Source organism: Talpa occidentalis, unplaced genomic scaffold (genome assembly GCF_014898055.3).
Source record: "Talpa occidentalis isolate TD23 unplaced genomic scaffold, MPIMG_talOcc4v2.1 talOcc4.16, whole genome shotgun sequence".
Taxonomy (NCBI): Eukaryota; Metazoa; Chordata; class Mammalia; order Eulipotyphla; family Talpidae; genus Talpa; species Talpa occidentalis.
The window spans coordinates 5,110,075-5,173,120 of record NW_023601653.1 but is presented as its reverse complement, the minus strand read 5'-3'; the positions used below and the strand labels follow the sequence as shown (position 1 = coordinate 5,173,120).

General features: G+C 56.4%; 4 protein-coding genes across 6 annotated transcripts; 2 read left to right on the top strand and 2 right to left on the bottom strand.

The window, feature by feature from the left end:
• The first annotated feature begins 2,569 nt into the window (after positions 1–2,569).
• On the top strand, positions 2,570–4,539 carry TOMM22 (translocase of outer mitochondrial membrane 22). The gene is made up of 4 exons (XM_037515213.1): positions 2,570–2,715; positions 2,958–3,076; positions 3,491–3,608; positions 3,804–4,539. Exons 1-4 carry the CDS (start codon positions 2,593–2,595, stop codon positions 3,876–3,878), a joined length of 435 nt encoding a protein of 144 aa, XP_037371110.1. The 5' UTR covers positions 2,570–2,592; the 3' UTR covers positions 3,879–4,539.
• Positions 4,540–5,020: 481 nt separating this feature from the next.
• JOSD1 (Josephin domain containing 1) lies at positions 5,021–17,447 on the bottom strand. Its single transcript, XM_037513556.2, has 4 exons — positions 16,713–17,447; positions 8,966–9,094; positions 8,670–8,864; positions 5,021–8,110 (listed from the first exon to the last, which is right to left on the bottom strand). The coding sequence occupies exons 1-4, from the start codon at positions 16,895–16,897 to the stop codon at positions 8,011–8,013; spliced, it is 609 nt and encodes a 202-aa protein (XP_037369453.1). The 5' UTR covers positions 16,898–17,447; the 3' UTR covers positions 5,021–8,010.
• A 5,022-nt stretch (positions 17,448–22,469) lies between these two features.
• GTPBP1 (GTP binding protein 1) lies at positions 22,470–45,080 on the top strand. 3 transcript variants are annotated; one of them, XM_037513553.2, is made up of 12 exons: positions 22,470–22,676; positions 25,192–25,303; positions 31,546–31,726; positions 32,262–32,610; positions 35,579–35,702; positions 36,513–36,627; positions 37,941–38,085; positions 38,212–38,394; positions 39,127–39,262; positions 39,778–39,956; positions 41,756–41,956; positions 42,642–45,080. In XM_037513553.2, exons 1-12 carry the CDS (start codon positions 22,485–22,487, stop codon positions 42,732–42,734), a joined length of 2,010 nt encoding a protein of 669 aa, XP_037369450.1. In that variant the 5' UTR covers positions 22,470–22,484; the 3' UTR covers positions 42,735–45,080. The 3 variants fall into 3 exon arrangements, with proteins under 3 accessions (XP_037369450.1, XP_037369451.1, XP_054552009.1); XM_037513554.2 differs by lacking the exon at positions 22,470–22,676 and adding an exon at positions 23,201–23,282 and having other exon boundaries at positions 42,642–45,079; XM_054696034.1 differs by lacking the exon at positions 22,470–22,676 and adding an exon at positions 23,209–23,228 and having other exon boundaries at positions 42,642–45,079.
• Positions 45,081–46,122: 1,042 nt separating this feature from the next.
• SUN2 (Sad1 and UNC84 domain containing 2) lies at positions 46,123–61,112 on the bottom strand. The gene is made up of 18 exons (XM_037513552.2): positions 61,053–61,112; positions 58,360–58,518; positions 57,575–57,768; positions 57,115–57,252; positions 56,563–56,658; positions 56,176–56,269; positions 55,239–55,309; positions 53,281–53,408; positions 52,415–52,666; positions 51,676–51,753; positions 51,215–51,258; positions 50,540–50,705; positions 50,049–50,270; positions 49,693–49,777; positions 49,280–49,395; positions 48,982–49,149; positions 48,651–48,743; positions 46,123–47,303 (listed from the first exon to the last, which is right to left on the bottom strand). Exons 2-18 carry the CDS (start codon positions 58,479–58,481, stop codon positions 47,190–47,192), a joined length of 2,181 nt encoding a protein of 726 aa, XP_037369449.1. The 5' UTR covers positions 58,482–58,518; positions 61,053–61,112; the 3' UTR covers positions 46,123–47,189.
• Positions 61,113–63,046: the final 1,934 nt, after the last annotated feature.

Genomic DNA, 63,046 nt, shown 5'->3' with positions numbered 1-63,046 from the left:
CGCCAGGGGATTTCCGGGAGGCAGCTGTGTGCGGTTCACCCTCACAACCAGCTCTGAGGGATGGAGCGAGGCAGCTTCACCTGCACCTCCAGCCCGTGGGCTCCCGGACACAGGAGGGAACAGCACAGGAGACAGGAAGGACACAGAGGACATGGGCTGGGGCTCGGCGGCAGGCAGCTGGAGAAGGGTTTGGCTTCTTCCCACGCCAGCGGCCTGAGCGGCCTGTGCAGCGCCCGGATGCCGCGCCCACTGTAATTCTCACCCAGAGCTTCAGGTTGGGGCATCACCAACCGCTGCTTTTGGATGAAGACACCAGCCCAGCCGAAGATCTTTTTAGTCAGGTACAGTAAGTCTCCGCTGAACACCTGCCACAGGTTCTTGGACACTGACTTTAATGGAAACCACAAAATGGAAACCAGGTCCTCGAACACGGTGATTTGGATATTGGCCGTGATTAACTGTGAACAAAATGATGTTACTCAAGAAGCTGCTAAAGGTTCTGGCTAAAATTCTTCCTGAAAGCCCTCGTTAACCGAGCCCCCTGACGGGGACCCCAAGTACCCAGCGCTGTCTCCTGGCATCTGGCAGGTACCACTGCAGTTTTGTGAATTTCTGCACCGGGCATCAGGCTAGGAAAGAACTGTCACCAAAGAGCTGAGATAGAAAGTTTTGTGGGCTGACAGGGGGCGTGCAGGCTTGCAGGTGATCATCAGGCCCCGCACAGGGGAAGCAGAGTAGTGCGTGCACACACACAGCTGGGCGGACAGGAAGGCAGCACTTCTCCCGGGAGGGGCCTAGGGTGTTTCTAAGATCCCCAAGGGATCCATGCCCCCCACCAATGCAAATTAAGAACTACCTGATTACCAGTTTCAAATTCCAAAAGGACAAAGGGGAAAGGTGGTAATCCAGGACCTAGGGATGAGAGGAACTAAGAGGCTCTAAGGTTTTAGAACACCCCTCCTCCTTGCAAGTGGCAGGCTCACCTTTGTGCCCACTGTGGTCTCCCCACTCACTCAGTGGCACCCTGACTTGTCCCCTCGTCCTCTTTCGATGGTGAATCCAGCCCAGCGTCAACTGACGAGCGTCGTCCTTGCCGCCACAACCTGGAGCTACACTCCTGCGGGGGCCCCTCCCTCTCCTGTTGCTGCTCCTGGAGCCCCTTGGAGGGGGCCTGGTGACTCCCCTTTTTCCCCTGACCATTTTTAAAATTATTTTTTGATAGTTGTTCAAATATTTTGACTTTTAAATTTAAAACATGTTTCCGTGTGTGGCAGATTACACACGACGTACCATGCGCATCCTTAGCCACGTTAAAGCGCACAGCTCAGCGGCGGTCAACCCACTCCAGGACACGCAGCGCGCCATCACCACCATAAGCACGCCCACCATGGAAACCCCCATATTGGATACCGAACTCTGTACCCCATAAACACTAAACCTGCCCTCCCCACCCCCACGGCCACCTTTAAGTGTTCATACTTTTTGGCCAGCAAGCCCACGTCTAGAAATCTACCTTCCAGAAAGACTTGCAGTAACTGTCCTGGGCCTCAACTTCATTTCCTAAGTGGGGAGGATAGTAACGACCTCCACGGGCCGCTGTGAAGATGAAATGAGTCCAAACCACACGCAAACCGTGCCTGGCACTTGAGTTCCAGGTGGTAACTGTGGCCTTTGTTGTCACACGTTGGGACTCCTCTTGCCGTTTCTCCCCAAGACTGATGAGCCTCCAGATCTTTCATTCACTCCTGTCAAATAACTCACCCACGGAGGAAAGACCCTGGATTCGTGTGTGTCCGTGACCCTGGGACACTTGTCAAGACGCAGGTTTCTGGGCCCATCTGAAACCCACTGTCCAGGATCTCGGGGGAAGCACCCCGATTCTGCCCTCCACAAGTTTTCTGGGTGTTTTTGTTTCTTTGTATTAATTTGCCAGTGGCTGACATACAACGTTAGGGGTACATTTCACACCTCCATGCACGTGCTCCACTCCTAGGCCCTCGTCCTATTCCCTTCCCTACTTCTACCTCCTCCCACCCCTTCCCCTTGGTCACTAGCATTCTTTTCAGTCTAAGAATTCTTTTTGCTGTGATTCACCAGTTTGTTTTCTTTGGTCATTTATATTCCACAAATGCGTGAAGGCAGCCATCTGGTGTCTCTCACTCTCTGGCTTTCTTCACTTCCTGTAATCACCTCCAGATCCATCCATTTTGTCTCCGAAGGCACCACGTCATCTTTCTAAAGCGCTGAGCAGTGCTCCACGGAGCAGCGGATCCACGCTACCAGGGCGTCTGCGGCGGGCACTCGGGTTGGTTCCGTGGCTCGGCCACCGTGGACAGCGCTGCTGTGAAGGAGGCGCGCACAGCTCTTTTCCTGGCAGAGTTTTCGTGCTCTTCGGGCAAACGGCGAGGCCTGGTAAGACTGCACGGCTCCCCTGGGCCTCCCACCTCCCTGCGCGCCCACGGAGGCGGAGACCTCCCGCCAGGCGGCGGCGCCCTCGCCCCGCCCGCCGGCCCCGCTCCGGAAGCGCCGCTCTGCGCGGCAGGGGCGCGTCTCGCCTCCTCCCTTCCGCTTCCGGCGTCCCCACCTGCAGTCATGGCCGCCGCCGCTGCCGCCGCCGCCGCCGGGCCTGGGGCGCCGCTGTCCCCGGACGAGCTGGTTCCCAAGGGCGACGCCGAGAAGACTGAGGAGGACCTGGAAGAAGACGACGACGAGGAGGTACTCGGCCCCTGTGCGGGGCAGGGGCGGGCGTGCGCGTGGGGCGGCCGCCGGGGGTGCGGGCTCCGCGTGCGCCGGGGCCGGGGGGGCCGGGGCGGAGGCGGCTCCTCCGAGCCCGGGGTGGGGGCGCGACGGGGGCACCCCGGGCCCGGGCGCCCTGGCCCGGCGGGGCCCGGCGTGATCCAGCGCGCGGGGCGGGCGCCGCCGCAGCGTCGTCCCCACGCGCGCCGCCTCTGCCGCAGCTCGACGAGACGCTGTCGGAGCGCCTGTGGGGGCTGACGGAGATGTTCCCGGAGCGGGTCCGCTCCGCGGCCGGAGCCACCTTCGATCTCTCTGTTTTTGTGGCTCAGAAAATGTACAGGTAAGGAACGAGGGCGAGGACATGGGGGTGTATGTGGGGGGACCGGCGTGCCGTGAGCGAGCACGGGAACCCCAGCCTGTCTCCTGGGTGACGGCGTGACCTTGGAGGGCGGCTCCTTGATCATTCTGGCTGTCGGCGGCTTCGCTGTGAGGGGGAGGGGGCGGTAGAGGGCAGGTGAAGCTGAGAGATCATTTCACATTGAGATAATAGAAGCGCTCAGGAGAGTGTAAAATTTGCTTATGTGTAGCCTCCAGAACTGCTCCTCCTGTCCCTGGTAGAAGTATGGTGCAACGGTGGGTAGAACACACTTACCAACAACTTTGGAGTTTGTGGTGTGAGAGGTGAGGTTCCTGGTTCCTTCTTGAGGGACCTGCCTTTTCCTGTCTCGCTGTCATGTTCACACTCCCTCGGTAGGTTTTCCCGGGCAGCCTTGTGGATCGGGACCACTTCCTTCATGATCCTGGTCCTTCCTGTTGTATTTGAGACGGAGAAGTTGCAAATGGAGCAACAGCAGCAGCTGCAACAGCGGCAGGTGAGCCAGAGCCAGAGGGGTTTGGTTCTCGGCACTTGGGTAGACCAGCCGTGACTGTGTGGGTGGAGGTTGGAATCCAGCCATTCTTTCAGAGACCAGCATTGCTTTTGTAGACCTTGTCTTCCCCATCAGGTATGATGAGAAGATAGTGTGAGGCCTGTACAATGTCTTATACCCATCCTTTTCTTTTTCCAGATCCTTCTAGGGCCTAACACAGGGCTGTCAGGAGGAATGCCAGGGGCTCTACCTTCACTTCCTGGAAAGATCTAGTTCATTACTGCTGATTTGACCCGTCTTGGTGGGAGAAGTTTGAAGTCAAGTATTTGAACTGATTCTTTGGATTTTTTTTTAAACACTGCACATTGAGCTATCTAAATGTAGTGGGGAGATTTGTCCCCACATTGTCTCATGGAGAGACTCCCAACTTGCAAGCGTGCCCTCTACACTGTCCTGACTTACTTCTTCTGTCCTCACTTTGACACCAGAGTGCAGCAGTGCAGACGGTTACTCCAGCTCTGATCAACCCTCCCCTTTCACTAAATTACTCCCCACAGGAAGATCTCCCTCTTCTATTGTGGGGTAGAAACTGATGCCACTGGGACGTGCCCCTGACCATTAACGACTGTTTTTAAGAATGGGGATGCTGGGGAAGGACACGCACGCCATAGGAAATACAAAAAGGCACTACAGCTTAGTGTAAAGCAGCCACTGTGAGTTCTGTGTATTTGGAAAGGAGGGAGAACCAACAAAGGGCTTCAGCCACAAGACTGAGGGGCGACAGTGGAGGCCAGAATGGAGCGCATTTCCTCTACGCGTTCTGGGGGTTAGACCTGGGCGTGTGTCCCGGGGAATCAGTGCTCACTTTTTGTATTTAAATATTAAAAATTATTCCAACTGAAAGTATTGTCCTTGTGCTTTTGCGATACACACTTTGAAATGACTTAGGCCATTCTAGAATGGCAGAGCCACACTGCCCCTCATGTTCCCTTTTACCTGAGTCAGCACCACCATCTTTACGTTGATCCCTTTGTCACAAGTTCCAAAAGGAAAAAGAAAATTCATTTTCCACCAAGAACTCTTAATAGTAACCCTGGCCTTGAATTCAGGCAATCACTTTCAGATCTGCCAACACAATTTGATCCCTATGCTTTCCCCATCTACAATGACCAATGAGAAAGGATTTACGGGGAATAACAGAGCTGGTATCCAGTCTGGGGAAGAGAAGGTTGCAAATGGAACTTCTTTGGCTTTTAATTTCCGAGATGAACCACTGATGATGAATCCTACTGTAGCTGTCTCGGACCTTTATAGTTGCCCATGTAAATTTTTAGTGCTATTGGTGCTTCTCTGTGGGTTATAGGAACAATACAATTGAAGTACAGGTAATTCTTGATTTATACTTTTTTCTTAATATTTTATTTATGCATACAAGAGCTGGGGTGTAGGCCAGAGGTGGGTGGGGAGGTGGTGAGAGCATTCACCAGAGACAGAGTGGGGAACAGAACAGGCGGACTGACAAATACACTGGTAGGTTGAACAGCAGGCAAGACAGGAGAGGTCTGCTGTGCCATGTGGGTAGCTCCCTGGCTGGGTATCAAACTCTGCTGCAGTGGCTGCTGATAGCGTCATAGTGCTGAGACTTAACCCCTTGCACCACCAGGAGGCCCCTGATTTGCGTTTTTTGATGGTGACAGGCACCTTCAATGGAAACCGTACATAAACTTTTACTGTTTTTTATTTTCCCTGTATGGCGTGGGATCCTACAGTAATGCTGGGCAGGGGCACAGCCTATCGGCCCCCTCACCCGGACAAAGGGGTGAACAAGTGACATTCTACAGACCTTCAGTTTTAAGTTACATGAGCTATTCAACACCATCATAACGTAGGCTTTATGTTTGCTCAACTGCTAATGAAAGTGCCCTGGGCATCCTCACCTGTGGTTGCGAGGTTAGGCGTGTTAGATGTGTGTTTTTACTCCTGTTTTCAACTTTACATGGGCTTGTTGGGACAGAACTTACTTAGCCTTAAGTCCAGGAATAGTGTGTACTCTACTTTGCAGAGGAAACAGCCATAAAAACATCCATCCCTACAAGGCCACGCAGGAAATGCCTGATTTGAATCAAATCTAGACAGTCCGACTCCTGTGCACTGGGTGCAGGGTCCTCCTGAGATGTGGGACCTACTTGTCGACTACTGAACCCTCGTCAGTGCTGGCAAACCCTTGTGCTTAGATTAGGGTTAAGATTCTTCAAACCACCAAGTCCAGTGTTTTGTAAACTAAATTGAAAAGCACTTTGTGTTTCTTTTAAGCCAAACTCTGAATATTTTGTCTGATCTTCCGAAGCGAGAGGTCTGACCAAAGCTCAGGATCCCTGGAAGAAGCTTCAAGAGGCTTGACCTCCTCACAGCAGCAGCATAGTCAAGTTTGCTTTTCTCCCCTAGACGTACATCAGTACATGATTAAGGCAGTCAAGATTTGTGTACAGTTTTCCATTTTTAATATTTGGTTAAACAAAATACATCTTTTGTAAACAAACCTAGCACAAGGCCAACAAAAAGGAATAAAAGCAAGAGAAAAAGCCTAGGGTTGCCCCACACTGGGCGTCAGGACCAGGCCTGTCCCCTTTCTTAAAGTGGGGCGTTTTGCCCTTGGGCATCCGCGTGGGTCCCTGTTCCTAAGCACCAGAATCGGATTGAACAGAGAAACCAGCCCTGAAATGTGTAAGCGGCTTTGCATATCCCATGGCTCATGGACTCCAAGTGCCTGGGGACTCCTTTGAAGTGCCATTTGCACAGGCCCAAGCAGAATGGTGGAGAGGAGTTTCCTCCTCTTCCCAGGAAATGGCTTACAATCTCTGACAGTGCCAGTGGACCGAGGGCCTGCTTGCAACAATCAGCAGGTTGACTGTGACTTCTGGCTGGTGGTGACTGGAATGTCATTGTGCAGGGCAGCGCGCTCCCTGTGGCGCCAAGCAGGTCTGGTGTAGAGGACAGTGCAGAGACTGACTGCAGCCAGCTGCTGAGGGTGTAACGCAGTAGCCGCTTGGGGGCCTCTGTTACTCAGCATAAAAAACGGCCTTGTTGGATTAAAGATACATGTGCAGAAAAAGTGCTGGTGTAAACATGCACTCCAGTCACAGTGGGGAGAAAGCCTCGGCTTCGTCCCGTGAAGCTTACTCAGGCTCGACATGCAAGCCCCGGGCTGGCTTTGCGGCTGGAGAGAAGTCTGGCCAGCGGGGCAGCTCTCAGACCTGCCGAGACCATTGACCTGAAGGGACAGACAGGCCAGTCCCATCTGCCCACCTGCCTCGGTGACATGGAGCGGTATGACACTCCGTCTCGTTTTCAAAAAACATGAGAAAAGGGGCCCACATCTACTCAAAGAGGTTGGGGCTGGGTCGATTCTCCGTTGACTTGGAAAGGAAACTACGAAAGGTGGCAGACCCAGATCCCCTAACCCTAAATAATGCATGTAACACCCAACCCGGCGCCCTGCTGCCCGTCACCACAGTGACGCCCAGCCTGAACTGCCACTCTCATCCTCAGTGTCCCGAGAGGGCTGTTACTTGCCTCACCCAACCTGTCTCAAACTAGTGGAATTTGCTGTTGAAGGTAGACTTGTCCTGATTTTGCCAAGAGGGCGTCGCTGGGGACTGCCTTTTGGCCTGGCTCATGCCCCCGAACCTCCTTCCCTGCGTAGTTAAGAGGCAGGCACAGCCCAAAGCAGGGCAGATGAGCCAGCCTGTCTGTTTGGCTTTTGCCACCTCCTCATAAGGACAGAGCCCGCTGTCACACTAGAACATGGCAGGGCCCAACCACCAGCGTGGACCACGGGAGAACTTTTCATTGTAAAACTCCAAGGATGGCCATAAACCACCCTTAAAAATGGGGGTCAGGGTTGGCATTAGGGGCAGGAGATGGCATGCCGTACCACTGCTGGGGGTTTGGAGATGGTTTCCTGAGAGGCCCTGAAGCTCTGGGTCCTTCAAGTCAGTCACATGGGCTGTGCATGTACTGTCTTCAGACCCACTGGTTGCCAGGAAGGGGGAAGTGGAGGCAGCATCTCCAGGTGAGTCAGAGCAGTGGTGAACTCCAGCAGAGCCTGTCAAGTCCTCACAGGGAAGGAGGAAGTAAGCTGGACCCACCTTCCCTTCTCCTCTCTGAACTAAAACCAGGGTCTTCCACGGCTCACCCTACGTGCACAGAGCTCCCGCCTTCCTTTCCCAGGAATGCGTAATGCTGGTTGGTTCTTGTGACAATCCACACATCTGCCTATTGCACTGTCAAGTCTGGGGGAAACCCGGTGAGATGTCTGGGGGAGTGGCAGGGGCAGGCCCGCTGTACAGGCCCCGGCACATCACAGAGGACGAGGAGGCAGGTGAGGGAGCTGGGTGGAACCTTGTTACACATCAGCCCTCCAGCTCTGACGGGCTTCCACCTCTTCTGGAACCACCAGCAGGAGTTCACAGTTCTTTCCTCGCAGATGTTGTTTTAGAAATTTCCTATGGAGAAAAGAGTAGATGAGAGAGAAAATGAAACGCAGGTGAAGTTGCAAACCGCAGTCTGGGAGCCACGTTTACCAGTCACTTGTCATCTACATCCCTGGCACGCCCAGAAACACCCCAGTAGTGATCTGTTCCTGGAGGTGTCCAGTTTGGTCACCCCTCAATCACAGATTTCCACCTGAGATTCTGTTCATCCTCGTGTCGCTGTCATCAGTAGCTGCCTCTGGGAGGATCACAGGCCGAAGTGCCTTCAAGTAAGGACTGCTAGTTGTTTTTTTAAAAAGTCTTCTGTTGGCCTGAATGACCGTAGCCCTCCCCCTGAACTGGCAGCCCCACCGTCACAGCTGTCGGGGAGGAGCCTGTAGGCCAGCACCGCCGGGGCGGTAGGGCCTCTCCAAGGGACATAAGGTCCTCTTGGGCCATCAAAGGTTCAGGGCCTTCACATGGGGGAGAGAACCCAAGGAGACAGCATTTCATTGCCTTCGTCACATTCCCAAAGAGGAGCTCGACGCGCCCGACACACAGGAAGGGGCCCAGCACACGCCCCCGCCGCTACCTGAGCTCGCTCTCCCCTCCAATCCACTCGGGCATCTTCAGCTTGGAGTCAAGGTTGTAGTAGGCGCCTCCCACCTCTCGAACACAAATCCAGTGCTGCCGTTTGAGGGGCAGCTTCAGTGGACCCCAGCACAGGCTGGAGGGCAGGTTCATAATGAAGCCCATGACATTCGTGAGAGCAATGGCACTGACGTCCCTGCGGAGGAGAGACAGGTCAGGCCCCAGCAGCCATGCCCCAGAGTCCTGCTGGGACGCCACGCCCGCTCTCGCCACTTTGCCCAGCCGGGCCCGGGTTACCTGCGCTTGTCCCACCAGACAGCTTCGTAGCCTTTGGTCTGAAGTGCTGCCATGATGACGTTCACGTCATAGTTCCCATTCCCCAGCATGCTCTTCTTGTGGGGCGTCACCATGGTGTTTGGGGACAACCTACAAGTGGTGAAGAGGGATAACTGAGGTGTGTGGCCTGCCAGGGGCAGGGGAGCACCGCACCTCACTGCCCCTGGTCCTGTTTCTCTCAGGTCAAACGTAACCCACGTTAACCAGACCATCTTCCATCTGGGCTCCTGATGCCCCAGAACCACCTTTTTCACACACAACAGGAACTCAGTCGTGGCCAGGCTTACCTGCCTGCCATCTAGAAAGTGTGTCTAGGGTAAAGTCAGGGATGCAAAGACTGCTTCATGAAGGCATCTCAACGACCTCCCCAGCGGTTTGCGCCTGTAGTTTTCCTCCTGCCTTTATGCTAAGTCTTTTTTAAAACACTGGAAAAAAGCATTCAGTATGTATGTTGGCATGGACAGTATTGTTAGTGCGTGCTCTCTCTCTCCTTTCCTCCCCACTCAGGCCTGCACGGTGGGTCATCATCAATCACCGAGCAGGCAAAGGCACACGCGGCCCAGCGAGGCCACACGCACAGAGGCGCTGGGGCCAGATGTAAGACCATACCAAGCAGTAAGGCTCACGTGAAACCAGAATGCACGACCACCTCACGGCACTCCAGATCTTGCTATTACATCTACTCAAACATCCATTTTTTTAATTAAAGCACACAGAGAATCCACTGGAAAAAATCTTGCACCAGAAATGAACAGCAAGTGCAGTGCCAGTTCTGCCCAAGAGGCCGGGAGCTACTTCTGCCAGACTGCTGAGCCACTCCCCCCAAGACAAGGTCCACTCTGGGGGCGCTTCTGGTTCCAGGATTCGGCGCCCCCGGGCCGGTCAGGCTCACGCAGCACGCCTCCCACCTTCGCGTGAAGGAGGAAGGGAAACGTAGCCCCTTGGGAATAAGAGCGGCGAGCAAGCAGGCAGGAGGCTGCTAAAGACCACGCCAAAAGAGAATCAAAACTATGGGGCACAGATGTCAACTCTGAAAACCTGGGAAATCGACATACAGCAACCACACTGGCATCTTTCAAAGACAAAACATACTCCTGCTACTGCTTGAACCCCCAATGGTTCCCAAAGCACTTAAATACCATCTAAATGACTTCCCCTGTCCTGGAAGGCCCTGGGGGTCCTGCCCACCCCACCCCCGCCTCTTACTGCACAGACCTTCTCTGCGGTGTGAACACGAGAACCTTCCTCACACGAGGGCCTGCGCACGGCTTCCTGTCCAGAATGCTCTTCCTCTGCATCTGAGCTTGGTTTGCTTCTTAGCATCTGGGACTCAGGTACTATTTGCCTTTCAGGCCTTTCTTGGCCAATCAACCTGAAGTTTGTGCCAGTAACTTCCTCATATGCTCACCTGCTTTAATTGAATTATGGCCCCTGTCACTGGGCTATCATGCTTTCTCGCTTGTCTGTTTTCTACTTCAGAGAGACAGCTGGGACCTCTATTCTGCTGAGGCCACTTTGCTAGGGCACAAAGAGAAGAGGTGCCTGTTGAAATTCTATGTTTATATTGTCATCCTCTCTTTACCCATAAATATTAATAGTGGACCCCAACATGAGAAGGGCTTACATACATGCCTGTCTGCAGAGCTAGCAAAGGACGAGGACCCAGGCTACCAAATACCACTCTGCAGCTAGCCTGTATTTTACCTGTAATGACAACCACCACTGAGTAAAAACTTCTGTATCTCATTTAATCCTCACAAAAAATTTTTGAGGTTTGTAATTACTTCCAGCTTCTAAGTTTAAAAAACTGAAGTTCAGGGGCCTCCCTGGTGACGCAAGGGGTTAAGCACCGCCCTGTGAAGCAATCTGCAGCCTCTGCAGCACGAGTTCAATCCCTAGCCGGCTAGGGAGCAACCCACATGGTGCAGCAGACCTCTCCTGACTCGCCTGCTGCTCCCCTCAGCAGTGAACTTCTGTCAGTCTGCTTGTTCTGTCCCCCACTGTCTCTGGTGAATCCTCTCAGCTCCCACATCTCTGGCCTGTAACCCAGCGCTTGTATGCATAAATAAATGAATCTTTAAAAAATAAATAAAAAATAAAAAACTGAAGTTCAGTGATTTAAAATGACTTGCCATGATCACTTACCTCGCAAGTGACACAACTAGCATTCCAACCTAAGTCCATCTGAATCCAAAGTCTCGCATGCTGTGTATGGCAAGGACCCAAGAGTCAATGTGGGTGGGGGGCAGGCTGCTGAGAAGACAGGCCAGTGGAGTCCCTGGGGCTTGGGACCAGAATGAAGCTTAACAGGACAAAAGGCTCTCGGGGGTTCTTGGGCACTTGGATTAAATGAAAATGCCTTAGAGCAGCGGTGCCCATGTCCCAGGCATCTCAGAAGGCACCCAGCAGGCTGGCTGACGCATGCCAACAGCTCTCCTGCAGATCATTCAGGGCCCCTCGTATGCTAATATTCACCTGGATTCTTGAGGGGGTGGAGCATTCCCACACATGTGGTTCCAGTTCCCACACATATGAGCACACTTTTTGGGAACTGCACCTTGCAAGATTCGTGCTCCAGGAATCTTTCCCCTGGTGCTACATCTATCTCAGGTTCAAATCCTTTCCTGAATCTACGCCCACTGTCTCTTCCCTAAATGCTGGCCCCTTTAACTCACACCTCAACTTTCGAAACAGGTTCTTAAATTGACCTCCCTGCCTCCACACTATCCTTGCATCAGTTCAAACCATAGGTACCGAGGTATCATCTCACTCTTACTGCCAATCAGTCAACTAACTGCCTGGCTGGCCAACGCTCCCAGCCTGACTCGGCCTGCTGCGTCCTCAGCTAGTGCACTTCAGGAATCACGATCTACGGCCTCTGTTCTCTTACCCTATTTCCTAAAGCTTCGAGTTCAACCTCGCACCCTACCTCTTTCATGGTGTCTCTCTGAGCTCCCGTGTGGCAGAGAAGACAGGGATGAGGAGGGCTACACACAACGGAATCCCTGTCTGAGCAGCATCAATGCTGAGCATTAACCTCCCTGCCTGTTAGCCTGCCTGTGGAGACGGGGGTGACGCTACCGTATGGATGGAACGACGCAGAGCTCAGTCACCCCGCACACATACATTCAACAGGAAATTCCTGAATCCCAGGGAACTGCAACCTTCACGTCGAGGCGCTGGCAACTGAACAAGTGTGCTGGCCACGCCAGTCAACACAGCAGCACTGAAATGGGCTTCCAGCTCATGCCCAGAGGAGCGGGATCCCGAGGAAGTGGGCTCCAAGTGTGCCCACGGTATCAGTACTTGCTTTTACTTTAACAATAAGCAAGTGCTTACTTACCGCTTTTATAAGCTTTATCACTCAGTCCTCCCAACAACCTTGAGACACATAACCCGACAGAACAAATAAGAAAGCCGAGGGGCAAGGATGTTGTTTGCCATCATATTGGGCACATGAGCGGCAGACTAGGATTCAGCCCCGAAAGCCAAGGCCACACTGAATCCCATGGAATTCTGTTCTGTCCCAGTGAATCCGTTCCTCCTGTCCAGGACTGTCTCAGTGAATCCAACAGAAGCTACAGACTGCAGAGCAAGGCTCTCCTCCCTGTTGCTGAAGCGCAAGCAGAGGGCCCTGAGATGCAAAGTGACCTGCCAGCGAAGAGAAGAGATGGCTTGAGCTCTCACTCAAACCCCGCCAGCCCATGAGGCCAGGTCCTCTGCACTACCGCTGTGTCTGCCACCGCTGCTGCATTCAGACTTTAATGGAAGGCTGTGGGGACATTCATCAAGATTCTTTCTCGCCCCTAATTATTATTTCTCTTTTTACAAGGTCTAAAGAGATGTCACCTTAGAAAAAAATGGTTCAGTGCTTCCTGATGTGTTTTCAGGCTATTAAAGGCAAAGCGGTGCTCGGTGGGGAGCCCTGCAGGTGTGGGCTATCAGGATGATAACAATGAGGTGCTTGCCGTGCTCTTGGAAGAGATCATTTAGCTTCTAGAGGTTAACTCTCAATACCACCTTTCCTTGATTTACAACCACCATATCTTTAAATGTGGCTCCCGCCAAGTCAGGGACCTTTTAATGAGGAAGTGGAGTAGAGAATACTGGCTGTTCCCCAAATCTATGATCCCCCCAGATAGAGAACAGTGGTCGTTCACCAATACCTATCTATCATCTCTTTGTTTCTTTCAGCTTCTATTAGCTTTCCCCTGGTACCAAGGGAGTTTCATCTACTTGAATTTTTTAAGATTTACTTATTTATACATACAAGAACTGGGGTACAGGCCAGAGGTGCAGGGGAGGGGGGAATGAGAGGATCCACCACAGACAGAGAGGGGAGCAGAACAGGCAGATCCACTGAAATCCACTGCTGAGGGGAACAGCAGGCGAGTCAGGAGAGGTCTGCTGTGCCATGTGGGTTACTTCCTGGCCGGCCAGGGATCGAACTCGTGCTACAGAGGCTGTGTCTCAACCCCTGGGCCACCAGGGAGGCCTTCGTTTACTTGAATTGAACAACAATCTTATTTGGGAAAGGAATACACACATGCCCAGCTATTACATTTAATCACTGAAAAACTGCTACATCTAATGAAAATGTTTGCGGCATGGGCATTTTCAAAACAACGTAGCAAGGCTGCTATCATCTCATCTGATTTCTAAGTCCCTTCTTTTTCAAAGCAGACACAGGACAGGGTGGGAGATCAAGCATCCACACCTATACACGAGCACTAATGAAACCTACTTCAGGCCTTTTCTCCCATTTCACACGTTGAAAACTGAGCCTTTTCCAACCAACGACCTCTGTTTGCTCTCACACAGGCCACACCGCTGTGTGCAAACCCTGACAGTGCTGGCCCACCTCTGACTGCTCTTGTCTCCGTCTCCATGCTGCTGCCACCAACCCATTAGCTGAATTTTAAATTCCTATTCATTTCTGATTCTAAACGTGAGTCATCTCATATCCACAACTGTACTGGAATGCCACCCTGCTTTTGTATTTCCCTACTTTTATCTGGTTAAAATTCAGCTGCTAGGATGAACTACTCCTCAGCAAATGACAATAATCAAAAATGTTTTCCCACTTCTATCACTCATTAGCACATCTTCCAAAAAGCATAGAACTTGAGATCTGGGGATTTAAAGACTTGGTAGTTAAACCTGACAACAAGGTCTTCCTGGTGGCCTAGGGCTTAAGTCTCAGCACTATCAACGCTAAGGTCTGAGTTCAATCCCCGGCCAGGGAGCTCACCCACATGGCACAGCAGACCTCTCCTGTCTCGCCCGCTGCTCCCCTCAGCAGTGTATTTCAGTCAGTCTGCCTGTTCTGCTCCCCACTCTGTCTCTGGTGAATCCTCTCACCCGCACCTCTGGCCTGCACCGCAGTTCTTCTATGCAAAAAAATAAATAAACCTGCCAGTGCCATTCTTTTTTATGTTAAGACCCAAGCAGACAGCATTCAAAATGCCCCAAACCCCATGGTTCTAACTTAAATCTTGAATCCATCCTCAAGGCCTGGTCAGCGCATAGCTCTGACATGCACTTGGCAGCAGAGTCTGCTCACTGTTTTCTCCACAGTGCCCAGCAGCGCCTGGCACACTGCAGGCAGCTAGTACCTGTTTGCTTAAAAAATTCCATGGTCTCTCCCTCACCTTACCTCTTCTCCCTTTGCTTTTCTCTCTGATCCCTTTCACACTTCCTTACGTCTATTTACCCATGCAGGAGCTTTCTGTACAGAATACCCAATACAGAATTCCACCTCTAGACTAGGGATTCTAAGTCTAGTCTCGTACAAACACATTTGCTATTACTTTGAGGTGGATCTTTACATTGTGCCAATAGGGAATTGGGACGTGTAGGGCAACTTGCTAAAGCCTTAAGAGCCAGAGTACAATGCTGGTTCCATGTAACTGCTTAGCAAATACTCAGCATTCTTTCACTCAGCAGAAACACAGCTGAAGAATTCCATTCTCACAAACACCTGATCATCATCCACCTCTTCAGACCCAGGCCCACCTCGCAAGGCGGGGTGAGCAGCTACCGGAGCAGCTACCAACGCTCGGGAAGAGCAACTAGAGGGCAGGCTCTGCAGTCACGAAGCTGTATCCAAACCCTGCCACTACAGAGCTCTGTGATGGCTGTGCCATGACTTCCTCATCTGGAAAAACGAGAAATAACAGAACCTGCCTTACAATGTTAGTGTGAATAAGTTAGCAAGGGGCAAGGCACTGAGACTGTGCTTTGCTACAAACGTTAAAAGCTTCTGAACAGACACAGAATCCTGACTCGACATCAGCGTGTGAAACTGGGCAAACTGTTTAAACTGAATCCCAGTTTCCTACAGTCACCACTGATACAGTGACACATGACAAAGCAAAAGGAAATACAGGTACTCACTGGAGTCTTCCTTCCTAGATGTAGATTAGGAAATAATTAGTATCTCATAGTATCCAATTAGGAGTAAAAATATTGACTGGCCAAAAGAACCAGTCTAATAGACTGCCTTCCTTTCTATCCGAGATCTGACACATGGCCTTACCTCCCCGGGCCCATTTCCTGGAGAGTTCATTCTACCGGCCAGATAAGACCCTGATGCAAGTGACATCTGTGCGCTGTGAAGACGTTCCACGGCTATCACTAGCAACGGAAAAGAAGTACTCGCACTAGCACACGGGAATTCCCATTCTTTTAACAGAGGCCTCTTTCAGGGCCAAGTAAGCACTACAAACCACTCCAGACAGGTTGTTTCTAGCTGTAACTCAGTTCAATAAGGGGCAAACTCCTAGCGAAGACACTCAGAAAAGGATCTTCTGTAATTGCCAGGATGCAACCCTTGCAGGCTTCCTGAGCTTTCTCTGTACCAGGAACTGAACAGACCTAACCCTTTCTAGCTGGAGTAATGAGGCAGGCTCGCTGCCAAAGTTGCCATGGGCATCAGACATCCCCCAGTGACATCCAGATACTGTAGAACTCTCAATCCCTTGAACAAAAGAATTTTATAATAGCAAAGCAAAGTGAATTAGATCAACATGTATCCACCTATCAGGCAGCACCTGGCAAAGTGGATAAGAAAAACCACCCAGAATGAAGTAGAAAGGGGAGTGGCATCTCCAGTGGGCTTCAAGTTGTAGGAGCTACTTGGATAAACCACCTGACCTTTCTGCCTGTGGTAAGATAGAGACTGTTGGGACAGCTACACAAAACATTGAATCAAAAGCACAGAGGCCGGCACCCCAGCTCCCAGCACAGCTGAGCACTGTGTGCACGTCTCTGCCTGTGATAACACGGCTGTGTCCTCTCCCGCTGCACCGTAAACTCCTTGGGGGCAGGACTTGAGAGGCACAGCACAGAGATTGCCAGCAGATATGAACCTAAACTCAAGCCCGGCTTCATCTCCTTACTTCACCTCTGGCAAATTGCTGAATTTCTCTGAGCCCTGTCATCAAGAAAGTGGAAATAACATGTATTCCACGAGATTGTTAAAGGGACCCTTAGAGATGAAAGGAACCAGGCTCTTGGCACTGTGCCTAGTCCCAACTAAGCTCAATAAATGGTAGTGATAATCTTTTCCATTTGTGTCTTATACCTGCTAACAGCATCTAGGTAATAATACCCGTTGGTTTGCAGGTTTAGGTGAGACACTGCCCCACCCACAGAATTCAGAAATAGCAAAAAGTATCACAATGCCAAGGAGAAGGGGGCTCCCTACCTCTGGAAAATCTCTTGCAGCGTGTCCCGAGTGAAGGCATTGCCGTCCTGGAAGACGTTATTGAGGGCATGCAGGGCACAAAGCTCCCTGCGCTGTTTCTCATGGTAGATTTGTGGGGGCGCTGCCTGAGGCAGCTCCAAGGATTCAGATTTGGCCTTGTCTCCTTTCCATGGCACGCAACTCATGTTTTTTCGTTTTAGGTTCCAGAGAGGGCTGAAAACACCCTACCCTCCCTTCCTGAGGAAGAATGTAAGCCTCTAAGTCTTTCCAGGATTCCTGAGGTCCACCTTATGCTCTGGGGTCCATGATTTATGCTTTGTCACGGGGAGAAAAGGTTGGAATCAAAAGGGAGAAAAACCCACCTCTTCTCTCTTCTCTATAGAAAAATAACTTTTGGACGAGTTTATTTCACCACCGCTGTCAAAGTGCAGAATTATAAAAAAATCATAGAAAATCTAAGACCATGTTCCCCTTCTCCCACCTCCCTCCCGCCCCCCATCCAAATCCCCACGATTTTCTGGCTGAATTTTCTTCTCCGCAAATGCCAAGCAGGCCTCAAGGCCGGACCGAACGGGCTCGGTCACATCGCTCCTTTTCTTCCATTGCTTTCGAACCACAACGCCACTGACTCAGGAGACCAGGCCTCGGCGGTGGAAACCTCGCAGGATTCCAGCAGCTAACGCGAGCCGGCCGGCAGGGGACCGCGGGCCGCGCTGGGGCCTCTGGCGCGGCTCTCCATCCCCTCGGGCGCGGCGGGCCGCCGGGCGCGGCTCCCTCGACAGGCGCGGACTCTCCCGCTCTCGCCGCGGCCCTGCGGGGAGACGACTCCGCTCAGCTCCGGCAGGCGGGCCCGGGGGCGGCCCGGCCGGGGGGCGGCGCGGCGGGTCGGGCCCCGTCCGAGGGCAGGTCCGGCGCGGCCACCGCGGGCCCGCGAGGGGTGGGGCCCGACTCCGCGCCTCGCCCTCCCGGGCGCGGGCCCCGCCGGCCCGTCGCCCCCACCCCAGCCTCCCGCCCGTCACGTGAGCGCCCGCCCCGCCGCTGCCCCGGCCCCGGCCCCCGCGCCGCCCGCGCCCCGCTCACCGCCGCCGCCGCCGCCACCTGGAGCTGCGGGCCACCACCTGGGCCGCGCTCGGGCGGGCGGGCGGGCGCGCGCGCGCACCTGAGCCCGACGTCAGCGCCCTCGCCGGCGCGTGCTCCGGAAACGCCCTCCGGCGCAGGCCCCGCCCCGCTCGTCGCGTCACGTCTGACGTAGTCCTGACGTCAGCGGCGCCGACCCGGGGGCCGCGCGTCTGCGGGGCGGGTGCGTGGGAGGCCCAGGGCCCGGGGCCGCTCGGTGCCGGGCGGCCGGGCGCGACGTCGGTTGGCCCGGCTGGAGCGCCGCTGCGGGGCGGGGCGAGGCGGCCAGCGGGAGTCCCGCCTCGACGGCCGCCCTTCCCCCGGGCGTCTGCGCCGTGGCCCGGCCAGCGGCGGCGCTTGGTTCTGGCCCCCGCCCTCCCCGCTCGCGCTGTGGGGCCGAAGCCTTCGCGCCCCTGGACCTGCTGCTCCTGAGCGGCCGTTACCTGCGGCGCGGCGCGCCCGTCACCGAGCCGTTTCAGGGCGCCGTACTGACGCGGTCGGGGCGAGACCCTCTCGGTTAGCGGGCCCGACCGCCCCGCGCTGTCTAGGGGTGCTGCGCGGGGCGCCTCTCCGGACGTGGTCGCGTTCCCGCGGCGCGCAGGCCCTCCTGCAGCTCCCCGGTGTCGTATTTCGGTTCCAGTACACACAGACCCCTGTGTTCTGCCCCCGCCCACCCTGCTCCCCGCTCCCCGCTTTGTCTCCCGGGGGCTGCCGCGCAGCTTGGCGCTGTGTCCTTAAGGCCTGTGCGTCTGAGCGTGTGTGGAAGGTGAACCTCGGTCCCGCGTAGGCGTTTTCCCTCTACCCCGGGATATATGGAAGGTATCAGTAAATAATCATAGCAATTATATCTTACGAATCCACCTTTGGGGCCTCCTTGGTGGCCCAAGGGGTTAAGCACTGCACTACGAAGCAATCCGCAGCCTCTGCAGCACGAGTTCGATCCCCGGCTGGCCAGGAGCAACCTACATGGCGAGGCAGAGCTCTCCTTCCTCGCCCGCTGCTCCCCTCAGCAGTGTGTTACAGTCTGCCTGTTCTGTTCCCCACTCTGTCTCTGGAGAATCTGCTCATCCCCCCGCATCTCTGGCCTGTACCCCAGCTCTTGTATGTATACATAAATAAATCTTAAAAAAAAAAAAAATCCACCTTGGGCCTCCCCTGGTGGCACAGGCGGTTGCGCGCCATGCTGTGACGATGTCCGCAGCCTCTGCAGCACCAGGTCCCATATGGCGTGGCAGACCTCTCCTGTCTCGCCCACTGCTCCCCTCAGCAGTGTCTTTCGTCAGTCTGCCTGTTCTGTTCCCCGCTCTGTCTCTGGTGAATCCTCTCACCCTCCCGCGCATCTGGCCTGTACCCCAGTTCTTGTATAAATAAACAAATCTTAAAAAAAAAAAATCCACCTTATCTGCCCTCCGTTTGGATTTTTGTTCAGAAAAACTGAAACACAATGAACTCACACTTAGAATTGAGTCATTTCTTTTGGTACCACACCGCTACACGCAACCAAATGCTCGCTTAACGTACCCGTGATACCATGTGATTGGGGCTCGGGTCACCTTGTGAATTATCTTAAAGTTCTGTAATCTGTAAATCACCTAAGGTTACAGCTATGTTTGTGAGAGATTATTGATGCTTGCAAACACTGGTGTAAGTGCTTTGCAAATACCAGTACGGTAGGTATTTCACTTATTTAGAGAAGAAAACAGGCTCAGAGAGCTTAATTTACTTGCCGGAGGTCACATAGTTGTACATAGTGGACCCAGGATTTGAACCTAAGCTTTAACAGGTTGTCTTCAGAAAGAGGATATAAAGATGGGCAGGGATTCCCTCTGTGATTTTATACTTCACTACTCAAGAAACACCTGTTCTGAGAATTTTTTTCTTCCCCTACCCTGACAACTCAAGGTTTTAGTAATTTTACCTCATGGAGGAATATATAGGATTGTGGCAAGCAATTTACCCAGAAAAACAACAAAAAAAACAACACAAAAGATTAACAACCCATAATCAAAGAATTATTATCCACATCTTTGGAATTGGATGACTTGTCCCAGATTCCTAGCTGTGTTTGTACACATAAGACTCCACTCTAGTTGAAAACAAGACCGTGAGGCAGTTGCCTCTACCCTCAGATAGAGCCCTAAAATGCAAGGCCATTTTGATTTTGGTTTTTTTTTTTTTTGAAGATTTATTTATGCATACAAGAATTGGGGTGTAGGCCAGAGGTGAGGGGAGTGAAAGGACTCACTAGAGACAGAGTGAGGAGCAGAACAGGTGGATCTGCAGAAATCCACCTTTGAGGGAAGAGGCAGGTGAGACAGGAGCCATCCTTTATGCCATGTAGGTCAGCTCCCAGGCCGGGTGATCAAATTCATGCTGCAGAGGCTGGCGATAGCTTGATAGCGCTGTGTCTTTAACCGCTGCGCCACCAGGGAGGCCCCAGATGGGGTGTTTTTATAAGCAGAAGGAGGGTGGGACAAGGAGGATTTTAAGAAGTAAATTATTTCAGGCGAGGTTACCTTTTCTTGGGAAAGTCAGGGGAGTCTTCTGTTAAACAAAAAGCAGCCAATTATTCTACCATCAAAATAGGATTATTTGAAAATAACAAAAAGGAAATTTAGAAAATGCATCCTTATGACAAGACACAGGTGCACCTTCCCTAATCCAAAGCCATCATTCTCTATAGTCTTTGGGGGGCGCTGCTGAGTGAGTGAAGATGCCTGTATCTTTTTGCTGGGGCAGGTAAGCAGCCTCACTTCCTGTTGGAGATGCAAGGTATGTTGGGTCATGTAGTTTGCTGAGTGCACATGAATGGGAACTATCTTCTAACTACCTGACCATATTTAAATAGTTTTTGCGGATTAATATTCACACCTCACTAACATTGACCAGGAAATTCCAGACTGATTCCACTTCTGGGAAGGGTTGAGACCGCAATCAAGTTAGGCATTAAGTCTTGGTTTAATGATGTGGGGCTTACTTAGCACAAGTGGCTCCATTTTAAGCCTGTTGCTCTTTTCCAACATTATGTTATATTCTCTTTCTTGCTATGTTATACTGCTCTTTCTTGCTTGCTGCCTGGGACAATACATCTTGTTAAAACCAGATTATTAGAGTTTAGCTAATCCCTAATTTTGTTAAGGAGGGTGCCATGTTCCCTCCTCCAGTTAATGAGGGGTGGAGCTGAGCAGCCAGGTGAAGCTATATAACAAGGAAGGCAGGTGGACCCTGGAGAGACCTGAAGAAGGATGTGCTTGCTTCTTAGTTTTGAACTTGCCCCAGGGGCAGGGGGAGACTTAGAGGAGACAGTTGAAAGAGAGGTGGGTGAGAGACTGGGGGAGGCTGACCGTGGTAGCCATTCCTTGATCTGTGCTTTGATTTTGCTCTTTTGTCCCAGCTTTTTGGGATCTGCTTCAGAACCTGCCAGAATGTGCTTTACTTATGACTAGCTTTCAGGCCTCAGCGGCCCTGCTTCAGGCCAACCCTGTTTGGTTGGGCTTTTACCCACAATGGGATGGATAATTTCGGGTGTTGTGTTCAGAATGTCCTTTCTTCCTCCCTCGGCACTCTAGTTCTGCTAAAGTTCTGTCATACTAAGAGTCTCCTTTGTGCGCATGGATGGCAGGGACCCTTTAGAGTGTGCGAGTTTAGGGGTCCCAGGGTCACTTGCTAACTACTTCATCAACCTCTTCATATTTTTGAAAGAAAAATTGAAGGAATTCAAGACACTAACTCTGGACTGAGGTGTTTTGGACTAGGGGCTTTCCGCAACTGAGGACACTGGAAGCATCACCCCCAGGACACGACCCTAACAGGCTCTAGATCTCGCCTCCACAACTCACAAATGAGGTGAGGTGCTCTGGCTTCTGTTTTAGCTGGTTGCTTCTTTTTTGTTCTTGTAATTACTCAGGAATACTGTGGAGGCCGTGAATGGCCAGTTCTGCCTCAGGTCAGCGTTTAGTTAATTTCCTTGCTCTGGCTGCTATAGTATTCCAGGCATCGATCCTACTACTAAAATTGCCTGGAGATTGCCAGCACGTGGGCACTCGGTCTTCCAGCGAGTGCATTGAGTCACCAAGCGGAGTGGGAGGAGCCTTGCGCAGTTTACTATCTTCGTGGGCGGGCGCCGGGGGCGCGCGGGACCCATCTGACGACCAGATTGGCCCTCGCCCCTGTCTGTCATCGGAGGGCTCTCCCGCCGATTGTTTTGCGGTACGATTTGGAAGCCGAGCACCGCCTCTGGAAACAAGGAGAGGGCGGGGCGGCGAGGGTAAACGTTGGAAGCCGCTTCTCATTGGATGGCCGCTGCGTCAGTCATGCCCTGCGCGACTGCGGTTGGCGGGAAGGCCCCGGCAGGTAGCTTGGCCGCGGTGCTGCCCCTCCCGAGCCGCGATCGAGGCGCGTGACGTTTCAGGCATTTGTTGTTGGGGTTTGAGCCTCATTAATTATTCATTAGGTACTTGAAAGGGCCGCAGCGATTGGTGGCCGAGAGGCCTGGTCGATTGTTTCTTAGCAGGAGATACGCGTCACCCGCTGCGCGACTGGAGGAGTTTCGTATAAATTATTCCGACGAGCGGCGGGGCGGGGCCGTGCATAGATTAGGCAAATGAGCCGGGGAGGGAGGGGAGGCCGGCTACGAATTAGCCTAAGTTATTAAAGATGGCGGCGGAGCGGAGTCGCTCCCCGATGGAGTCGCCGGTCCCGGCCTCGATGTTCGCCCCCGAGCCCACCTCCCCCGGGGCGGCCAGGGCTGCGGCGGCCGCCGCCCGGCTCCACGGCGGCTTCGACTCGGACTGCAGCGAGGACGGCGAGGCGCTCAACGGCGAGCCGGAGCTGGACCTCACGAGCAAGGTAGGCCCGGGCGCCGGTGGCCGCGCCGAGGGGACCGGGCTCCGGGGGGACGGGCGGCGGGGCCGGCCGTCTCCCGGGCGACGGCGGGCGGGAGGCGCGGAGACCGCCCCCGGCGTGCGTGCGGGGCGCGTGGGGACGGGGAGAGGGGCGCCCCCGCACCGCCCTCCCCCGGCGGCGCGACCCGGCCGCCGCCTCCCGCCGCCTCCCGCCGCGGCCGTGCCCGGCTCCGCCACGTGGAACGGGGGCGCCCGCGGCTGCCGCTCCGCGCCGCGACCCCCGCGCCCCCGCCCGGGCCCGCGGCCGGGTCGGGTCGGGTCGGGTGGCGGGCTGCGGAGGCGCGGGCCGCGCTCTTCCTGCCGTCGGGGAGGGAAACAGAAAGTGGCCAAGTCGGGGCCGAGGCGGGCGGAGGGATGTCACCGAACCCGCCCGAAAGCAAACTGGAAAATGGACCTGACCCAGGATCCCGCCGCCCTGGCCGCCCTGGCCGTGGCGCCTCGCCGCGTATGAATGGAATAACGAAGGGCGTTTTCGATCACGGCTTCTGGGCTCTTGGTAGGCAGAAATGAAGGGCTGGCTCGCTTTCTGCTCGGGGTGAGAGGTGAAAAAGTAAGTATGAGATGGGACTGGCGTTTTGAAGGTGCTGATCGTGGCTAAAGGAGAGAATGCCAGTTTGGGAGTCAGACGGGGCGGGCTCCCTTTCCTGCCCTGCCCTAGGAAAGGCCCTGTGACCTTGGGAAAGTTTCTTAACCTCTCAGTTTTCCAACTACATCACCTTTCAAGTACGGATGCGATGCGCCACACTAATGAGCGCTGCATATCACACACCTAGCATAGTGCCCGATGCACACAACCCGCTCTGATAATGCCCTGTGCAGATTAGATAACAGCCAGTGGGAGACGGCACTCCTCCTGCCTGTGTGGGATCCTTACAGATGTTTATCAGACTTTGAAAAAGATCGTGACTTGCTCGTAGTCTGTAATAGCAAAATTGTGTGAAATCTGGCCCAAACCAGAGAGAACTTCCCCTCAACACAAGCAACCAAGTTTCAGCTTCTCTCTCTCCCTCTAGTCTCAGCTGAGCACTTGGAAGACAGCACTCTGGCTCCGCACAGTGGTCCTCTCTGGGGGGCCTCGTGCCATAATGATGATGGCCAAGCTCAGAGAGAGGGACGGTCAGGGGAAATGTGAGGCAATAAGATACAACGCCGAAGATCCAGGCAGCACCCAGGTTACAAGCACAAACTCTGATGAGTCAATGCAGGAAATTGTAAGAGATACCCTTGACTCAAAAGCAGACAAGCTGGGTGTCAACTCATGGTCCAGGTGCTGAAGAAACCTGAAGACACGGTGGGAAATTGCAGGGCAGTGTTGCAAAGAGAGGAGTGCCTTCTTTTCCGGACTGACTTTATTTAATGTTCCGGGGTAGGAAGTGTGAACTTCATCACTGCAGAATGGCAGGCCTCCCCACTATTTCACAGTTGGGAAGCTTATGTATATAAATATTGATGGTATTGAAAAGAAACACTGAGAATGTGGCGGAAGAGTGGGGAGGGGTTGAACAGATTGACTGCTGAGGAAAAGAATAGCAATTCTTAAATTTATACGCTTGCTACAATGAAATGTGGAGACCCAAGGCTCGGGAGAGCTCCCGAAGGGACAAACTACTAGTGGCTAGTTTAATCCAAGAAGGTTTTTGTTGGTATGATTGGGTGGAGAAAACTAATTACCACTTACTCAGCTGTGGACTAGATGCTTTGTATGTTATCTTATTTGGTCTTTACAGTGGCCTTGCGATGCAGGTCCATTTTGTAGATTGAAAAACTGAGACTCAGAGAGGTTAATTTCTTTGTCCAAGGTCACACATGAGTGGTTGGGATCTGATACTCCTACTGGTAAATGGACCCCAAATAAGTGGTGGATACTTTAATGTTATTGGCAGAAATTCACAAAGTGGTGGTGCTAATGCCCACCTTGGTGGTTACGGTGATTTCTCAAAGAAGATGCAACATGCAGCAGATTTTACTGCTGATTCCAAAATAATTGAGATAGCCAAGGCAAGATGGCACAGAATTCTTTTGTGATCACAGGAACCATTGGCCTTGGGGTGGAGGGCATGGCAGTACAGGAGGTCTCTGTCCCGTGACTTTCCAGAAGTTGCAGGTAAAAGCCGCGTGTGGATGTGAAGCTGCTCCTCGATTTCTATCCACAATCCAGAGTCTCAGTCACTGTGGCTCCTGCCCCTCCTGGTGAGCCACTGGAGACGGTTGTGCAACACCCTCTTTTTCAGTGGGTTGTGGTTCAGACATACTCCTTTTAGTAGATCCCATAACTCATGAAAGGCCTTAGGCGCAGAGGCTGTTCAAGGAGAGGCAGCAAGGCTGTGTGGGGCCTGCAGAGTTATTTTAGGATAGGGGTCTGTGGGGTTCCGTAGGGTCTTTGGTCAGGCTATTGATCTGTTTTGGCTCTGGTGCTCTTCTAGAAAGTGTGGTCCTAAGGCTGTTGGTTTCTCTTCTAGCTGGTTCTAGTGAGCCCTACATCAGAGCAGTATGACAGCCTACTTCGGCAGATGTGGGAGAGGATGGACGAGGGATGCGGAGAGACCATTTATGTCATTGGGCAGGGATCAGGTGAGCATAGTTTTCCTTTCACTTTATTTTTAAAAATGATTTAGAGCACATTTTCCCCTCTGTTATCAGATTTTCCTTTCATGTGTCTGCCTCGCAGTAATTCCTTAGTGTCCACAGAACTGGTTGGGAGGATGTAAAGGTACAAGGTGATGATGATAATCCTTACCTTAGTGATCTTAATATGCTTGCCCTTAAAGCTTCACTTTCCAAGCCCTTTTACAGGTGCTTCCTTCCTACCTTCTGCACTCTCCATTTGCATAAAGGGAAGTCAGACTCAAAGCCAGGAAACTTCTTGTTTGAGGTAATAGAGCAAGACACCACCCTGGCTCCAGTGAACCTGTCCCCGGCAGCTGCAGGTCTTCCCCTTCAAGCCCGGTTTACAGATCCCATTGCTACTTATCTGCTGCTTAGCAGAGAACCCCCGTGATTCTTCTTCATGTCAGCAGGAAAGGGACACCCAGAATGCCTCTCTCAGCTGATCTCCCTGGCCCCAGAGCACACTGACCATTCAGTGTGGCTAGCTGTGATAACACAGCTCCCTCTCCCTGTGAGACACGTAGGCTTATTACCATTCTGGCAATTGGATATTGTTCCTAACATGCTTATCTTGTGCCAGCGCCCACTGGGTTGGAGGAAGGTAGCCCTGGCCCAAGACAGAATCCCAGGTTATAGCTTGGACATTTTTCCCCCTAGTTTTCACTCTCAAAACAAGGCCTACTTACCATCATCTTCATCGAGGTCTTTGCTGAAATGACAGCTGGGCTTGTTAACAGTTAGGAATGTGGTCTGTACCAGAACCCACATTTGCCATCTTTGGAGGAAGCCCAGCATGGGGGGCCTCAATGCAGGCGCTCAAGGACCACTTCTCTTTGCTAAACTTAGGCTTTGTAAGGTCGCTGATATATTCTTCTGTGGTCTGAGTTTTAGTGGAGACAATCTCTAAGCCATTCTTTCATTATTTGACAAATACATACTGAAGTAACTTCTAAGGAGTTGATACTGTTGCAAAGCACTTTTGGATATTTAATATCTGGTCTCTTTTCCAAGAAGGCAAGTTGACATACATAAATACCTCCAGTAGAAAGAAATATCTGGAAATGCCTGAGGCTAGGAAGAAGAGTTTGATCTCCAGATACTTCTGTGTCTTCCTTTGACATGTCTCTCATATCTGTCCTTTCCTTTCTGTTTTTACTGCTACCTCCCCTGTTTTGGGTCTTATCACCTAAAAGAAGGAATGGCCAGAGAGATAGGCAAAGCAAGAGGTTATTTGTCAAGAAAGAAAGGGAGTTAGTCAGCGCTGGCAGCTGCCACAGAGACACCAAGGAACGCCAGGTTCAGAACTGCCATTCCGTTTGGTGACTGGGTCACCGGTGGCTTTAAGGAAAGCTGCTGTGTCAGGTGCACACCTGGCCTTCTGTAAGAGGGTGGGCCACTCAAAGATCACTTCATGCTTGTGGAATTTAAGAAAGCACTTCTAAATAGTTTTTGACAAGTGTTGGGACTGTTTTTCAAAGACCTAGATTCTTAAGACCCCCATCTGCCCTCCTATTATGCAATATGGCCTTTAAGTGAGTTTTGTCATGCAATTTACAACCAGTTGACCCTGCAGGGCCAAGTAGACGTCAGACATTAATTAACACGTCTGCACACCTAGGCATTACCCTCGCGTATACCAATTGAATGCTATTAGACTCAGGTGACTCCTTCCTGCTGGAATTTTTCAGAGGTAGAAAGAGAACATAACTAGTTAAACAAGTTGAACATCAAACAGAAGACTAAACCAGATGGAAGGCCCCGGGGCGGGGGGCAGCTTCCTCACTGACTTCCTGTCTGTGCTTGTGCTTCGCCTCTGTTTGTCCTTCCTTCATCTGTAAAATGGGGGTAATGACGTCCTTCCCACCCTCCCGCAGAGACGTTGGCGTGGATAAGTCAGGCTAGGAAGAACCAGAGTACACATTCTTAGGCTGACCTTTCAACAGGAGCTACCCCGGCTTAGTTGTTGGTCTAGGCCTGGACACTGGCAGGTCTGAGTTCGCCTGTTGCCTCTTTCCTTGTCTGAACTGGGGACAGTGACAGCGCCTACCCCATGGCGTGTCTGTGAAGATTGGCGCTTGGACAGTGGCTCCTTGCTGAAGATGTTGACTAGTAGTTGCAGAGGCAATTTTTTATGAGTTTCAGGTTTCTTGCAAAAAGAAACTTGTTTATTCCACAGATACTAAGTTGTGGCTTTCTTTCCTTTTTTTTTTTTAAACATTTGAAAGGACATCGACATTAGGTCAAGGAGAAAGAAGAGTGGTGCCTACATAAACACGGGTGACAAGGGGCAGCTTTGCCTCAGTGATGGCCTCTAAGAGTCAGGCCCTGTGTTAAAAGTTCTGGGGCACACAGAAGGAGCTTTTTTAAAAAAAAAAAAAAAAAAAAAAAGATTTATTTATTTATGCATACAAGACTGGGGTACAGGCCAGAGGTGCGGGGGGGTGGGGGGGGATTCACCAGAGACAGAGCAGGGAACAGAACAGGCAGACTGACTGAAGTACTCTGCTGAGGGAAGCAGTGGGTGAGACAGGAGAGGTCTGCTGCACCATGTGGGTTGCTCCCTGGCTGGGGATTGAACTCATGCTGCAGTAGCTGCAGATAGCTTCATAGGTTGCTTCTTAACCTCTTGCACCATCACGGAGGCCCCACAGAAGGAGCTTTGAGTGTTTGTAGAGGTGACAGGAAAGGCTTCCGAGCAGAAGTGTCCCCTGAATTGATTCTAATGGGTTACAGGGAGTTTTCCAGGTAAACAGAGGCAGGGGAGACCACATGCACAAAGGCATTGGTGATGGGAGGGTCCCTGGTCGAGCAGGAGTGACTCTGTAAAGTGGTGTGCAGAGCACAGGATGGGGAGCGCCAGGAGGCAGGACGATGGACATGTCAGCAGGGCCCACATCCTGAGGGTCTTTGATTGTCATACCAAAGAGTTTAGACTTTTATCCTAAAAGTTCCTGAGCCTTTGCCTCATGGTGGCTGGGAGAGTGCACATGGGGTCAGTCTCATTAGGTCGGGGGTGGGGGGCTTGGACCTTTGCAGCTTTTATCCTGGGCCTTTTCTTCAGCACACTCTCACCAGCTCTCCTGCGCCTGATTCCAGAGCTCAGCTGGCTGTGCATTTAGAAGCCCCTCAACCCAAATGGTCCCCCCTTTTTTTTAAAGATTTATTTATTCATTTACACTAGATCCGGGGTACAGGCCAGATGCGCGGGGGGGTGAAAGGATTCACCAGAGACAGAGTGGGGAACAGAACAGGCAGACTGATGAAATACACTGCTGAGGGGAGCAGCAGGCGCGACGGGAGAGGTCTGCTGTGCCATGTGGGACCCTCACCGGCTGGCCGGGATTGAACCAGTGCTGCAGAGGCTGCAGACAGCTTCACAGTGCATTGCCCAACCGCCACCAGGGGAGGCCCAAATGGTCCCTTTTTGCATTGTACAAATGCTCGAGGACTTGATGTGTGAAAGACACCCCTCATGGGGCGGCCAGAGAGTGCTTGACAGGTGGTCTCTGTCCTGGAGATGTTCGTGTGTCATGAGAGCAGATATGAGCGAGCCAAAGACACCGACCGCTCTCCAAGGTAGGATGTGGCACGTGGCGTCGAGCAGAACGGCCAAGCTCACCGGGTGGAGGTGCTCTGATGGGCCCTGTGGGTAGGTGTCTCCTGAGCAGGGGTGGAGAGCTGGGAAGTACAGGCATGTGAGGATGTGGTGACTGGGCCACTTGTACCGGGACAGAACTTCAGGGGAGAGTAGGGAGCAGGTATAGAGTAAATGGGAGAACTGGAGCTGAACAGCCTGGGCCTGGCCTGGACTCAGAAGTGACATCAGAGCTTGCTGGTTTAGGCATTTCCACTTGTGTGTCTGTGCAGGAGTGGATGAAGGGATAGAGACAGGAGATGCTAAGGCCAGTGAGGGGTTTGTTGTGGCGCTTTTGGCAGAATAAGGGTCTGAGTCAGGCCAGTGGCAGTGGGTTGGCAGAAAGAGGAAAGAAGGGCAGCTATAAAGCTAGCATCAGCAGGAGTGGCATGATGACTGGCAGGGTGGCGTTGGCATCTGAAAGGAGGAACACCAGAGTGGGACCTGGTCCGACTCGGGCCCTGGCTGCAAGAGAAGGCTCAGCTGGAGACTCAGAAGGCCGGCCAGTACAGCCCCTCGGCTCCCTCCCAGCTACAGGGCCCTGGTTTCTGTTTAGTCCGGAACCATGTTGTCTAGCTCAGAGGGAGGCGGCGAGGAACTCTGGTGCTTTACTAACGGTGCTAGTTTGGTGCTGTGGTTTCTAGAGGGTGGGTGGTTGAGCCTGGACATCAGGCTTCTAGGAGTTATATCATCCAGGCAATTGGAAATTCAATCTGGAACTCTGGGAAGAGGGTCATTTTAGAAAATGAATGTTGCGTGTGTGTGTTTAAAGATTTATTTTATTTATGCATACAAGAGCTGAGGTGTAGACCAGAGGTGGGGTGGGGAGTGAGAGGATTCACCAGAGACAGAGTGGGGAACAGAACAGGCGGATCGCCTGAAATACACTGCCGAGGGGAGCAGCAAGCAAGACAGGAGAGGTCTGCTGCGCCATGTGGGTCACATCCCTGGCCAGGGATCGAACTCGTGCTGCAGTGGCTGCAGATGACTTCGTAGTGCTGTGCCATCAGGGAAGCCCTGGAAAATAAATGTCTTTTGCACTTTTCAGAGTGACACTTGAAGTATTGGGTGAGATGGCTAAGGGGATGTCCAGAGCATAGAGACGAGCATGCTGGCTGACCACTGGGCAGGCTGGCCTTTAGGGGCTGGAGTAGGAAGAGTAGGAAGAGGCAGCTGAGGGGACCACAGGAACCAGAGGGCAGGGAGGTGAATGGAGAGAATAGGGAAGTTGGGTGGGAGGGAGGTGCTTCAAGAAGCTGGGAAGGGTGGCCAGTGGTGGCATGGGAGGGCATAGATAGAGTGGGTAGATGGCTGCCGGTGACTCAGAAACTAGCTTCTCCTGGTGTCTGCAGATTCAGCAGGTCATGAGGAAAAACAGTCATTGAGAGATGCTGGAAGGGGCAGAGCCCAGCTCATGAGCAGGGGCTCAGGACGGGGTGGGTTTCCCTTTAGTAGTTCAGGAATGACTTGAATTCGGTTGGAAGGGGAGGAGGAGAAAGCTCTGCCAGGTCTTCGGGAGGCACTCAAAGAGAAAAGGCTGGGCACACATTGGGGGCTCAGCCCAGGGAGTGTGGGGTGTTTCTCTGAGGCAGGAGGCTGGAGGGAAGGTGGAGTCGTTAGTGTGGGAACTGACACCGGGCAGGATCTGAGGCACGTTGGCACTCAGGAAACGAGCAGCCAGTCGGCGCATCCTTCTGTCTGACTCCCTTGCACATCCTGAGGTCGAACTCATATTTTCCAGCTCTGGCTGGACATGTCGCCTGAACCGCCTCAGTTAAAGATCTGCCTCTGGAGCCATTCTTAAATCCTCTCCCCACTGGCCTTTGTCGCATCCCCTCCTCCTCCCTTGCCGGGATCGGTCGGGCTGCTTCCCGATGGCTCCCCCTTGCTGGCCCCGCATTTCCTCACTGTGGCCCAGGAGATCTTTCTCCCCACAGGGACTGATCCTGTCGCTGCCCTGCCCACCCCCAGGCTTCCCCTCGCCCGGCACGGGCTGTGTTGGTAGCTGCCAGCTGCTGCTTCACTGCTTCTGCCTCTCCTGTGGTCTCCCGCCGCTCGCCGCCCTGCTGCAAACCGTGGCCCCTCGGTGCCGTGCTCCGTGCTCTGCTCCTCTGCCGGGATGTCTTTCCTCCTCTCTCTGCAGCCCCATTTTTCGCCCTTGGGGTCAGCCTCCTGCAAAGCCGTCCTCAGCTTGCCAAGCAGTGCTGGTGGCTCACGCTTTACGTTCTCTTTGTGCTGTTCTGTAGTGCAGCACGCAAGCCATGCTGCCGGTAATTAATTTCCTGTCTGTCTCTCCCGCTGGGCTGTGAGATCGCTAAGGGCACCTGTATTCCCAGGACTCGGCGTGAGGCTTAGCATAAAACCTAGGAGAGCCCCAGTGATTACTGAAGAATGAATTAATGAATGCCCTGCTTAATGGGCAAGCCCTTGGCACTAGTTAAACTCTTGTGCCCAGGGTTCTGGAGTGTCAGGTGGCGGGAACCATGGTTTCCCCGATGCCCACGTGGGGCCTTCGGTGGCGTGGTGGACTGGCGGGCTTGTCGGCAGGCTGATGTTTGGGCTCTTTCCCCAGATGGGACTGAGTATGGGCTGAGTGAAGCTGACATGGAGGCGTCCTACGCCACAGTGAAGAGCATGGCGGAGCAGATTGAGGCCGACGTCATCCTCCTGCGGGAGCGGCAAGAAGCGGGTGGCCGTGTGCGCGACTACCTGGTCCGGAAACGAGTAGGCGACAATGACTTCCTGGAGGTCAGGTAAAGCCTCAGGACAGCTCATGGGCCCCTGCAGCAGGACCTTGAGCTCTCGGGCCTCACCAGGAAGGGTGATGGAGTCCTTGGCCTTGGTGTGATAGCGTCACCCCTTCCACTGCTCTCCCTTACTGAGGCCCGGAGGAGCCTGGAGACACAATGGCGCCATTCTCTGTTTCTGTATCTCCTCATCCCTAAATATTTCCTTTTGGGAAGCACGGGAGTGAGGCCAGCCATGCATTCTCTGGCCATGTGTGGGCCTGTTTGCTTTCCCATCAGCCTGTGAGGCTGGGAACGAGGGTCATGGAAACGGGCATCTTGGCAGCTCCTTTGCCTAGAGAGGCTCTGGGGAACGAGGGGAGCAAGCCGTCATGGTGGGAGCCCCATTCCACTCCCAGGGACAGCTCAGGGACATTCTCAATGTGCTCACCCGTGGGGAGGAACAGTGAGCTGGGGGGCGGGGGGCGCAGGTCCAACTGCTGGGATTCCCTCCGCTCACCCACTAACTCTCACACAAACATGTGGATTCATGTCCATGCAGGGTAGCGGTGGTGGGCAACGTGGACGCTGGCAAAAGCACGCTTCTGGGGGTCTTGACACACGGGGAGCTGGACAATGGCCGAGGCTTTGCCCGCCAGAAACTCTTCCGCCACAAACACGAGATCGAGTCCGGGCGCACCAGCAGCGTGGGCAACGACATTCTGGGCTTTGACAGCGAAGGCAACGTGGTGAACAAGCCAGACAGCCACGGGGGCAGCCTGGAGTGGACCAAGATCTGCGAGAAGTCCACTAAGGTGATCACCTTCATCGACTTGGCTGGCCATGAGAAGTACCTGAAGACCACGGTCTTCGGCATGACTGGCCACCTGCCTGACTTCTGCATGCTCATGGTGAGTGTGGTGCTGGGTGGTCATGGAACCAGGGCCTGTTGGCCTGGGGTGCCAGCTGAGTAAGGGTGGCAAGCTTTGCGGGGACGCCAAGTCCACTGAACCCTACAGTCGCCTCCAGGGGTGCCCTTTGACCTGTCCCCTGGGGTTGGTCAGGCGGGTCTCATTTAGGTAGACCCCCAGTGCATTTGCAAACCACTCTTATTTTTCACAGGGGCCTTGAGGCGGGTTCTTGGGGGCAGGCTTATGACCTTCAGAAATAAGGGAGTGAGTTACAATGAGGAGGTGATACCGCGCAGCACCCTCAGAGGGGAAACCTGGGGAGGAAGTGGTGGGGGGCCCAGACAGCAGTCACGGTGGGCCTGAGGGTCACGCTCTTCCGAAGCCCACAGGAGCTTGTCGAGTGGCTCCTCACGCCTGAAGATGGAGCAAGGTCTAGGGCCGCCCTGGCTCCGGGAGAGCTCAGTCTAGTGGGAACAGGTTTTTAAGCAGCTCCTTGGGTGGAGGAACTGAAGGGGAAGAGAGCAGAGACCGCCTGTGGAGCCTGTGGCTAAGCTTGCATTTGGTCCCGTTGCTCTTCCTCCCCGGACAGAGCGGGAGTCCGCGAGGCCCTCGACCTTGACACAGCTTCACAGAAAGAACAGCAGGCAAGCACGTGTTCCTTTGGCAAGTCCTTCTCGGCGCTCTTCCCCTCTCCCCACTTCTCCTGGCTGTCTGTGTTAATGAGTGTCGTAAACACAAGCATCTGTTCAGAGCAAACTCGATCAAGTTGCCCCACAAACAGGTTCGCGGGCAGATTCTCCCCAAGCTGGAGAGTAAAGAGAGAAGGCACACAGGCGGGAGCGCTTGTTGGCTCTGCCTTAGGCTCCGGGGGGCTCTGTGACCTGTCTCCCTGGCCCCTGAGCACTGCAGGGTGCAGGAAAGCTCCTCTGCCGGGGGGCGGGGGGGGGTGTTCAATGGGAGACCCAGCGGTCATGTTCAGGGACTTGTTAGAGCCAGTTTTTTGTTTTTTTTTTAAGATTTATTTGTTTATGCATACAAGAGCTGGGGTATAGGCCAGAGATGTGGGGGGTGAGAAGATTCACCAGAGACAGAGCGGGGAACAGAACAGGCAGACTGACTGAAATACACTGCTGAGGGGAGCAGTGGGCGAGACAGGAGAGGTCTGCCTCGCGATGTGGGTTGCTCCCTGGCCAACCGGGGATCGAACTCTTGCTAGAGAGGCTGCGGATAGCTTCATAGTTCAGTGCTTAACCCCTTGCGCCACCAGGGAGGCCCTAGAAGCCAGTTTAAATGAGCTTCTCGAATTGAACTGCAGTGAGCAAGGCCAGTTAATGAAAAGTTCTTCACCCCAGAGGAAATGTTATGTATTATTTGTGTTTAGGCCACCATCCAAGTATTGAAAATTTATGTAGAAAACAGTAAAATATTTTAATCTTCCGTGACAATCAATAGGCAACAGAGGGATGGAGCCTTCTCTTTGGGTTGGGAGAACAGCAGGGGCCGTGGCGGGGGCGGGCAGCAGCGGTGTGTCACTGTGGTCAGAGTGTGGTTTTGGTGGTGTGGGGACTCCCTGTGAGCTGTGAGGATCGAAGGGCATCCCCTGAAAGCTGGCTGCAGTATAGCGGTGCTGTGTAAACATGTGGCTGTTTTGCTTTCCACTTGCTTGGGTCGGTGAGCCTTTCCTAAGGCGTGGAAGGCGGAAAGGTGTCAGCTGCCCTGAAGTCTCCCTCCACCTGGACTTGGCTTTCTCCTGGAGGCAACCAGAATTTCCAGTTCTTAGGTACCTCCCCGAGATACTTTGTAATCACACCAGTGTGTGTACACAGGAGTGCTCCACACTTCCATGTGTACTGTTTTTTTTTTTTGTTTTGTTTTGTTTTTTATAATTCTTTTTTTTAATTCTTTTTTTTTTTTAATAGAGGCATGCTTTATTTATTTATTTATTTGTTTGTTTGTTTTATTTATACAAGCACTGGGTACAGTCAGAAGCGCGGGAGGGTGAGAGAATTCACCAGAGCCAGAGCGGGGAGCAGAACAGGCAGAAGGACCGAAGTACGCTGCTGAGGGGAGCAGCGGGCGGCAGGAGAGGTCTGCGCACCATGTGGGACCCTCCTCCGGTGGCTGGGGAGCAGCCGGGGATCGAACCGGCGCTGCAGAGGCTGCGTGCAGCTTTGCAACCCAGAGCTCAACCGCTGCGCCACCGGGGAGGCCCCCATGTGTACTGTTAACAATCATTAACATTGGGCCATATTTATTTGCACAGGCAATGGATACAGACATGTATATTTTTTGTATGATTGATTTTGGTTTTTAGTTTTTGGCTGAATCATTTGAAGCAGATTTTAGACAGTGTGACTCTTCACCCCAATGTTTCAGCTCAGCTCCTCAGAGTAGGAACTGCCTCCGCTTGTCCTGTGCCCAGGAAGATGGTCCGGCCTTCCCTGATAGCACCCAGTGCTAGTCTCTAAGCACTTCTGCTAGCTCAGCTGCTCCCCAGGAACCTCACGGTGACTCCCCTCCTCACTCTGGCAGCATGTGACAGCCACCTTGCTCTTCCCCCTTGCACACATAGCTTGGAGGTTGTCCCAGTCAGCAGACAAGAGCGTCCTCTTCAGTACCACGGAGTTCTCGTGCCTGCTGTGTGGAACCGGTCTTCGTGGTGATATTTAAAAACCTATCTGTATCTGTTATGGGTGGGGATAGTAACAGTAACAACAGCTGCCTTTGCTCCAAAGCCTAATTCCTGACAGGCTGCCTGGAGTTGTCTTCATTGTTTGCAAATCTCAGATTTTGATAAGGCGCATCTTTAAAATGGGGTGCAGAGCTGCCCACCCAGCTCCCCTCTCCGCGTGGGGCACCCACCTGCCCGTGTCCTGCTCTGGTGGAGGCCACGGTGCTCTTGGAGCCCCCGCGCCCACCAGCAGGCCCCTGTCTCCGTGACCTGACTGCTCTCTCTGTGTTGAGGCAGGTGGGCAGCAATGCTGGCATCGTGGGGATGACCAAGGAGCACCTGGGCTTGGCACTGGCGCTCAACGTGCCTGTCTTTGTGGTGGTCACCAAGATTGACATGTGTCCTGCCAACATCCTGCAAGGTGAGTGAAGCCTCCCGCCGCTCAAAGACTGGGGGGGACGGTCACCCACCTCTGCCCCATGCTGCACTGCTGCCGGGGCTGCGGTCCTGTCTTCGGCTTCCTCGTACCCAGACCTTGCCCTGAATCTCCACAAGGCGAGACTCTTCTCCCTTCCCTGTTCAGCCCTTGGCCTGAGCATCGCCTCGAATCACCTTCTGGTTTCAGATGCAGGGCCCTTGAGCTCCCTCGCTGGGCCCCTCTCTCCACATGGCCCTGGGCTTCACCCTCTCAGCTGGGGTTGTCTGGTGCCATTTGGGCAGAGGGTCTGGTTACCTTTTACCACCACAGGCTTCAGCACAGGGCTACAGGGCGAGGCTTTCCTGCATTTCTGCCTCATCTTTGGGGACGCTGGAAGATGTGGAGAGGCGTCCTTTGGAGGTGTCCTAAGGGCCTCTGCAGGTGGCTGGGTGTCCTAGAGGTCCTTTTGTCAGAGGAACTTTTTTCCAAGAAGCAGAGCCATCTGAGAAGAATCTTTTCCTTCTCATGGGCCCCAACACGCTTGCCGGGGTCAGATGTGCATCCTGATTTCTGGAGAAACCTGACAGATTTCAGACTTGTAACGTCAGCAAACAGTCCTCACCTGTGTGCTTTCTGTTCTAGTAGCATATCCTCACCCAAAGTTCTGCTCTTCCTTCCAATTTCTCTGGGTCTGGTGGCATTTGACACTGGTCCACATCTTGGTCCTGCTTGCATTGCTAATGAGCACCTTGCCCTGAAACCTGGCCAAAGAGAAGGCTGTATCCCCCTGATAGTGTCCGTTTCACCTTTAAGAAACACTGAAGCTGTTACAACGTCTGCTGAAGTCTCCAGGCTGCCGGAAGATCCCTGTGCTGGTGCAGAGCAAGGATGATGTGATTGTTACAGCCTCCAACTTCAGCTCTGAGAGGTGAGGGGCAGGCGCCCCGGCAGGGCAGCAGTGGGTAATATTCCTGGCAGGGACGTTAGGTCTTTTGGAAACCTCTACTCAGGACTGGGCTCAGCACGAGGTCCTTTGGGCCCGCGGTACCTCAGTGTCCTCCTCTGTGGCCCGGGTATGGTATTGCCTTCCCTGCAGGCTCCTGTGAGTGCTGGAGGGTGTGTGGGAAGCCCTTAGCGCTGTGCCCAGCTGTGTGTGATCAGTGCTCAGCCACTTTGGTAACTGTTGCTGCTTTTACACTGTTATTTCTCACAAGTGCTCTGATCACAGATCAGTTTTGGCACATACTGATTACTGTCTTTGATTCCATTAGTATTTTGGGGAGCTTTGTGCTGGACTCCTCACCAACACATTGAGGATTCAGTGTTCACTCAGGAATAATCCTGCTCCTCGGTCACAGATGCTGTCTGATAATCGTGCACTCTGTGAATTGCTGCATCCTGCAGACTCTAGGGGCTGCTCTGGGCTTGGTCTGGACTCTGGGACCCAGGGTGCCGCCTGGCCCTTGGGCCTGTGGCTCTGCCCTGGTGCTGTCTTCAGTACCACGTATTGTCCAGCAGAGGGGGTACATTGCAGCCAGCCATGTCAGATCCTTTTGTGGGTCTCTGTTCTACGCAGGTGAATTCCTGGATCTTAAAGTGTTTGATGAACACTGGGTAGGAGAGGTAGAGTCCATTGAGGTATCCGTGACAGGAAATCAAATGTAGTCACACAACTATGATGCAGAACTTCTCCAAGAGCAGCCCTGCGAGGCTTTCCTGGGGGACGCAGCCTTAGAGATAAGCTCTGTAGAAGGAAAGATTGTGGGAGTTGGAGGGATTCAGCAGGAAGATCAAACACACACGGGGGCAAAAAAGCACCAAGCTTGTAGCGGCAGGGATGGTTCCTTGGTCTGGCAGGAATGTGGGAATGTGGATGAAATAAGCCTGCAGAGACATTGGGCGGAGGGAACTGGGCTGTCATCTCTGCGGAGGAAAGGCGGTTAAATTGAAGCCAGCGTGAGTGCCCCAAATAGGGCAGTGGTGGAGGGACGGGGGATGGGGGGCAGATTTCAGGGACAAAACTGAGTCAAAGAGAACCCCTTTGGAGTGGTTTTCTCCTGGACACAACTCTGCCCAGGGGTTGTAGGGGGTGGGGGAGCAAAGTGGGGAGCCCTGGGGTGAGTGAGGTGGGGGGCCGCAGCAGCAGCAGCTCTTCGGAAGCCTCCTGCTGGTCTCACCCAGCGTCCAGCCCAGAGCTGGCGCCTGAGCTCCTGTCTTCCTTTCTCTCTGCCCTCCACTTAGGATGTGCCCGATATTCCAGATCTCCAACGTCACAGGCGAGAACCTGGATCTGCTGAAGATGTTCCTCAACCTCCTCTCGCCCCGCACCAGCTACCGGGAGGAAGAGCCTGCAGAGTTTCAGATCGACGATACCTACTCTGTGCCGGTGAGCGGCATCAGGGCACTGAGCAGGGTGCAGGGTTGGTGGGGCACTTCCTGCAGAGGTGTTGGGTGAGTCTGGCGGGGAGGGCCCGAGCTGGGATGGACTCACTGGCCCAGGGTTTCTCCACAGGGTGTGGGGACAGTGGTGTCAGGGACAACCCTGAGGGGCCTGATCAAGCTGAATGATACTCTGCTGCTGGGCCCAGATCCCCTGGGGAACTTCCTGTCCATTGCTGTCAAATCGATCCACCGCAAGCGCATGCCTGTCAAGGAGGTGCGGGGTGGCCAGACGGCCTCCTTCGCGCTGAAGAAGGTGAGTGCTGGTAATCCTGAAAGCCCTGGGCTCCCTTAGACCTGGTGCTGGGCCCATGCCAGTCCTCACAGCTGCTCTGCGAGGCAGGGACTTCTGACCTCACTTTTATAGATGGGGAAACTGAGGCTCAGAGAGCCCGGGGTGGGGGGACTTGTCCAGGAACACATAGCTAGTCAGTGCTAGAGCCAGGGCTGGACCCCAGCCTGCCTGCCCCTGAGGCGCTTGCCCCTGAGCAGGGTGCCTGAGCTCAGTGTGAGGTCAGATAGGCACCTCCCTGCTGAGCAGAGGGCCCTTCTCCATCGGGGCTCTGGGGTCCATGCCCAACTCTTCCCAGTCATCCTCTCTCCTGGGGGTTGGGGTGAATGCCGGCTCTGGGGCTCTTACCTTTCCCGCCAACCAAATTAAACAGCAAAGTAGGACAGCTTTTTTCATTCCCTGCAGCAGTCGCGTCACACCTGCCCTCTCCTTCACCTGCTGCTCGCCTTCCTGTGCCCTCTCGCCACCCACTTCATTCATCAGGCCCAGAGGAAATGCTGCTTCCTACATGAACCTTTCTTTACCCTCAAGGTCCCCAAGAGCAGTGTTGGGACTTCCCAGCTGCACTGTTCTCTCTCTGAGGTTCTTGGCAGTGAGGGGTCAAGGCCAAGTTGGACAGCCCCGTTCCTTCCAGCACCGGCAGGGCAATCAGAGGCGTTGCTCTCCCTGAGGTCTGGGGTTTCCTTTTGCTTTCAGATCAAGCGCTCGTCCATCCGGAAAGGCATGGTGATGGTTTCTCCACGCTTGAATCCCCAGGCATCCTGGGAGTTTGAGGCTGAGATTCTGGTCCTCCATCACCCCACTACCATCAGCCCACGCTACCAGGCCATGGGTAGGTGTCTAAGGGAGCTGCCTGCTGAGGAGGTCTGACTTCCCCTGAAGTATTCTGGTAACCCAGGCCCCCAAGGGTCAGCTTCAGCCAGGTGTCAGGTCTCTGTCCTGCCCAGCCATGCCATCCTCTCCCCTTCCCCCATGAGCTGCAGCGTTTATTTTAGCCCTGCAAACACTGAATACCCACTGTGTGCCGGACTCTGGATGCCCAGTCTGCCCTCACTCATCCCTTCAGCAAATTTCTGCTGAAAGCTGCTGTGTGCCTGCCTGAGACCAAGGCACTGGGAACAAAGATGAGAGGGCAGAGACCTGCTCCAGTTCAGAGCGGTCACTCAGTCCAGCAGAGTGCCTGTACTCGGCACTAGGCCTGGGGATCCAGGAGCAGGTGGTGTCTTAACTGGAGGGAAATGTGGGCGAGCGTGAGGCAGGAGATGAGACCTGCCAGCAGGCCTCTGGGTCACTTGGCTACTCGGCCGCAGGGGGTCGAGCCCATCCTGACCCCGACTCCCCTGGCAGTGCACTGTGGGAGCATCAGGCAGACGGCTACCATCCTGAGCATGGACAAGGACTGTCTGCGCACCGGGGACAAGGCCACTGTGCACTTCCGCTTCATCAAGACCCCCGAGTACCTGCACATAGACCAGCGGCTGGTGTTCCGGGAAGGCCGAACCAAAGCGGTGGGCACCATCACCAAGGTATGGCCCAGCAGACCCCCGCTGGCCCCCAGAGGCGCCAGGGCCACACCAGTTCTGGCCCGGGGAGGGACAGGCTCTATTACGGTCCATGTTGCATCGCGGCGCTCTGTTTCAGGGATACAGGTTCACACCGCTTCACAGGTCAGCACACACCGCCAGAACAGCCTCCACTGGGCCCCCACACTGGACATCTCCATTCTGCAGTCAGGCTTTAGGTGTTTGATTTGGTTTGGCTTTGTCTGTTCCTTTGCTGTGTTTCTTTATATCCACGTGAGTGAGGTTATTTGATATTTCTTTCTCCTCTGGCTGACTTAGCATGCTCTCTTCCAGTTCCATCCGTGTTGCTGCAGATGGAGAGCTCTCGTCTCCTTTGGTAACTGAATAGGGTTTAGTAGTGCAGTGCCGCGTCGTCCTGTTCCCTCTACTCAGCCATGCTGGGCGCTGAGGGGGTTCCGTCACTTGGCTGTTGTCATGGTGTGCAGTGAGCACAGCTGTGTAGATCTTTCCGAATCAGTGTTTTTGTGTACTTTAGCTCGATAACAGGAAGGTGATTGATTGCCAGATCATATGGTAGATCTCTTTTTCATATTTTGAGAAATATCCATACTGTTTTCCAGAGAGGCTGGACAGTTTACATTCCCACCAAGAATGTTCCAGGTTCCTTCTCCCCTCCACCCCCCCCAACATTTGAACCACAGTCTCCTATAAGAAGCCTGGGGCGGTGGCACCAGTCCCCAGCTTGGGAGCCTGGAGCAGCACTGAGGTGTGGCCCCCAGGCCTCTTCTCCACTCCCCCGAGAGGTGTCCCTGGGCTTTGGTAGCAACCATGGTAGAGAGAAGGGGGGATTATGGCGTGGTATTGTGTAGAGCCAGATGCTGGGCACGGCCTCGGCAGCCTGGCCTCAGCAGTAGGTCAGGTTGGAGTGAGAGCTGGCAGCCAGAAGCCTGGGCTGAAGCCCTTGGGGCTTGAGCTGTTTGTGTGTCCTAGAGCCTACCTTTTGCCCTCGATGGGCTTTGCCCATGGCCTTGGGTAAGGGCACTTAATGGGTCAGCTTGACCCCTGCTCTGTAGAGAAGGAAGTGGCCCCAGCCGGTGTGAGTTCTTGGACTCAGCCTCAGACTGGCCTTTCCCTTCCTCAGGCCCATCGTGGTGACCCTAGGGCTGCAATGTGCTTGTGAGGGGGGCTGAGTCGCATCCTTGAATCACCTGTTTGCCTCTGGGATGGGCTGAGAGCCTGGCAGCAGCTGCCAGCACACACTGTGGTGCCCTTGCCTTCCCCTGCATTGCTCGACAGTGAGTGGGGCGCCAGGGAAGGCTCAGCATCCGTCCCTCCTGGGCGGTAGCACTTGGGGTTTCTGATTGTCACCCTCCAAGTGCTTCTGGCAGCTGAGACTTTCAGCTATTCTATCCGAGACCTGAAAGTAAAGCTCGTTCAGGCTCTTGCAATGGGGCTGCCTGGGCCTAGGGCTGGATGTGCAGTTGATGGTCAGAAGAGAGCTTTGAGGTCAGCTTGTGAGCTCTGGGTGGGCTGGGCCCTGGCCTGTGTCCTGGGGCAAAGGGGATTGGCAGAGCTTCACAGATTGTCTTTAGGGAGAACAGTCAGGACAGGGAACAGGATGGGGCTGGGCTGAGACAGGTGAGGTGGCCGCCCTGAGACACCTCCACTGTCTGTCATGGCCCTCAGCCGTCGCTTCTGGTACCCAACCAGCCAGGCTGGCAGCGAGAAGTCCCTGGGGTTGGGGGGAATGGATGTCACCGCCTGCAACTGTAGCCTCATCCTTAACCCCTTGGTTCCTGCAGCTCCTCCAGACCACCAACAACTCCCCAATGAACTCCAAGCCCCAGCAGATTAAAATGCAGTCAACGAAAAAAGGCCCCCTGACCAAACGAGAGGACGGGGGACCCTCTGGAGGGCCAGCAGTCGGGGCACCCCCACCTGGTGATGAAGGCTGCTCTCTGGGGACCGCACAGCCAGCTGCGTCCAGCAGCCTCCAGCCACAGGTGAGCCTGCCGCCTGCTGCCCTGGGTCTGCCCCAGCGGTGCGCTAGCCAGGGCTTCGTGGTGGGTGGCTTGCAGGCTCATGGGGGGCCCAACCTGGGCCACATCTGCCAGTTCCCAGATGGAAGATGTTTCCTTGCCGCCAGCACTTTGTGTGAGCTCATTGTCTGTTAGGGTTTTTCAAGCTTGAAGATGTGGCCCACATAGAATCCATTTAGTGGGTCCTGACCATGACCAGCATTTGTTTTTAATGAAGTAGTGTAGAGAACTGTCAGCGTTTCCCCTCGATGGAAAGCCACATGTGTGAGAGCAGCCCCTGGGGGTCCTCGGGTGGCACCTCCCCTGGCGTGACACCTCCTGAGCAGAGGTGGCCTGGAGCCTGGTCCGGCGTGGCTCTCTCCTGGCAGGCCCCCACCTTGTCTCCTTCCCGTCGCTTCCTCCTGCTGAGCCCAAGGAAGCTCCACCTGGCTCTGTCCTTTCTAGCATCGAGCCTGTCCTCTGGCTCAGCTGTCCTGTCTCTCTGCCGTCAGCAGTGGCTGGCGTTGATCTCTGCTCTTTGTGCTTCTCTGGAGCTTCCTTGCGCCGTTAATGCATGACCGGTGCCTGCTCGCGCCTCTCCTGGCCGCCCTGCCACAGCCCTGCGCCCAATGGGCCACAGTTTCTCAAGCCCTTTCTTTCTCTCTTTCAGCCCAAGCCCAGCAGTGGGGGCCGGCGACGGGGGGGCCAGCGTCACAAGGTGAAGTCCCAAGGGGCCTGTGTGACTCCTGCCAGCGGCTGCTAGATCCCCCACCCCCCACGCCCATCCCCAAGGATCCTCGTCCTGGGGGCCATGCTCCACCAGATGGGCCAGCGCAGCTCTGATGCCACCCGCCTGCCCCCAGGTCACAGCCCACGCCTCCTCATTCCCCCACCCCCGTTTTCCAGGGGGGTTGTAATTTATAAGCTGAGGAAGGTGGCCAGACGTCCAGAGGACTGACCATCTCCCTCCCTCTTCCTGTCTTCTTCCTCACACACATTTTTGTACATCTGGATGGGCCCTTCGTTTTTATTCTTTGTATTATCTCTGTCTAGCGTGTCTGTGGGCGTGCGGGCAGGGTGCAGCAGTCGGCCTTGGCAGTCGCTCTCCTCACGCCACCGCCAGCCGTGTCTGGGAGAACCCCTCCGATTGTCAGGAGCTGAAGGCGCCTGCTTGCCTGTGCTCACTGCTCGGGCCCCTCCAGAGCCGGTCTCGGGGCTGGGGGCTTCCCGGTGTGAGGGTCTGCTGCCGCCGGGGCTGGAGCCCTCCCTCTGGGACTTAGGGGATTTTACAGGGCAGAGTGGTGGCTTCCCCTTTCTTCTCTCCCCCTACTTTTCCTCTGCCCCCAAAACAGGTAATGCCAAAAGCTCTTAAGTTGTAACCTATAGCTGTGTGGTAGGGATTGGTGATTGGATTGTAGGGCTCTGCCTGCCCCTAACTGACCCTTGGCATTGACCCAAAGACAGCGGACAGCTTTCCTTCCCTTGGAGACAATCCTGCGTGTGCCCAGCCCAGGAGCTGCCTCCTGCTTGGTCTTGGGCTCTGAATCTTGTCGGGCCTTGGGGCACTGGTGACCTAGGCTGGGGTTGGACTGCTGGCGTGGAGAAGGGGATCCATATTCACTAGCACTTCTATTGGTTGGGATGCATGGTGTTCCTCTGAGCTGACAAGGAGCCCACCACCCCACCCCAGTATGGCTGCTCCAGGAGCACCGCAGTCCATGGCCTGAGGCCCGGGATGGGAGTGTGGGGCTGACAGGTAGGGGGTAGTAAAGAAAAACTTTCAGGCCCAAGAGAGCATTAAAGCCTCTGGAAGAATCACTGCTGGGGATGCGGGTAGGGCTGCCCAGGCCAGAGACGGCCACATGGGCCTTAAACCAGCCTGGTCTGAGCTGTGGACTGAAGCCCTCAGTTTAGGGCGGGCTGATGGGTGAAGATGTGTTCTTTCTCTTGCCGGGGCAGATACCCAGCTGGCTGGGTCCTTCCTCAGCCTCGTCTTCCTCCTCTCTCCCTCCCGATCCTTCTCTTATGCCTCCAAACTACTGGTCACCCCTCCTCCCCACTATTTCTAGTTACCACTGACCGTGGTCATGGACCGACCGACCAGACCAGCACACAGAATAAAAGTTGGTTCAAGTTGATGGTGTCCTCTTCCCTGCCCAACCTCTCCCTCGGGCAGTCTCCAGTGCCCAGGCTCCCCCTCCAGCCGGGACGTGGGACGAGTGACCACGCTCCTCTGAACCTCAGTTCCTCTTTCGCAGCAGTGCACGAGGAGCAGCGAGAGCATGAGCGCCCATGTGTGGGACGTGGTCCCTTCGCTGTTCAGGCCTGTGCGGCTCCCAGGCCCACGGCCAAGGCCAGGGCGGGGGGCACGTGGCCCGACTTCTCTGCTCCCAGGTGCTGAGGTCAGCAGTTACCATCTGTGGGGCGCTGGTGTCCCTCCTTTTTTTCAGTTGAGGGAGCAGCTCAGAGAAGCACAGCTTCACCAGCAGGCTGGGCCGCAGCCACTCACGGTCAGAGGTCCTTTGTATCCTGGGGCCTCTGCCTTCTCCTATGACCACTGGCCATTGCCCTCTTGCTCTTTGGGCTTGATTACGGGGCCTCTGCCCTCTGGTGCCTCGGTGGCGGGAGGACTGCAGTCGCCACATCCTGCTCCGTCACCACGCCGCCCTGTTGTATTTCCACAGGACTGGGCCACGACAGCCCTCTTGGCAAGCGGAGACTTGTTTTAACTCTTTCCCCTCCAAGCATAGCCACCTTACATTTGGAAATGGCCCCCTGCCTGGCCTTTGCCCTCAGACACTCAGGAGGGGTCTGGGTGTCCTGCCACCAGGCCCACACCCACTGGCAGGGGCTGACTGAACAGTGTTTTGTCACCGTGGACGACCAGGTGCCCTGCCGGTCTCAGCCCCCAGCTCTCCACTTGGAACAAGACACCAGCCCTTTTGTAGTTGACTGAGAATAAAGTTGTTGATCGGATCATCTCTCGTGACAAATCCCGCTCGTCCTGCGTCTGGTACACGTGCCGTGTCTTCAGTTGGCCAGGACGGCTCTGCTGGCTTTGTGGCCTCCCTGGTGCGGAATAAGTTACAGGAATATGCAGTGGGCTGGGGTGGGGGGCATGTTTGATTGGGGTCAAATACCACGGGGAGGTGCTGAGGGGCCCACAGGACTTGGACAGAGGGAGGGGGGTGCACCGAGGCACTTGTCCTGACTTGTGGGATCAGCTCTGGGGACTTGTTTGCTGGGGCCCCTTGGGGAGTAGCCCTTTGTTGAAATGGTGCTAAATGCAGGGTGGGGAAGGGAAAGGACACCCGGCCAACGGGTGAGTGTGTGGCTCTATGCTGGGGGCTGGACTTGCACCCCACAGGTGCCCTCTCCTGTGGTGGTTCACCCCCAAACCTACCCTATCGCCTCTTCCTATTTCCTCAGCTGCAATAGGGCCAGCCCTGGACCAGATGCCAGAATGAGGCAGGCGGGGCCTGTCTTGCCCTGGCCCCTAGAGCAGCCCACTGGAGGCACCAAGTCTGGGGCGAGCCCTGTGAGGAGCCAGACTCTGCTCCCCTGAGCTGACAGATTCTGGCTCTTCAGGAGCCACCTCTTTTCAGGGACCTGTCCTGGCACAGGCACCTGGGTAAAGGTCCGACTCCACGGACGAGGCTCTCCACGAAGCAGACAGGTAATTTGGGCTAAGACCCATTCTGTGTTCCCAAGGGCAGGGACCAGTAAGAACACACACTTCTGTAATCCTGGGCATAATTTATTTTTTGCATAGGCATAAATTAGAATCTGGAGATAAAAAACTAAGGACCAACAGTGCAGCATTTGTGACAGGAGAGCGTGAAACAAAAGCTGGTTGTCTGGGGGCGGGGGTGGGAGGATGCTGGAGGGCCACCCGGCTGGCCTGGCCTTCATTGCAGCCCAGTCCTCACCGGGCCTTCTGGGCCAGCCCTCCCCTCCCTCCGGCCCCTCCCCCTGGCCAGAACCAGCCACATGGCTGGAACCTGTACCCCGAGCCCCCTCTCTAGTATAACCCAGTGCCCCACAGAACGGGGCTAGGAATCAAGCCTTAAGCTTATCAATTAAAAAACAGACCTTGAAAAATATGTACATAATGCAGGAGGACCTGCTAGATCTAAGAGCCCCCCCAACCCTCTCCCACTCCCCCCCAGCCCCCTGCCCAACTGTCCCCAGAGATGAGCCAGAAAGGAGAGAGTCCAAGCGAGAGCGGAAAGGCTGAGGGTTAGGCCCCCTTACATCAGTGGCCTGACGGGGCGGGTTGTGGGGTGCCCCAGCAGTGCAGCCAGACCCCCCACCACACATAACAGGCTGGACTGGTGGGAGAGCTCAAGGCGTCCCCACCCTTTGAGCTGTGCCCAGGTGATAGGGCCTGGAAGGCAGGTGGGCTGCCTATACCCAGGGGAATGTGACCGTGTGCTTCGGGCACAGGCAGGTTCTAGCAGGAATGGGGAGCAGTGTGTGCCTCAGTCCCAGCATCAGGAGAGAACATTATCCCCAGCCCTCCAGCAGAAGGGGATCCTTCAGGGCTGCACCCCTGATCCCTCAGCCACACAGGCAGGGGCCCTCAGAGGCCCACAGGAGCCAGATCCTCTCCGGTACAGGAAGCTCTCAGGTCACCTTGACCCTGGACAAGGACAGTGTATGGAGGCCCTTCAGGAACCCAAGGGCCAAGCTCACCTAGGTTGGGGGCACCAGCCTTCTGGAAGAGCCCCTACCCTCTACCGGAACTTCCTGCCTGGCCTGCCCCGGCCTGCCCCACATGCACCCTCCTCCTGGAGGGCTCACTTCCCTGTGGGGGCTGGGGACACTCACCTGCCCGGTGCCCTAGCTCATGGCCCGCAAGCCTCCCCACAGCAGCTCCCTGCGAGCCAGGGTGTGGGCAGTTGGCACCCTCTGCCTTTGCTGGAACTGTCACCTGGCCTCAGCCCGCACGATATGCTACATATTTACATCTCCCAGGAGGGGGAAGTAAAGGCGGTGCCTGGTGCAAGAAGGAAGACAGTCAGGCCCTGGGGCTCGGGAAACCCTGCATGGGGTGTCCATGGGGTCGGGTGGGCGGCTCGCTCTAGCTCCTGGAAGTCAGTGTGCTGAGCAGGCGTGCAGGGGACGGGCCAGCGTGCTGCCCGCCCTTCTGCCCCTCCGAGAGAAGGCGGCACTTGCTGCGAGGCTGGCCCCCCGCTGGCTGGTGGCACAGAGCAGGCTAGTGGGCAGGCTCCCCGTGCACCCTGAAGCGGTAGATGCAGGTGTACTCTGGATGGCCCCAGTTGGTCAGGATCCTCAGTTCCACCACCTGGTACGTGGCCATTTTCGGGTCCTAGATAGAGAAGGGAGGGATTGGGTTGCTGCAGATGCCTTACAGGAGCCGAGAGGATAGTCCCTTTCTGCACCTCCTGGGCCTCAGTGCAGAGCCGGGCTTGAAGTCCCCGTCTTCAGAAGCTTGAGCAGCTTCCAGGGGCTTCGGAGACCAGGTGGGGTGGATCACATAAACTTCCCCTTGTGGGCCAGCCCCAGCACCACCCACCTTGACCGACAGGTTCACCAGCATCCCCCCGCTGCCAACAGAGCCGCCTTCATGGAGGTGCCATAATGTCCCAAGAACCCCTGTTCTCTGAACGAAGCAGAAGTTCTTACTTTCTTTCTCAACTTCCCACTGGGTGTTTGTCCTCTGTGCTTAAAAAGAAGGTCCCAATTTCTGGGCCAGCTTTTGGGGCAAATCTCACCTCCCTGATCCACAGGCACAGTGCTCTGCTACCCTTGCACCCTGGCCTCCCGCCTCGCCCCCACCCCTCCTGAGGCCCAGCCTGCGTCTTCCCTGAGCAGCCCCCAGCACACCCAGGGCTCCCCGTGCCCTGACGGCCCACTGGGTGCTCCCAAGTGCTGCCAACTCTGGCCAAATCTGTTCTCTGATTCACCAGCCCCTCGGCACCTTCCCTGCTCTCACCCAGTCTGACATTCAGGGCACCGCCCACTCTCCAGGCTTGGATTCAGAGTCAGCATTTACACACACGCACAGTGAACTGACTACAGCAGATGTCACATCTTTGCTTCTCTGCCTAAAACAAGGCATTGCCCGCCCCAGTCACGAGGGCTGAAACCCCTCGCCCTGCTGGTAGCCAGGCCTGCCTCTCCTGGCCCCACTCCTGCAACTCTCCCTTGTCCGCTTCGCACCCTCCTCACCCTACTGCTCCCCGCTCGTGGCTCGAGCATCTCATGGGACCCGCCTGGGCTGTTGGTCAGAATGTAGCTACCATCAGCCCTGAGTGATCGGTCTCCTGCGGTGGAGCCTGGGAGTCTGCACATCCAACAAGGGCCTAGGAGATGCCCCTCAAGCTGAGGGAGGAAGCCCTGAGGCCTGGTCACGATCCACTGGCCCTGGTACATCCCTCCCTCGCTTCCAGAACACTCTTCCTACTATTTCCCTGGGAGCCTGGCGCGCTCTCATGAAGCTCGCCTCGTCAGTGCCCTTTCCCGCAGCCTCCTGGTCTGCGGGGGCCTGTGTTCTGCCCATGGCTGCAGCTGCTGAGCAGGGATTGGGAGGGCAGGGGCTATGGCCTCTGGCTCTGAACCCCCAGTGCCTGCCGCAGGTACAAGCTTGGAAAACATCTGCTGAGTGGATGGAAAGGGAAATTGCCACCCCTCACTGGCAGCACAGATCCCGTACCTGAAAGTAAAACGTCTGGATGGGCTCCCCATCCTGGTCGTAGGTGAACTGGCCAAGAAGTGTCCCCTCCTGCTGCAGGTCTTCATCAAACCCCTGAAGAGAGGAGAGTTGGAAGGAGGTCTTGCCCTTACTATGCCCCTGGTCCCTCCCACCCACACAGCTGGAGCAGCAGGCTGGGGAGGACAGACACCCTGCAGGGACCTGAGTACCAGCCGGCTGGCCCGACAGGCCATGGAACGCCTTGGGGCCGGGCGGTCATTTCCACTGACGCCTGAGCCCCTTTAATCCTCCCCCGAGGCCCCTCCTGCCCCATGCCCTGGGGGGTACTCACATAGATGGCAAAGTCCTTGGGGGCACTGGAGATGGTGCTGTTGGGTGACAAAGACTTGGGCACATGCTCTAAGGTGGCCGCCGTGGGGCGGATGCGGGCGGACAGGCGAACCACGGCAAAGCCCTGGGGCCCCTGGAAGGCCCAGCAGTTGCCTGGATGCACGTCTGGCTGGAGGGGAGGAGAGCGGGGTCACAGCTTGCAGCCAGCCAGTCCCAGCTGACCAAGGAGGGGACGTCAGCCAGGTACATAGGTGGCCCAGTGTGCTGGGGGCCCCCTGCTGCCTGTGTAGGGTGCCCACCTGGAGGATGACTCGGGGTGACTGGGAGTGGTACCACAGCGGGATGCCGAAGAGGCTGAGGAGGGCTGTCTTGGTCTCGTACGTCTCGGAACATCGGGTGCTGACAACACTGGCGCCTGAGAGAGGAGGGGGCAGCTGGAGGGGCAGCCCGAGCACCGGGCCACCAGCAGGGACGGAGCCCAGACACGCAGCTCCACTTGCTGGTCAAAGGAGCCTGAGAGGGTCTGCTGGAGCCTGTCTCGGGACAAGGGCAGATGCCCCAGGCCCAACCCAGACCCACGGAGCAGCCTGAATGGCAGCCTCTCCCAGCTGCTCTGAGCTGTTTGCAGTGCTGTGGGTTCAAGAGTGGGGACAGGGGGTGGGGGTCCCGACCTATGTGGGGGGAGGCAAAGCCAGGAGAGGGGTGCACACACCTCCTGACTCCAGCGCGTAGTCCACCAGCCCGATGCGGTCCTCACTGTAGCGCTTCAGGGCCTGGTTTACAATGCGGTGCACCTGCTGGAACGTGAGCCCAGAGACCATTGCTGGGAGTGGACGGACTGACCCCTCCTGTGCCTGCTGCACGCTGGCCACGGCACTGGGGCCACCCACCCATCCCCTGAGCCAGCAGCGCCCCCACCAGGTCCTGTGTGTGGCAGCACATGCTGGAGAGCTGGCAGTGTGGGTGTGCAGGCCTGTGGCTGCCAGGAGGGACAGCAGGGAGTGTGCGGACACGTGTTCGAGCGTGCGTGTGTGGGTACACAGGGCTCCCCGGGTATACGGGCCTCACCTCCTCTGTCACCCCGATCACACCCTCCTTCTGCAGCGTTAGCCCAAGGCTGGCTGTGGCCTCCTTCGCCGACTTGCCCTGCATCTCGGCCACGTGGGCAAGGATCTTGCTCTCCAGCTCCCGCAGCTGAGCTTCTATCTCCTCTCGCTGAAGGAGCCCAGAGCGGGTTCCCCCACCTCGGAGAAGGAACTGGCTGACCCAGGCAGGGAACTGAGACTCCACCTGGGGAGGGAGAAAGCGTCTCACTTGGGGCCCTGGGGGTGGGGGACAGGCATGTGGGGGGAGAGCAGGCTGCAGGGCGGGGCCCTGGAGGAGAGGGGCAAATCCTCCATGTTATTGAACAGAAAGAGCGCCTGACAAAGCCATGGCCAAAGCAGGGGGGGTCATGGGACTGAGGGCCTGCAGCGGCCATAGACTCCCGTCTCGACCCCGCGGTCAGGCCGTCTCCAAGGATTGGGTGTCCAGCAGGGGCTTGGACAGCTCCCACTCACGTCGTCCCGCATGGCCTGGATCTGCTGTGGCATCAGGTCCACCTGGTCCGCCACTGAGCTTTGCTTCAGGGTCAGGGCGGCCAGCTCCTGCCGCAGGCCTGCCAGCTGAGTCTCCAGCCGCCCCAGCTCCGTCATGGCGTTCTCCCGGAACAATTCCTGGGTCATCCTGCACCAGAGAGAGGAGTAAGCCTGTGACCTCTGTTGACGGGTTAAGGCCATGCCAGGGAAAACAAAGGTATCCCCAAGTTGGCTTCTGATGTAAGAGTGTGTGCCTGCCCCCCCACCCATGTGAATGCAAAGCCCAGGATGGGTGGCTCTCAGGGAACCCATCCCAAGGCCCTAACTCCCCTGCTCCCCCTCAAAGCCAGATTCAGAATTCACGCTGCCGCGGGTGCTTACACCCTCCACAAACAGCAGGCCTGGGCCCGGGGAGGCAGCTTTGAGATGCTGCAGAGAACTGGTGCATCTATAAGGAGCCCACGAGTCCCAGCTCCCGCGCAGCACCCACGCCCCAGCCTCCACTGCACCTCAAGTGCAAGTCTAAGCAGGTGCTCCTGGACCAGGTTTCAGCCATCCCCCTCAGCTGCAACACCATCAGAACTCTGCTCCCCAGCCCGGGGCGGGGGATCGGCAGGGGTGGAGGGGCAGCTCAGGCCAGATGGCAGTGCCCATTACCTTTGCCATTCGGACTTCAGCTGCAGGAGCCGAGCCTCAGATTCCTGTAGCAGGAAGAAGGGACACCTGAGAAATGCCAGGCTCAGGTGACTGGTCTCTAAGGGCAGGGTCTGTGCTTAACCACGTCCCCGCCCTAGGTCTCCCGATGGGTCTGGCAGACACATGGACTTCCTGGCCAAGGCCCGGGGAGAGCGTGACACCGGGTCGGGCACACTCGTGTTCACACAGCACGCTGTACCCAGCACAACAGGCTCCCAGTCTCAAGCTTGCTCCCCACGTCCTGAAGGGCATCCCAGCTCCCGAGCAGTTCAGTTCAAGCACAAGTCAGGAGTCTGCAGCCCCTCTCCCCACTCTGTGCCTAAGCAGGCTCTTCAGGAGGCCCGGGGCCTCTCATCCAAGAATAGACTTGGAACTGGGTCTGGGCCCCTCTGGAGCCCCCAAGGAGCCCCAAGCCCACTGACCTGGGAGGACTGGACAATCTTCTTGAAGAGGTCTTCTGAGTCCTGTTGGAATTCTGCTCTCAGGACCGCCAGTTCTTCCTGCCAGGCAAGAAGGGGAGACTGAGGCTCTGACCCGGAGGCGCTCCTAGTACACTTAGGACGAGTCAATGGTAGGATTCTACTTCAAACCAGGACTGTGCTTGCCAAGCGTCAGCTCCTGGTTTTCTGCTACGGTGCTTCTCCAAAACAGGCAAGAAGGCCCTCCGCCCTTACTGCGCGTCCGCCCGGCGGCAGGCACCATGCCAGGCATGCCACAGTCAGGTTCTCATGACGGGGCAAGGACATATTTTAAAAAGGAGGAAACTGGGCCTCCCCGGTGGCGCAGCGGTTGAACACTGGGTTGTGAAGCTGCCCGCAGCCTCTGCAGCGCTGGTTCGATCCCTGGCCGCCAGGCGAGGGTCCTGCATGGCGCGCAGACCTCTCCTGCCGCCCGCTGCTCCCCTCAGCAGTGTACTTGGGTCCTTCTGCCTGCTCTGCTCCCCGCTCTGGCTCTGGTGAATTCTCTCGCCCTCCCGCACTTGTGACTGTACCCAGTGCTTGTATACATAAATAAAAAGGAGGAAACTGAGACCCAGGGTAACTGCCAAGTGACAGAGCTGCCCGAGCCCACAGGACACAGCCTACAGGGCTCGGCCCCCCGCCCCACACGCCGCAGCCTGTGTCCCGCGCAGTCGCCCACACCTGACGCCACCCTTCCCACCTGGATGCGAGCGGCGGTGTCCCTGCGGAGGTCCTCCTTCAGGGCAGCCTCGCGGCGGCTCACCAGTCCCTCCAGGAGGGCCAGGGTGTCCTCCTGGCCCAGGCCGCGGCCCCCCTCACCAGCACCCCCTTGCCGCAGCTCCAGGCGCTCCAGCCGCATGGCCTCCTTCTGCCAGCTGGAGGAAAACTCGGCGGCCAGAGCTTCCAGACGCCGCTCCAGAGAGTGCACCCGGGACAGAATGCGCTGCTCAGCCTGGCGGGGCGGGAAGAAAGAGCACAGGTGAGAAGAGCACAGGCGAGGGCCCAGGACAACGGTGCCTCCTGCCGGGGGCTGTGGGATGGGGCCCCAGAAACACCCCAGCACGAGCACTGGGCACTGAGGCGCTGCAGGCTGGAAGTGAGTGCAGGCAGATGGGGAGCTGCGAGCTCAGAGGCAGCAAAGCACAGGGTGTGAGACACGCACTGGAGGGGTCTGATCTCAGAGGCGTGATCGTGGGCGGGTGAGAGGGGGCACGGCACCCTCCCCGAGACGGTTCCCACAGACGGACAGTCTGAGGGCACCAGCAGCCCTACGGGCCCGGCCGGGTCCAGCCTAGCAGGGCCCCGCCCCCACCCCAAGGTTGCTGCCTGTGGGGGGACACGGGTGGAGGGGTTCAGCCCTGACTTTTGACAGCTCCAACTCCGGGGCAATTATGAGTCACATCTAAGCGCAGGCAAACAGTTGCCCGCCCACACCTATACCCAAAACAGCAGAGGAAGGGCACTCGGGAAATGAAGCAGTGTCCAGCGAGGCCTGCGTTTCTCCACCTGGTAGGGAAGGGCTGAGGGAGGGCAGATCGGAGTCTGGGCACCTCCGCACGCACTCACCTGGAAATGTGGGGACGAGTCTCTGGACTCCCACACCCCCTGCGGCCCGCTGCTGCCCTTTGAGGCCCACCAGGACAGCACGGCCGGGTGGAGGGTCTGCAGCCCGAAGGGGTAGAAATACCAGGCACCTGCACGTGGGGAGGGGGAGGGGTGGTTACCTGATCAGCAGCAGTGCTGGGGGGTGGACAGTCCGTAGTTCTCTGAGGCAGCAGCTCTCACCTGACCACCCCAGAGTCTACACGTTCTCACCCGGCTCTCCCTCTCCAGGAATCCTCATCTTTGTGTAGATGGCAAGGTTTGGAGAAAATGGCTCTAATAAGCCATTTTCTGTCCCCGATGACAGGGCAGAACCCAGATGGCGCTTCCCAGCCCTGGCTGTAATGTGCATGGGAATCACCTGGGAGCACTTAAGACTGCAGAGTCTGGCCCACCCCCCCAGAGAGCACTTTCATTGGTCTGGGGGGACCCTCCTACTGAGTTGTAAAAGCTCCCCAGGTGGCTCTAATGAGCTGCCATGGCGGAAACAGAACAAGCACACCCCCAAAAGAGGCTATGCAGCCACATGAGATGCTCAGGTCTTGCTTGGGGCCGTCTGATTGTGATGCCCTAACTCCTGAGCTCGTGTGTGAGTGTGTGTGTGTGCACTTGTGTGCATGGGGAGGGTGCCTGAAAGAGCCATACTGGGGTCTCCTCCTGGGTGAGACCTAGGCTTGCCCCTCAGTGGTGGCCCACTCGAGCAGGTACGAGAGGAAGCACCAGGCTCACCCTCAGCCCCAGACTCCCCCTTCCTCGCTGCCTCTGCCCGCTGCCTCACTAGGCCACCGTGACATAGGCTCCTGCCCCACGGGGCCATGGTGAAGCTCAGGTTAAATTGTAACCATTTATCGAGTTAAAAGATGCTGACCCACGGGAATGATTCCCGAATACCCTAAAGGGCCATCACAAGGGCGAGGCCCAGCCCCCTGGATGTGAACATCTCGTTACAGGAAAGCAAAGGGAAGTCAACACTTGTTTTCTCTTGGTATGAACAAAAGAATACAAGTTGAGCAGACACTACACCTATAAAAACAATTCTCTAAAAAAAAAAATAAAGCATGGTCTTTATTTATAAATTGGTACCATCTTTAAAACTACAATAAACTGAGGACTACTAGAGGCGTCCCCCTGGAACTGAAACGGCCAGATGAAAAGCTGAACATGCAGACATGAACATCAGGGTCACAGCTCTCAGCAGCCTGCAGCTCAGTGGGAGGGGGCGGGGAGGCGGAGAGAGCCCAAAAACAGGCACGTGCCTGTAAGGAGCTGCACCTGCTTCTTCCCACCTGCTTCTCGTCACCATTTTCCTGCTTGGATCTTTTTTTTTTTTTTTTTTAAATAGAGGCATGTTTTATTTATTTATTTGTTTGTTTTGTTTATACATGCACTGGGTACAGTCAGAAGCGCGGGAGGGTGAGAGAATTCACCAGAGCCAGAGCGGGGAGCAGAGCAGGCAGAAGGACCGAGGTACACTGCTGAGGGGAGCAGCGGGCGGCAGGAGAGGTCTGCGCGCCATGTGGGACCCTCCTCCGGTGGCCAGGGAGCAGCCGGGGATCGAACCGGCGCCGCAGAGGGCGCGGGCAGATTCGCAACCCAGCGCTCAACCGCTGCGCCACCGGGGAGGCCCTGGATCTTAAAGACAGTTAAGGCTTGCACCTGACACTAACAAGAAGTCACCCACCCAGACTAGTCCTGATTTGGAACGGAGAGGAAATGACTGCTAATTATGCTGGCATCAGAGGCCCAGCTTGTTACCCCAATACTCCTGCAGGAGGCAGGTTTCAGCCCAGGGAGCCCCAAGGCCGCTCAGGTGCTGCAGGACAGCGCAGCTACCCCACCTGGGGACAAGATCCCAAGTCTGGCATCTCCCCTCACCTGCGGGCATACCCTCCCCCTGTGGCAGCATCCGGCAGGGAGCTCACCGTAGGTCAGGCCAGTCAGCAGCAGCAGCAGCAGAAGGAACCACAGGAATGTCTTCAGGGATGAGAAGCGTCTGAAACAGCAAAGGTGGGTGGGGAGTCAGGTGGCCTCCGAGAGGCCCCACAGGTCCCTTGAGACTCTCCGAGTGCTAGAGGCCCTTGCCTGTCACCCTGCCAGGGCCAGACTGGACTCTTCCAGGCTTTACCTGCAGGCTTTGACGTCTATTCCGACTGAATTTTACTGTGTTAAAATTTGTTAAAAATAGTGAAGGTCTCTGAAAAACCTAACATTTTCTCATGGAGAGGTCCTTCCTCAAAACAAGTATAGGAAAAAAAGAAAGCACAGGACTCCGTAAACAATCTTTTCTTTTAGAAAAACGAGGCACCCTTTCCTGGTGACAGGAATGGATCCTCCCCCCTCCCGGGTAGCTGGAGGCCACTCCAGAGATGACGGCCAGAGGGACCCCGACTTCCTGGCTCCCTCCTCCACAGCGGGTTGAGGGTGGTTCCCTGAGCCTGGCCCTGCTGGGTCAGGGCCTTGAGAAGCAAACCCGCAGCGGCACAAGGGGAAACACTGGGGGCCCAGGTGGCCACAGCGCCCTGAGGAAAGCGGGACTTTCCGGGAAACACCACTTGTAACCCTAACCCTACGGCTCCCAGGCTCCCACAGGAGGAAGGCCGGGCCTGTCTGGGGCTCAGAGTGGTTGGGCTGCCCTTTAGCAGCAAGTGTCCAAGAGAAAACATGAACCTGCATTCTAGAATGTTCCCTGAAGGGCTAGAGTCTTGGGGAGCAAAGCCCAGCTCCGAGTCCTATGCCACCCGCAGGGGTGTCCCGCCCCTGCTCACTAAGGAAAGCAGCGAGAGAGCTGAGGGAACGGCCTGAACACTGGCCTTGCAGCCCGGGTTTATCCTCCGCGGTGGTCTGAGAGCACTTGCTCACCTGGTTAAGACAAAGACGTCCAGGAGGGAGGCGGCTGTTGTTAGGCGGTACCAGGTGGAGCCAATCCACCAGTAGAGGAGCCTGAAGAGCCGACCTGAAAGAGACACCCCCAGATCCGGTGATCCCGTCAGCAGCCTGCTGGGGGGGTGTTTCAACCACCCACCAACACACATCTGGCCTGTCCTGCCCAGCTCCCTTGCCCTGCTGCCCACTTTGCAGCTGCTCCTTCCAAGCCAGGGTGTCCCATGGCCCCTGGGTCCCAGGGGCTGTTCTCGAGGGGGCTCTGCTACACCCTCCATAGGGGTTGGTGTCCCCCCCACAAAGACGGGGACGCAGTCACTGCTGTAGAGAATGGAAGTTGCCATGCCCAGAACAGCCGGCACCCACCTGGAGAAGTGACCACCATCCACAAAAACGAGCCCGCCCCAGAGACGGCTGTCCTTAGGCGCGAGCCCGAACTCCGCTGGCCCAGCTCGGAGTATCCTGCAGGGAGAGGAAGCCAGCGTTGTCCTCACTTTGAAGAGCCTTGGGGAGGGGAAACGCTCTACCGTCTTCTCCTTTGGACTGAGAACTGGGACCAAATGTCATCACCTCTGAATTCCCGAGGGTTGCACCTGGGGGACCGTGGGGTTCCTGACATCCACTGCATCCCGCAAACCATTATTCACGACTGGCTGAGGGGCCCTTCACTCATTTAACACAACCACTAAGCGCCTCCAGTGTGTGAGTCCCATGTTAAAGTGCCTGCTGGAAATGAGCTGACCTTGGGCTGCTCAAGGGCGAGCGGGGGCAGGGCAGTCCCACCCAGGGTGCTGAGGGCCCCCCCAGGCCTGGGTTCAGGGGGCCCTGTCTGCAGAACTGCCCTCTCCAGCTGCAGCGAGAGCCTCCCCAGGCTCCCTCGGCACCCTGCCGCAGCTGAGGTGGGGGTGGGGGGCCTACCCATGTAGTCGTCTTCGGAAGAGTAGCCAGAGGAGGACCCGAGGAAGTCCTCAGACACCTTGCTCTCCGGGAGGCCGTTGAGCTTGCTGCTCTCCGTGCCGCCCGTGCCTCTTCTCCTCCTCTCCCGGAGGTCCTCACCTGAGGAGAGAAGGGGAAAGAGGTGCGCTGGGGAGGGTGTTCCTCTGGACGGTGTTCCAGAGGAGGAGGGTGCTCCTCTGAGGAGCATCTCCCACGGACGGGGGCAATCTGCCAGGAGCTTTCCCCCACTCTCCAGTCCAGGGAGGGGAGACTGGCGAGTCCTCCGTCTCCTGGACTTGGAGCGACAGGGCCACGTCATCATCTAATGGGACCTGGGAGTTCACCCACCAGCCTGGTTTTCAAGTGTTTCCCATGGGGAGCCGCGCCATGGCCCTGAGTCTCCAGAGGACGCAACGCCCCAGGCGCGGGTCTGGGCACTCACTCCAGTAGGGGTCGCCGTGCAGCTGGCTGTCCAGCATGGCGCTCCGGGCCAGGGACACCGCCCGGGGGCTGCCGACGTAGGACTCCCTGACCATGGACTCGCTGTAATAGGAGGTGTGCCCATCGGAGGAGGAGGGACCCAGCTGGGGCGCTGGGGAGAGGCGCTTGGTGCTGCTGGATTTCCTCTTCAAGGTCCTGCGGGGAGAGGCGGGACAGGCAGGTGAGCTGAGACCGCAGGAAGGCAGCACTCCGCCCTCGGTAGCAGCGGGCCTGGTTGCTAGGCAACAACCCGGCCTCTGGCTGCAGGGAGCAGGTACATCCCCTGCTTTCATTGTCTGACTCGCACAGGCTGCCAGGCAGATCCTCACTGGGTGATGGAGCCTGGTGGCAAATCCAGCTCTGACTTCAAAGTGAAGGGTTTTCTCTCATGTTTCTTAAGAGGTTAGTCATTTCTATAATCCACTGGAAACCCAGACACCCCGAGCTGGCCTCCTGGAGCTGGCCAAAACCTGGGGGTAGGGTGGGGCGGGAGCTATCATCCGGGCCTCAGGCCTTCGACATGGGCAGCCCCCAGCCAGGGCAGGCCAGTGAGACGGGCGTGCCTGTCCGGCTCGAGCTTGCCGTTTCAGGGCTTCCGGCCTGGCTGCCTGTCCCCACTTCCTCTTCTCTGAGCATGAGGGCAGCAGAGCCTGGCTTGCAGCAGGGGGACCTGGAGCCCCCCGGGGTGAACGTCCCCCTTGGCTGGAGGAGCCATCTGCTCTGCCGTCAGCCGGTCAGCTCCCCTACCTGAGAGGGCTGTCCTTAAACACGCTGCCCTGGCTCCCGGTCACCGAGCTCCCCCCGCTGCTGCTGCCGCTGTCATCGTCGCCCTGGGAGTAGCGGGTGAGGCGCTGGCTTCGTCGAGACATGACGAGGCGGGATGGAGACTCTTCCCCTGAAGAGAGACTGGGGGAGGAAGGAAGACACGTGAATCATGGGGTCTGCTCCCAGCTCCGTCACGGGAGGGGGGAGGCAGGAGGGAGATGAGGTGGCTCCGCCTCCCAATGAGGAACTGCTACCCTGGACACCCTGAGATGAGGCGACGGGCACCTGTGGGCACCGCCGCACCACCCTCCCCACTGCAGTGCCCTGACCCGCCAGCCTCCCTCATGGCAGCGTCCACGGGTCTTCTAGTGCTGTCTTAGCTGACGCGGGGCTCCGTGAGAGCCAGAACTGGGCCTTCTGCAGCCTGGGATGCGTGATGGGGCCAGTGGTGCGAGAGGTCACAACAGACACCAGACACAACTGCCCTGCAGACCCGGCCGGCAGCGCCTGTCCCCGGGCAGCCTCTCCCACTGCCGTCTGTCCTCCCCCAGCTGCTTCCCTTCTGCGAGAGGCCCTTTCCACAAAGCTCGTGTGCCCCATGCTGCCCGGACACAGGAGCCGAGGGGAAAGCACTTTGTTAGGTGCCAGGCTTCCGACACACTTGTTTCTGACCCTCATGGACAAGGATGGATCACTGTTCCCATCGAGCCCTGGGGAGCCTGGGACATCGTCACCAGCTGGCAGGTGCCGGGGCCTGGGTCCACCGGGCAGACCTCCAGGGGTTCAGCACTGAGTGCTGCCAGCTAGAGTCTGTTAAAGCAGCAAGGACCTGAGGGCAGGTGTGCACAGAGTTGTCGCACAACAAATACTTGCTAGTGAAGTCCCAAATGGAGGTGAGGGGTCTGGGGTTACAGGCAGCCTCCACCTGACGCCATCACCACGTGGGGCAGGAAGGCCAGGGGCTACAGCTGGCCGGTGAGCAGGACTCCGAGGAGGTCACAGGGAAAAACCTTGCACAGTGGCTCTCTGCAGCACCAGGAGGCTGAAGAGCTTTTTGGCTCTAGAAACCCAAACTCAAAGCCTCCAATTACCCGTGCGAGGAGCCTGGACATGGGGCCTTTGCCAAATCACCAAGTCCTGTCACACGTCTTGTTCTCACTTCGACTATTCCTGATTGACACTTAAATTACTGGTTCCCTGGGGTGTGTGGTGGGCATAGACGCTAACACATCCAGCTCAGACTATGCAAACCAGAAGGTCTGGTTAGTCCAGCTGGAGCATTCTAGAAAGCCCTCCTCTGAAAAACAAGCAGCTTCATGTCTTGGTCTTCTTGGCCTTTCCCAGGCAAGATGCCACCCGGCATCCCTCCGGGAGTTAGCGGTGTTGTAAAGCGACCCAGTGGTAGTAGCCAATGCAGGAAGCTGGCTGGGGTCCTTTTCTATATTTCACTCCTTATTAGGCAATTCCACTCCCTCTGCCCTCCCCACCTGAGAGCACCAGATGCCCACACAGGCTCCGCCCCCTAACCCCTGCCCTGCTGTGCCGAAGCCTGCGCCTGGGGCAGAAACAAAGCAATGTGTTTAGACAGCCGCTCACTGGCTGCTGCTGGCAGGCGGAGACTTAAATATCCAGACGGAGGTGGGGTGGGCCGGGAGCTGTCAGCAGCCAGCAGCCGCCTCCGTCCTCCTGGAGGTGCCTCCCAGTCTTTCCTGCACAGCCCTGCTGCCACAGGACAGTGGGCCCCGGTGCTGGCTTTCACACCAGGGAAACCTCAAGGTCTCGTCCTCCAAAACAAGAGTCATGGACGAGCTCAAATCTTTTGCGTAGGGGAAGCAGATGCCCCCAAACACACACACACACACACACACACACACACGCAGTTAAGAAACCCTCAAGTTCAACATCCCTTCCCCGCTTCTGAATTCAACCACATCCTTTTCACAACTCCGCCTTCCCCCCTCACTGCAAACTTGCATGGCGGGGTCCACGGTCTGCAGAGTTAACCCAGATCCTGCCCCGTCCACGACAATGTCCGCTCTCCGGCCCCTCCTGGGCCCTGCACGGCGCTCCAGGTGCCAACTCCCTTCCCCTTCATTTGCTCTGGCTGAACCTGCAGGGGTTCTCACCACCCTCCGCCTCGCCTGCCTCCCTGCTCCAAGGCACACTCCCGCCCACTATTTGTTTGGTTTTTTTTTTTTTTTTTTTTTAGCACTGAACAAAATGGGCCTCCCTCCCGTTCCCAGAGTCTGACAGGCGGCGGCAGCGGCAGAGAACTGCCTGTCCCTGGCCACTGCCTGGCACGAAAAACGCAGGCACTGCCCAGGGCCGGCGTGGGGCGGCCGGGCCTGCGCTCCCTCCTCCCCAGGGGCTGGGGGAAGTCCCGCCCGGGGACATCCGCCCTCCGGGCTGACCAGTGGGCGGGCGGGCGGGCGCGTCAGGCGCCGGCCTTGGCACAGCGCTGGCCCTTCCTGACCGGCCCAGGGGCGTGCGCCAGGCGCGCGGGCGGCCGGCCCGGCTCGGCCCGCAGAGAAAGAACCAGGCCTGGGCAGCCCGGCCGGGCGGGGCGGCTCCACGACGACCCCGGGCCAGGGCGGGCCCGGGCGAGCCAGGAGGTGGACGGGCCGGTCGGCCACCCTCGCCCCGCCGCCGCCCGCGGGGCCCTCCCCGGCTGTTACCTGCTGCCGCGGCTCTCGGTGCGGGCTGGGGGCGTCCGAGGCCGGGGCGCGCCCCTCCCGCGTCGGGATCGCGAGCGGCGCGGGGCCGGGGCCGGGCCGGACCGGGGACAATGCGGCCCGCAGAGCCGCGCCGCGAGTGGGGCGGGCGCGCGTGGCCGGGTGTGTATGTGCGCCCGTCCGCCCGCTGACAGCCGCGCCCATTGGCCGGCCCCGCCCGCGCCCCGCCCCCGCCGCGCCCCCGCCGCGCCCATTGGGCGGTTTGAACACAAAGGCCCCGCTGCGCCCCGCCCGCGGCGGGGGCCGGGTGGGGGCGGCGCCCGCCGGGGCCGCGCGTGGGGGGCGCGGGGGTGGCGGCGACGCCCCGCGGCGCGAGGACGCCGGCGGATCCGCAAGCCCGGCCTCCCCGCCGGTGTGCGCGCCCGACTCCGGGTCCGGGGCCTCGAAACTCCCGAGGCCGGGGTGCCAAGACCTTAGAGTGCTCGGGTTTGGGGGCACAGCCCCCCGAGGGGCCCGGAGGAGGTGGGGCGCAGGGGAGGCCGGGGTGCCAAGACCTTAGAGTGCTCGGGTTTGGGGGCACAGCCCCCCCAGGGGCCCGGAGGAGGTGGGGCGCAGGGGAGGCCGGGGTGCCAAGACCTTAGAGTGCTCGGGTTTGGGGGCACAGCTGCCCCGAGGGACCCGGAGGAGGTGGGGCACAGGGGAGGCCGGGGTGCCAAGACCTTCTTAGAGTGCTTGGGTTTGGGGGCACAGCCCCCCGAGGGGCCCGGAGGAGGTGGGGCGCAGGGGAGGCCGGGGTGCCAAGACCTTAGAGTGCTCGGGTTTGGGGGCACAGCCCCCCCAGGGGCCCGGAGGAGGTGGGGCGCAGGGGAGGCCGGGGTGCCAAGACCTTAGAGTGCCCGGGTTTGGGGGCACAGCCGCCCCAGGGTGCCCGGAGGAGGTGGGGCGCAGAGGAGGTGAAGGTAGAAGCCCGACGCCCCCGTGTATGTCCACCTGGAGGGCCAGCACCCATGTAGCCCTTCGGGGATGCTCACTAGCCCTTAGCTGGTTGCTAAATGCCCTGCGCTTGCCTAATGTCCTCAGCCAGATATTTCTACACCCATTTTACAGATGAGGAAACATGTTTAACACAGAGGTTTTGAATGATTTCCTTAAAGTCACGCAGAGACAAAATTAAAATGAGAAAATTCCACATCCAAACCCACTTTTATTTGGTTTGGAGACTGCAGACTCTGCCACTTCCCAGTCTGCTCTCAGAGCCCCCACCTTCCAGGGCAGTAGCTTTTCTGGATTTTAAAGTGGGAGTTTGCACAACTGTGCTGAGAAAGCAGGTCTAAGCTCTCTATTCCACTGTCTTACTCAAAATTTCCGGAGAAATGAGCCTTTCCAGAGATAGGGAAGGAGCACCGTGCCGCGTGGCCTCCCGGGCCTGGCGCCCTGGCTCTGCATCCACCTGGGCAGCAAGTGCGTGCTGGGGAGGGCGCTTCCTTCCTATGTCAGGAGATGAACCCGTGTCATTTCACTTGCAGGCCCAGAGGAAACAATGACGAAACCACGGAGATGAGACAGGAAGGCACTGGGGGCAGGGAACTGAAGAAAGTGGAAGTCCTTATGCTAAATCAACTCCCAAAATGCCTTCCTCCCCTTCACCTGGCAAAGAGGGAGCCTCACCTGCCCTGAGAGTATCACGGAGACAGCTGCCAGTGTTGCTTCTGTGTTAGACTTTGAGCTCCCTGTGGACAAGCGCTGGCTCCCTGGAAGCCGATGCAAGCCTGGCTCGGGTCTGAGTATCTGCTGAACAGGGGACATGTGAAATGAGAACCCAAGTAGATTTAGGGTCAGCATCTGGGAAGGGGGGTCCTCCCTCCTCACTGGGGTGCTTAACTGCTCAATTCTGCCCTCCACAGGCTCCACATCCCACCAGGTCCAGTGCAGAGCCTGCTCCCCCCCTCTTCGGGGAGCCTGGCGCAGGGCCCTGCCCACGACGTGCTGCCAGAGGC

What these genes read in the sequence shown, in the direction of transcription:
- TOMM22 (XM_037515213.1), top strand. Translation starts at nt 2,593, where the DNA reads ATGGCCGCCGCCGCTGCCGCCGCCGCCGCCGGGCCTGGGGCGCCGCTG. An exon ending in AAGAAGACGACGACGAGGAG is followed by an intron (nt 2,716 to 2,957) that starts GTACTCGGCCCC and finishes CCTCTGCCGCAG; the next exon opens with CTCGACGAGACGCTGTCGGA. An exon ending in GTGGCTCAGAAAATGTACAG is followed by an intron (nt 3,077 to 3,490) that starts GTAAGGAACGAG and finishes CTCCCTCGGTAG; the next exon opens with GTTTTCCCGGGCAGCCTTGT.
- GTPBP1 (XM_037513553.2), top strand. Translation starts at nt 22,485, where the DNA reads ATGGCGGCGGAGCGGAGTCGCTCCCCGATGGAGTCGCCGGTCCCGGCC. An exon ending in TCCTGCCAACATCCTGCAAG is followed by an intron (nt 35,703 to 36,512) that starts GTGAGTGAAGCC and finishes TTCACCTTTAAG; the next exon opens with AAACACTGAAGCTGTTACAA. An exon ending in TCCAACTTCAGCTCTGAGAG is followed by an intron (nt 36,628 to 37,940) that starts GTGAGGGGCAGG and finishes CCCTCCACTTAG; the next exon opens with GATGTGCCCGATATTCCAGA.
- JOSD1 (XM_037513556.2), bottom strand. Translation starts at nt 16,897, where the DNA reads ATGAGTTGCGTGCCATGGAAAGGAGACAAGGCCAAATCTGAATCCTTG. An exon ending in CTGCAAGAGATTTTCCAGAG is followed by an intron (nt 9,095 to 16,712) that starts GTAGGGAGCCCC and finishes CACCACTTGTAG; the next exon opens with GTTGTCCCCAAACACCATGG. An exon ending in GTCTGGTGGGACAAGCGCAG is followed by an intron (nt 8,865 to 8,965) that starts GTAACCCGGGCC and finishes TCTCCTCCGCAG; the next exon opens with GGACGTCAGTGCCATTGCTC.
- SUN2 (XM_037513552.2), bottom strand. Translation starts at nt 58,481, where the DNA reads ATGTCTCGACGAAGCCAGCGCCTCACCCGCTACTCCCAGGGCGACGAT. An exon ending in TTCCGAAGACGACTACATGG is followed by an intron (nt 56,659 to 57,114) that starts GTAGGCCCCCCA and finishes CTCTCCCTGCAG; the next exon opens with GATACTCCGAGCTGGGCCAG. An exon ending in TGATCGGGGTGACAGAGGAG is followed by an intron (nt 49,778 to 50,048) that starts GTGAGGCCCGTA and finishes CTCACGTTCCAG; the next exon opens with CAGGTGCACCGCATTGTAAA.